Source organism: Miscanthus floridulus, chromosome 17, assembly GCF_019320115.1.
Source record: "Miscanthus floridulus cultivar M001 chromosome 17, ASM1932011v1, whole genome shotgun sequence".
Classification (NCBI taxonomy): Eukaryota; Viridiplantae; Streptophyta; class Magnoliopsida; order Poales; family Poaceae; genus Miscanthus; species Miscanthus floridulus.
Window position 1 is genome coordinate 84,981,329 of NC_089596.1, and position 60,948 is coordinate 85,042,276.

At 49.2% G+C, this 60,948-nt stretch overlaps 6 protein-coding genes across 7 annotated transcripts; 5 read left to right on the forward strand and 1 right to left on the reverse strand.

The window, feature by feature from the left end:
- Positions 1-1,919: 1,919 nt before the first annotated feature.
- Positions 1,920-4,076, forward strand: LOC136514793 (dehydration-responsive element-binding protein 2D-like). Its single transcript, XM_066508502.1, has 2 exons — positions 1,920-2,295; positions 3,432-4,076. Exons 1-2 carry the CDS (start codon positions 2,174-2,176, stop codon positions 4,063-4,065), a joined length of 756 nt encoding a protein of 251 aa, XP_066364599.1. The 5' UTR covers positions 1,920-2,173; the 3' UTR covers positions 4,066-4,076.
- Positions 4,077-4,821: 745 nt separating this feature from the next.
- LOC136514791 (cation/H(+) antiporter 15-like) lies at positions 4,822-7,985 on the forward strand. Its single transcript, XM_066508499.1, has 3 exons — positions 4,822-5,026; positions 5,151-6,143; positions 6,265-7,985. The coding sequence occupies exons 1-3, from the start codon at positions 4,832-4,834 to the stop codon at positions 7,564-7,566; spliced, it is 2,490 nt and encodes an 829-aa protein (XP_066364596.1). The 5' UTR covers positions 4,822-4,831; the 3' UTR covers positions 7,567-7,985.
- Positions 7,986-9,646: 1,661 nt separating this feature from the next.
- LOC136514792 (exocyst complex component EXO70B1-like) lies at positions 9,647-12,183 on the reverse strand. Its single transcript, XM_066508501.1, has one exon. The coding sequence runs from the start codon at positions 11,977-11,979 to the stop codon at positions 10,003-10,005; it is 1,977 nt and encodes a 658-aa protein (XP_066364598.1). The 5' UTR covers positions 11,980-12,183; the 3' UTR covers positions 9,647-10,002.
- A 23,441-nt stretch (positions 12,184-35,624) lies between these two features.
- LOC136516941 (PRA1 family protein B2-like) lies at positions 35,625-36,718 on the forward strand. Its single transcript, XM_066510443.1, has one exon. It carries the CDS (start codon positions 35,749-35,751, stop codon positions 36,400-36,402), a length of 654 nt encoding a protein of 217 aa, XP_066366540.1. The 5' UTR covers positions 35,625-35,748; the 3' UTR covers positions 36,403-36,718.
- Positions 36,719-40,061: 3,343 nt separating this feature from the next.
- LOC136517938 (protein RETICULATA-RELATED 5, chloroplastic-like) lies at positions 40,062-52,398 on the forward strand. The gene is made up of 12 exons (XM_066511593.1): positions 40,062-41,040; positions 41,182-41,391; positions 41,474-41,734; positions 42,968-43,054; positions 43,172-43,228; positions 44,370-44,599; positions 48,040-48,169; positions 48,640-49,170; positions 49,637-49,744; positions 49,931-50,476; positions 51,048-51,170; positions 51,939-52,398. The coding sequence occupies exons 1-12, from the start codon at positions 40,144-40,146 to the stop codon at positions 52,107-52,109; spliced, it is 3,351 nt and encodes a 1,116-aa protein (XP_066367690.1). The 5' UTR covers positions 40,062-40,143; the 3' UTR covers positions 52,110-52,398.
- A 250-nt stretch (positions 52,399-52,648) lies between these two features.
- Positions 52,649-56,541, forward strand: LOC136517937 (aldose reductase). Of its 2 annotated transcripts, none has more exons than XM_066511592.1 (9): positions 52,649-53,051; positions 53,814-53,864; positions 53,957-54,030; positions 54,128-54,215; positions 54,475-54,672; positions 54,801-54,872; positions 55,027-55,086; positions 55,193-55,369; positions 56,074-56,541. In XM_066511592.1, the coding sequence occupies exons 1-9, from the start codon at positions 52,911-52,913 to the stop codon at positions 56,161-56,163; spliced, it is 951 nt and encodes a 316-aa protein (XP_066367689.1). In that variant the 5' UTR covers positions 52,649-52,910; the 3' UTR covers positions 56,164-56,541. The 2 variants fall into 2 exon arrangements, with proteins under 2 accessions (XP_066367689.1, XP_066367688.1); XM_066511591.1 differs by having other exon boundaries at positions 54,475-54,681; positions 56,074-56,535.
- The last annotated feature ends 4,407 nt before the right edge of the window (positions 56,542-60,948 follow it).

Consider the following 60,948-nt stretch of genomic DNA (forward strand, 5'->3'; position numbering starts at 1 on the left):
ATCGACGAAATATGGTCGGCAGTCTATCGATGGGTATGCCCACGGTAGTAGATGAATCGGTAGAGGTACGCGTAATAGGAGCCGGATGGTGACAGAGACAGCGATTTAGATAGGTTCGGGCCGTCTGATCGACGTAATACCCTACGTCCTGTGTCTTTGGTGTATTATATTGTATATGAGATGAATTCGATGGGGTCCCTACCCGTTTTATATAGTCTGGGGGGTAGGGTTACAAGTCGGTTTAGGCCTAGATTTATTCGGCTATATGGTAAGTATTTACAAGGAATACGATATCTATCATATTCGAAAAGATCTTCCTTCATCGCCAAGATGTCTTCTGATTGCCTTGCGGTGCACGTCGATCAGAGCCGAACACAGTAGGCCTTGATTTTATGGGCTGGACCTCCCCTGGTGGTGCGGCCCATATCCATTGCCATGAGTACTTGAGGTTATACCCCCCCCCCCACAACAACACATACGCACATCCATCCTTATGAAAATACATGCAAATTATAGAGCATCTCTGAAAGATTGAGCTTGCAGATTTTGAGATTAGAAACTCATTGTTGAGGGACACCTGTGCTATCACTAAAAGAATAACCCCGTTAAATGCTAAAATAATACTAAGAAAATACGACACATCCGAGTGACTCTACCAAATAGTATATTGTGATATTGTCACAAAGAAGTGACTCTATGCTGATTATATGAACAGATTCTATGTGAAAGAAATTAGCAGTCTGTTTGTTTCGGCTGAATTGGCTTATAAGCCTCGGCTGAAAGTACTGTTGACTGGTTTGGTGTGAGAGAAAAACATTGTTCAAACCGTGGATTATAAGTCAGATACGAGCGAATAAGTCGAAACGAACATGCTGTAGAAAGTTGGGACCTGGAAAAAATAACTTCTCCTTACTTCCCACACAAAATCACTTAAATTATTTAGTTTAGCCTAGAGAATTATTTTTGCCGCAAAATCACTCCTCTCAAATAATCACTACATAGAGAATGAGAAACAGAAAGAGTTTTACCAAACAGGCACTCATTCTCGATGTAAAGTTGCGGCTTGCCAGAATGCGATTATGTGAGCACGAAGAGCCTACTTTGCACGCCATATTGTCCAACATATTACGAGCATTTTCTTGGAAAGGATTGAGTGTATTTGGTTTGAGTCTTTGGATCAGCTATTGTAGCTGAGCTATTACCTATTGATCTGTTTTGTTTAAGCACTTGCTGAAGTGGCCTGAGATGGGCCGCATCAAATGGGCTTTGATTCAGCCCATAGAGTTAGTGGTCAAATCAACCCACGAGAGTTTATGCACAGACATACGACCTGTCAGTTTTGCACGACACATCCAAGTTTTTTTTAAAAAAAAATCACATCCAAGTATCCAACAGTTGGAAATTACCCCTTGAGACCTCGACAGGAAACCTGCCCAAAACGGAACGCAACCTTGGCGAGGAAGGGTCCCTTCTTACCTTTGAATAGCTCACAGCTACTGTACATTGCTACGATAGCTGATCTAGAGGCGTCGTCGGGTCGGGTCCCGTCTCGTCGTCACTCCGCAGGCCTGCCGGCTGCACACCGATGGGCAACGCAACCAAGAAGAAGCGACGACGCGGGTCAAAGCGACCGGCTCGGTGTTGTTGGTCTGCGTCTGCCTCTGCCTGCGGGACCACCTCCTTTTTACCTCTTCTCTTCGTGTCGAAGGCTCGGTTCGTCAGCACTTATCGCTGCTGATTCGTACGACTAATTTATTATAAAAAAAACACTAATCACATAACTAAAAATAGAACCGATCTCAAGCGAACAGAGCCGTAGGCTCGTGCTCGTTCGTGGGCCCCACGTACAGGCTAGTGGCCACGTTTAATCCGCAAGTACGGACGAATCCCATCCTTTTTCCATCCAGAGCACGCCGCAATCGCTTCCCCCGCCTGGTCGCTTAGCTAGTGCTGTTGCCTTGGTCACCAAGTAGGCAAGTGCCCGCCGCGTCTCGTCTCATTGATTACTAGGGCATCCTAGGCGTGCCCCAACTTGCATAGTTGCGTTACATCCACCTGCTGCTGACCTTTGATCGACCAGGATTTCTTCCGTCTTCCAGCGCAAGCCACTGAGAGAGCATAATAAGCACAAGGGGGCCCGCCGGGGGGCGGAGAGGGAAGGGAAGGGAAGGGAATGGAAGTGGTCGACCGATCGATCGACGATTCCACCACGGGTCTCCCGCTGGAAGGAGGAGCCATAGGAGTGGGACTGAAGAGGCAGGAAATGTGGCGGGCGGCGGCGGCTCCGACGGCGAGGTAAGGCGCACGTTCCCCGGCCGTTGTTTTGCGTTGCGTGTCTATGGTTCACGATCTCTTTTTCGCTGCTGCTGCTGCTTTGGTTGCCGATCGGCCTGGTGCTGGATTCCCCTTGCGTTTCGATTTGGTGTCGGCTGCTCTGGGGTTTTAGTTTGCGGTACGTCCGAGGGTGGTCTGACCTGATCAAAAGATCGGCGCTGCTTGATTGAGTGCTTGTTGTGCGCATTGTGCCGTTCTGATTTCGCTCTGGGGTTTAGGGTACTTGTGCCGGTCGTGGTATTCGGTATTCCTCTCCGATGATGGAAGGAACTTGAACTTAAGCCTAATCTAGTCTGAGCTATGTTTGCTGTGGTGCGTATCTGCAGAACTGTGGTTACAGTTTGAGTACAGAATTCAATGGGGGGAAAACATAGGTTTCTCTGAAGCAGTTTTTATTGAGAAAGGGGTCATCTTTGGACTGGTGATTCGGTGATTCATATTCTCAAGTGTTCTGACAGTGAATGTGGAGTCCATGCTTTTTTTTAACCCATTGTCTAATTTCTGAAAAATCAAGATGGGGGAAACAATACCTTGTTAAAAAATACTGATTGAGTGTTCTTCTAGCAATATCTGAAACGAAGTTGGAGCAATGTACTCTATTAAATTTATATTTAGATTATTAGTAACCCCCCTCTCCCCTGAATTTTGATGCTTTGTTCACCTGGCAGTAGTACCTGTGTCACTTTACAGATTATATTCTGTGAAAAAAATATTTTCCTTATAATTCCATTGCATCAGTATTACTGGAGGTTACATTCTGTAAGATATATTTCTGCTTGGTTAAACATGTAAAGCTTCAGACTGAACTCACAATTAAGAACTCTGCTTCTCTTTTGCAATCTTACTGATCCGTGATGGTTACACACGAAAAACAGAGCACGTGGTAAATTCTGCTTCACCTAGGCCTTATGCATTTTACATTGTGAGAATCCTCATCTCTTGAAGCAACAAAGCAAGCATATGTGGCAGGGTCCAATTGAATCTTGATAATACATTCCTGCTGATAAGTTTGTATTTAAGTAACTAATCATGTAACATTGCGATGGTTAAGTCATCTTGGTTTGCACTGATGTTCAGAGATGTGTATTGTCGTGCAGCGCAGCAGGAAGGCAGCAAGCCCTCGCCAGCAACAGTGCCACTGCCAAGCCGTTCGCCGAAAGGTCTCGGCCGGCACAGCGAGGGATGGGTGGCCCAGACAACGCGTGCCACAACTTCCGCGGTGTCCGGCAGCGCCGGTGGGGCAAGTGGGTGGCCGAGATCCGCGAGCCCAACCGCGGCAAGCGCCACTGGCTGGGCACCTTCAACAACCCCGTCGACGCGGCCGTCGCCTACGACCGGGCGGCCGTGTCCATCCACGGTGCCCACTACGCGCACCTCAACTTCCCCGCGGACCACGCCGCCGCGGCGCCGGCCCAATGCCATCCATCGTCCTGCTCTGCCGCCACCGCCGCCGACGTGTTCCAGGAGCATGAGGTAAAGCCGATTGTTGCTGCTGCGCTGGGCGGTGGCGGCGGAGAGACCGTCAGCCAGCAGCAGCAGCAGCAGGGCACTCCTTGGATTTCGCCTGATGCTCCGTTCAACGACGACCCTCATGACATTGCCATGTACATCGATTTCGATGCGGTATCCGACATGGTGCCCTTTTATCCTGGCATCAAGAGAGAGGATTGCCAGCGTGAGGGGTTCGACGGCGACGCCGTTCACTCGCCGCTGTGGGCGCTGGGTGACTGAAATGCTATCTGAGGCAGGGTCAGATGGGAACTTTGCTGACTTCAGTAGCATCTGATGGTTCTGGCATGATTAGGAGTGGAATTTAGCTTTGCTGGTAGTCTCTTCAGAATTCAGATTGTTTAGCTAAGCTTGACATACTGCTAGTATTCAGTAGTAGACTAGGTCTTCATAATCTTTTGTTCGGTTAGCTGGAAGCTGGACTGTAGTGATCTGCAGGTGGAATGCTGTACAGGATTAGAGATCCATAGTAAGCTTTTGTTCCCACTATGGAATTTACTGATGCACCTCATGTCGTGAAATGCTGATTGGGTAATTGGTCGTACCTAGCGTCCTTTTTTATGGCATTAGCGTAGACTGAATTTTTTTTTACAGTTGTTCCGAAGCGTGTTTCAAATCTGTACTCAAAGAACACGGTACACAATGCTCCAATCCTAACCTCAATGGGTTATGGTTATGGGTTCCCCAATCCAATTTTAGATTTACTATTCCTGAACTCACGACGCACCCATCTTTATCGCAAAACCCACCTTTATCGCAAAATTTATAAGGTTACTGCTTTCCAGCCACAGAAATTCTACCGAACAACCAGAGCACGATAAAATCTCGAGGCTATGAAGTTTTAAAACTTTTTTGACATGTCGTTCATTCCTCTCCCCTTCTCTGTCTCTCGCTCCATCTCCACTCCACCGTGCAAACCACCATGGAAGACACAGCCTGACGAGAGGGGCGCAGGGCAATCATCGGCGCCGGCGGAGACGCAGGGGCGATGGACGACGGCATCAACTGCTACGTGGTCCCGCAGACCACGGGCACCGGGCGGAACATCTTCCAGGGAGGCAGCCCATTGCAGGAGTCGCTGCCGCTGCTCGGCGTGCAGCTCGTCCTCATCGTCGCCATCACCCGCGTCCTCTACTTCCTTCTCAAGCCGTTCAAGCAGCCCCGCGTCGTGTCCGAGATCATGGCACGTCCATCCTAGTTTGCACTTTGCTTGCAGCGACGCCATGAACGCTTTTCGTCAGCTTGATTGAAAGCTATTGGCGCAGATCAACTGAAACGTATGTGCTGCTCCATCTGATGTGTTTCAGGGCGGCATCATACTCGGCCCGTCCATGCTGTCACGCAGTCCGGCGTTCAAGGAGATGGTGTTCCCGGCGAGGGGCGACCCGGTGCTGCACACCGTCGCGACGTTCGGGCTCATGTACGTCATCTTCCTCATCGGCGTGCGGATGGACCCGATGCTCGTCGTCCGCTCCGGCAAGAAGGGCGTGATCATCGGCCTTTCCGGCTTCATCCTCCCGCTGGCCATGACCACCGCGGGCTTATCCGGCGCCGCCATGGTCTCGGAGCCCGACGTAACGAGGCGTTCTACGTTCCTGTTCGCGCTGGCCACGTCGCTCTCGGTCACGTCCTTCGCGGTGCTGTCGCCAATCCTGTCGGAGCTCAGCCTCCTCAACTCCGACCTGGGCCGCACCGCCATGTCGGCCTCGATGACCACCGACGGCATCGCGTGGCTCATCATGGTGGGATACATCCTCGCCGAGGCGTTCCTCGTGTCGGCGGTGACGTCGCTCTGGGCGTTCCTCTCGGTGGCCGCGCTCGGCGCGGTCATACTGTTCGCGGTGCGCCCGGTCGCGCTCAAGGTGATCGAGCGCACGCCGCCGGGCAAACCCGTGGACGAGAACTACGTCTTCTTTTTCCTCCTCATCGTGCTCCTCGTCGGATTCTACAGCGACGTCATCGGGACCAACTCGTTCCACGGCGCGCTGATGCTGGGGCTGGCAATCCCCGATGGACCGCCGCTCGGCACCGCGCTGGGGGAGAAGATTGACGCCATGGTGTCCGGCCTGATCCTGCCTCTGTACTACGCCATGACCGGGCTCAGCACCGATGTGTGGTCCCTGCATTGGGGCAGGCTGCAGCTAGTCGTGCTCCTCGGATGGTTTGGCAAGCTGGTCGGCGTCATGGTGCCGTCGCTGTTCCTTGAGATCCCCCTCCGGGACGCCGTGTCCCTCAGCTTGTTCATGAGCTCCAAGGGCATCGTTGAGGTCATCACCTTCACCTTCTTCCTCACCAACAAGGTGATCGCTGATACAACAGCTCTGCAAATGGAAGCATCAAATGCAGACACTAGTCAGTTCTGCATTTTCTATTTACATTCTTTGCGTGGACCTTGAAACATTTGATCGGTTCGGTTCGCAGTTGATCGGCAAGAACTCCTTCAGCGTCCTGATATGCTCGTCGGTGGCGATCACGGCGGTGTCGGTGCCGGTGGCGGGATTGCTGTACGATCCGGCGCGGCGCTACGCCGTCTACAAGCGGCGCACCTTGCAACACCTCAAGCCGGACGCCGACCTGCGCATCCTGGCGTGCCTGCACGACGAGTCCCACGTCTCGGGGACGCTCGCGTTGCTCGAAGCGTCGCACGCCACGCCCCAGACGCCCATCGGCCTCTATCTCCTGCAGCTCGTCGAGATCGCCGGCCGCTCCGCGCCGGTGTTCATCCCGCACAACCCCCGCCGCAACGCGTCTCGGATCGGCGCACCCAACGCGCCGTCCACCGACTTCGACCGCATCATCAACGCCTTCTTCCGGCACGAGCTCCGGCACACGGAGGGCGCAGTCTCGGTGCACCCGTTCACCACCATCTCCCCGTATTCCTCCATGCACGACGAGGTGTGCCGCCTCGCCGTCGAGAAGCGCACGTCGCTGATCCTCCTCCACTACCATAAGCACCACTTGCTCGCCGGTGGCGTGCACGCCTCAGTTGGGCTCCGCATCGTCAACCGCAAGGTGCTGGAGGTGGCGCCGTGCTCGGTCGCTGTGTTCGTCGACCGCAACGCCGGGAACGTGGGGCTGTCCAATTTCATTCCCGGGCCGCTACAAGACTACTCAGGCTCTTCCACGGGCAGCAGTGGCCTGTCGATGAGCGGGCCCCAGTTCCACGCCGCCGTGGCGGCGCTCTTCTTCGGCGGCGGCGACGACCGCGAGGCCATGTCCTACGTGGCGCGCATGGCGCGCCACCCGGGCGTGACAGTTGCGATCGTGCGGTTCCTGCCAGCCCGAGGCATCAAGGACGACCCGGCGGATCGGCGGGTGGACAACCGCGCCATCGAGGAGGTGAAGGCGCTCGCGGCGAGGAGCAGGAACATGCAAGTCCGGGAGGAGCTCGTCGGCGACATGGAGAAGATCGTCGAGGTGCTGAGGGGTCTCGACAAGGCCGGCTACGACCTAGTCATCGTTGGCATGAGGCACAGGTGGTACCCGGTGATGCCGGCGAACGGGCTGTCGGACTGGAGCGAGTGCCCCGAGCTCGGTGTCATTGGCGACCTCCTGGCGTCCTCCGACTTCGACACGCCCTACTCGGTGCTCATCATGAAGCAGCAGGACCAGGCTGGCCTGAACGCCGCTGTGCCGGGAGCCCAGGACCAGTGGCACGGTGCACTGCCGCCGCCGCGGCAGCGAACCATGTCGACGGCGGAATCTAGCATGTCCAAGCGATAGGACCGCGGTAAACGACCCTGTATGTCATCTTACCTTTGCGTCATAGAATTGATACATTCACGGATTGACCCCTTTAGTTTCTAGGACCTGGTTCAAATAGATTTTCAGATTGTTCTTTGGAGATGCTGAGTACAGTTCAGGATTAGCAAGATAGTTATCATTCCAGTGAAGATTTTTACTGTTCTGTTAAGTTTAGTAGCATGAGCTGCACTGCACAAATCATGAAAAAGCATTCCCTAGAGGAAACCTTGCATCAGCACCTATTCATAGAACCCAATTCATGGTGATGTAGACATGGACAATCCAAATGCATCCCAATAGAAGTTTGACAGTCGAGATCGTTGTAGTTTAGAATCAAGGTATGCTAGTATGCTACTTTATCAACTAATCATAAGCAGAATTTTTGTCCTGCGCCTAGTTATGCAATGCAGCAATATAATACTACATACATAAAAAAAAAGATTAACCCAAATGACAAAATGACCCCGAATATGTTAAACAAGTGACATTTTGAAATTTCGTTTTATCTACAGTTCATCAGTTGAATGTACCTCAAGTAAAACCAGACAGAGGGCTTGCTTGGTTTGTGACAAAAAATGTCATGCCAAAGATTTGTCAAGTAAAAGTTGGACAAAAAAACTGCCATACATTTGACAAGCCAAATGTGAAAGGTTGGCAGGCTTTGGTAGCAAACTAAATAACAGCTAAAATCATGGCTTACCAAATCTTTGGCTTGCATATTTTGGAAGCGAACCAAGCAGACCCAGAGCCTCTTTCGGATGGCATAACTTATTGCCAAAATGTTTGAAATGCCAGTGTCCAATAACCTCTGCTGCAGCAAAACCATCATCCCTATTACAACAGAAACTCCTTGGGAGATTTTTGCTTAATTATCTGGACCCCAAACAGTAGAAAGAGAGTAATACTAACCAGTACAACCTTTGTCAATGCTTCTTTTGCCGTATATTCTCACCAAGTAGCACAACAAAGACCTCATATCAACATTCATCATTTTTCTTGACGATGTATCTTACGTTGCTTATCATCAAAAAACTGTACAATGGAATATGAATGATAACCAGAACCTGCATGCAGTGAATCATCGGGCTTCATTGAAGCAGTGGCATGATCCTGATTACTCATGCTACAGTAAATCCACCCCTGATTTGCAGGAGCAATCAGCATAAATAGCAAAGCAACCTGACAGAGAACCACATCACTCATCAGACAATTGGATTCTGATGGCTGCACACAGCCTTCTACAGCACTCTGTTGAGAGCAGAACTACACACTTTTTAGTTTTTAAGTTCTGCATTTCCTTATCTATTTCATGGTAAAATAATTTGCATATCATATTCATGCATGAGCTTTTTAGTATGAGGGACTAATGAGAATGGTGGAACCATGTCTGATAAGAATGTAGATAACATTCACCTTAAAAGCTCCCTGTTTCTGGTGGAGGCATGTTTGATCTTCTAAAGCAAACAAAAACCATGTACTGCTTCTAAACATTTCATCCCTAACCATTATATATATCATTGCATTGCATATCTCAACAAGAAAGTATCATGGCCTGGGACATAAACACTGAAATGTCATAACTGAACTACTGACAATTCATTCATTAATTGGTTAGTTACTCATAACTTCAGTAGGGTGGTAAAAGTTACAGATTATTGAACATAGAAACTGAAATGACATGTTTTCTCCTGCTGATTCAGAAAGAAAGGAAAGAGCAATGTCAAATAGCAGTCAGTTGTGCAGGATATTCGTGATTTGAAACAGCACCAGATACTTGCCAACATTTATGCATAATCTATTCACAGTGAAGCTTTAATTTTTATTTCATAATTCATATAAGCTAGCATGATGAATTTTCAAAAGGTATAACGGGTAACAACCTTTCTTCAGCCTCACCTGGTGAAACAGCAATTCATCACTTCTTCCATATATCTAACAGAAGGAAATGGTGTGGCCTGCGACGTGGTTTCATCTTTCAAGGTATGATGTCCATTTTGAGCTGCGGATACTCTAGCCATCATAGAGTTGGATCATCCACAAAAGTTATCACAGGAAAAACTTATTCAAAAACTTGAGCACAAACTTATTGAATTAAATATTGAAATCCACACATAACACTTAATGGGGTTAAATTAAAGTAGTGCTTGAAACAGAAATGGAATCCTAACATTGTTACAAAATAATCATGCTACTCATTGATACAGACACACCTACACACATATACAACATTTGCCAAACTGCATAAGTTCCTCATGGAGGACAAAAACAGCGATGCACAGTTGTAATTTGAGACAACAGCATCACCATATGTGAGTACAAGACATTAACCACGAATGGAGAATCCAGGATAGCATTTCACAAGTTCAGAAGGGCAGAACCTGCAGTATAACAGGCTACAAAGCTTCATATCATTTATCACTTTGCTGCTCCTTCAAACAAGTGCTGGATATGGGCTACAACATCCTCTGGTGTGTACTTGATGTACAAATCACGCCCAGTTTCAGGAGAAGACTTCAACTTGGCAATTAACGAGGCGTAAACTGGCATCACTGTCTCCTCCACCGCTGCCCTAATGTCCACCCTTAGCTGGTCATCTGCTATCACCCATCCTGACTGTGCCTCATAGATCTCCTTGAAGTATGTATTAAACATATGCAGTTTCTGCAGCATTGCCTTGGCTGGGAGTCCACCCATGCCTGGACTACCAGTCTGCAGCACAGATGTAACCTTGCCCCATGTTGTCCGCTGATAATCCATGCTCCAGCGGCGAACTCTAGTTGTCATCTGCTTGATCCACTCATCACCGAGTAAAACACCCAACTCACTGTCATTCACCTTCTGTATGATGTACTTTCCATTATTCATCAAGAAGATAGAAGCGAGAGATGGATCACGGTATATCTTAGACTTTGTATCCAAATTCTTTTGAAGAACATCCATGATCCATGCGATGTGCACAGCAAGGGATGATGTGGGGCGGTCAGGGTCAACAGCCACAGGCGCACCTCCATTAGCACCAAAGTCACCTTCCATCACCTCTTCCAATGTCTGCCGCGACCCACACGCAGCACGGAGATAGTTCATAACATACCGAGTGATAGGATGTATGACGCCACCTTGGGCAGCAACTCGGGCAGGGTCACGGCGGATGAGATTTTCCAACTCCATAAAAATACCTTTGATAGAGGACCCCAGTGTGTTGCACATCACGGAGACCTCCGCACGGAGTGCAGCAGAGTATGGGTCAGAGAACACAGGATCAAGGTCAGGGAGAATGTCACGCACAGCCTCGTACATGTCAACGACGCGGAAGAGGCGCTCCGGCGCGCGGCTTGAGGAAGAGATAGCGTCACCGAATGATATGAGCTGCAGAGCCTGGGTACGCACGGCGGCGATGAAGGCAAGATCGCCGAAGGGGGCGAGGCCGTCGAAAACGCGGTCACATAGGCGGCGCTCGCTGGGAATCAGGATGCGAAACACCATGTTGAAGGCCGGGATCCAGCGGGCGATGTCAAACTCAAGCTCCTCCCAGGGTGAGGCGTGAACCTCCTCAGCGGTGCGGGGACGGACGCCGAGGCGCGCAACGCTCTCGTCGACGAAGCTGCGGCGCGCCGCGGCGTAGGCCTCAGCGCACTCGCGGCCAAAGCCAGCGTCCACCATCCTCCTGGCGATCTGGTGCACGTTGGCGATGGACCCCGGCGAGAGAGCATCGATCACGACGTCATAGTCCGTCACCGGCTTGGCGATCGGGATCGGCTCGTCGCCGTAGCCGTCCCCGCCTCCGAAGTCGTCGTCGTCGTCGCTCCCGTCCGACCCGAACCCGCCCGGCACCACGGGGGCGGCGTCGTCGGGGCGCTCTATGAGCGCCCTGAACTCGTCCTCCAGCCGCGCCATGCACCGGCTGAGCAACTCGTCGGCGCGGTCGAGCAGGGCGCGGTTGGTCCCCGCGGCGTCCAGCTCCTGCACGGTGACGATGAGATCGTCGACCGCCTCCAGGAACGCGTCCGCGTCGGCGGAGTCCGCCCAAATCAGACGATCCATGGCCACGAACTGCGAGATCTGGCGGTCCAGCGCGCGCACGGTCCGCTCCATCGACGTGATCGGCGGCCTCGGCCCCGCGGCCGACACGGCCGCCGCAGCCGCGGGCGGCGGGGGCGACGTCGCCATGGAGCGCTCCCCTACGACTCGTCCCCCTCCGCCTCCTCCGCCACCACCGGACGCAGCGGCCGCCGCCGCCGCGGCGCGCGCGGCGTAGAGCTTGTCGAGCGAGAGGCGGCCGTCGTAGTTGGAGAAGACCTTGAGGATGTCCTCCGTCATGGTGTCGCTGCTCCCCAGCGTCTGCACGATGTGCTGCACCGTCGCGAGCAGCTTCTCCTCGCCATCCTCCGCCATGGCTCCTGGGTCGGGGGGGCAACAAGGCGGCTACTCCCGCGGCCGGAACGGTATCACCCGGCGCGCTGGCTCCGATCTGGATGAGGGCTCCACGCGGCTTCTGGTGGTGGTTGTGACTTGTGAGGGGAGGAGGCAAGGCGAGACGAGGCGAGGGGGAGGACTTCTCGCTCGGGAACGCGGTGGCGTCCCTAGCGGAGAGCGACCGTGCGTGGACCAGCGGCCGCTTGCCTAGTCACTGGTCACTGGTCACTGGTCAGGCAGGGGCAGCGCTCGAGTAGCAGTGCCGGGTGCGCGGCGTAACTTGCGGCGGACGTTGGATGCCGTGTCGTGCGTGACAGCGTCGGCATGGCACGGTCACGGACGCTGATGATGGTGAAAAACGGCGTGGCCTCGGGGGATGCGAAAGGCGAAGGCCATGCCGTGTCGTGCGTGACAGCGTCGGCATGGCACAGGCGCACAGGGCTGGGCTGCTTTGTCTGACAGGTGGGTTTCAGACGGGAAGGGCGGGAAGGGCTTTCTCAAGTACAGTACAGTCCAAGCTGCTAGCCTGCTAGCTAGACTGCTAGTAGTCCCGCTCCGGGACTTGTTTAGATTGAGGTTAGGGATCAGTATTTGGTATTATAGTATTTTTGTTTGTATTTGATAATTATTGTCTAATCATGGCCTAACTAGATTTAAAAGATTCGTCTCGTAATTTACAATCAAACTATGTAATTAGTTATTTTCTTTATCTATATTTAATACTCTATGCATATGTCAAAGATTTAATATAATGGAAACCGAGTGAAAAAACTTACCATCTAAACAAAGCCTAGGTCGAACGTCCAAATCAGCTCTGATGGAGGGCTAGGTTCCACGGGTCTATAACCGTTAGTGCTGACCTGTACTGTTAATTTATTAGGAAAAAAATATTATATTATAATTAATAAGCTCACTTATAATATTAAACCAACAGAGCCTATGGCTGAGCAAGGCTCGTAACAGAACTTGCAAAGATAGATGCTTGCTCTGAAAAAAGGCTTTTGATTTAGGGCATTCCCTACCAGGCATGGATTAGTTGGCGAAATTTTTGACGAAATAGTACTGTAGCACTTTCGTTGTTGTTTGGCAATTAGTGTCTAATCATAATCTAATTAGGCTTAAAAGATTCGTCTCATGAATTTCGTCTAAACTGTGTAATTAGTTTTAATTTTTATTTATATTTAATATTTCATGCATGCGTCCAAAGATTCGATGTGACGGGAAATCTTGAAAATTTTTGCAAAATAGAAGGGAACTAAACAGGCACCAAGTTTACACCATATCCTATCAAATGTTTGAATATATATATGGAGTATTAAATATAGATTAAAAAATAATTAATTGTAAAGATTACGACTACTTTACGAGAAGAATCTTTTAAGCCTAATTAGTCCATGATTTAACAATAAAGTGTTACAGTAACATATACGCTAATGACGGATTACTTGGGTTTAATAAATTCGTCTCATGGTCTACCGATGAATTCTGTAATTTTTTTATTAGTATCTGAACACTACATACGATCCTCCATGTAACATCCGATATGACACCTCAAAACTTTACATCTAAAACTAAATAAGATTTAGGTAAGGGCTCGGTATACATAGACATGGGAGAAGAGAGTCAGTACAAAGACAAAAGAGAGAGGCCTCCATCGAGGGCATTAGGCCTCAAAGTAATCAAGACAAAGACAACCCATCATGTTCCTTGAACTTATAAGTCTGATTTATCAATCATAAAATAATATTTTTTTTAACAAATTAGTTTTAGTCGGCTATCAGTCGCATAAACTATGCGCCCAACAGGCTGGGCCTCGTTCTCATACTTCAGCGGTACAAATGTACAATCGGTGCTCCCTATAAATGTCTGATCGGCCTATTTAAGGATTTTGATATCTCGAGCTGTAATGACGCCACTGCTGCCAGTGTTGAATTTGAGGACTATCTTGAATGATTGTTGGAGGTGAACTCGATCTAGCTGACGCTTTGCCACTTGTGGCCCATGTTTAGTTCAAGAACTTTTTCTAAATAGTGCTATAATAGCCATTATATCGAATATTGTGATATGTGCATAGAGCATTAAATGTAGATGAAAAAAACTAATTACACAGTTTGGTTGGAAATCGCGAGACGAACGTTTTGAGTCTAATTAGTCCATAATTGAACACTAATTGCTAAATAAAAACGAAAATACTACAGTAGTCGAATTCCTAAATTTCACCCAACTAAACACAGCCCTCAGTTTGCTATCAAGCTGAAAAAAAGTGCTTTGAAACGCTTTCATCTGTGTCTATCTTCAACCTCAAGAGATCTCTGGAGAAACAGCCAAACAGGTGAACGTAAAAACTCATGTGGGGTAAAAATGTCTTGGGAACCCGTGAGGACGGTTGGCAGAGCACAAAAATCTACATCTCGAACACGTGTACGACAGCAAGAAGCTTGAGATGGACACACTTTGGCCAAGGTGGGACCTACTTTGGAAGAACCTGTATCCGGTAAAGTGGTGGCTAGATATCGACCAAAAACAACCGGAACGAATGGAGCATAGCGAGCACAAGGCACTGACCTCAGCTCTCCTCTGTCATCCCCGACGGATCCGCTCAAGATCGCAGCAGCCAACAAGGCAAGCGTTGAAAGAGGCAATGGCGGTGGAGGACGTGACAAGGCATCCGCATCCGAGGCCTCTCATGTAAAATATAAGATCCTCTTTGCTTTCTACGTGTTCTCCTGAAATTTCTGTCACATCAAATATTTAGACACATATATGAAGTATTAAATATAGACTAATTATGAAACTAATTACACAATTTGAGACTAATTTACGAGACGAATCTTTTAAGCCTAATTAGTCCATGATTTGACAACGTGGTGCTATAGTAAACATGTGCTGATAATAGATTAATTATGCTTAAAAAATCGTCTCGCAAATTAGCCTTTATCTATGTAATTGGTTTTGTAATTAATCTATATTTAATGCTTTTTATTAATATCTAAATATTCGATGTGATATGAATTGTAGACTGGAAACTCAATCAATAGAAAGCCACCAGGTCGAATCCTAAGAAGACCAAATCCACGGTAGATCGACGTGCTGTTCGGCTGGCCGAAAAAATGACGAATGCTAATGTTAATTTATTGTGAGAGAAAACACTATTATTTTATTGAAACGGTACAGCTCATAAGTGAACAGGGCCCGAACCCATTCTGCATCTCAAACCTCTGGAGGAAGCCGTATAAGCCCAGGAACTAAGGGCCTGTTTAGAATCCAAAAATTTTTGCGCAGTAACCGTCACATCGAATCTTACGGCACATGCATGGAGTACTAAATGTAGACAAAAAAAAAACTAATTACACAGTTGGTCGAGAAATCGCGAGACGAAACTTTTAAACCTAATTAGTCCATAATTAGACACTAATTACCAAATACAAACGAAATGCTACAGTGAGCCAAAATCCAAAATTTTTTGGATCTAAACGGGGCCTAAATCGATGGAGACCCACCAGTCGAAGCCTAGGGAGACCAAACCTGCAGCATATCAAGCCAAATCCGAGGCAAAATCGACCGACCCCGAGGCAACAGTGCCTAATGCCCAAAACAGAGGGGATGAAAGCCTAGTGGACAACGAGGAGCGACTTGGATTTAGGGGGTGTTTGGTTTCTACAGAAAAATTTTAGTCCCTGTCCTATCGAATGTTTGGACACTTGCATGAAGTATTAAATATAGACGAAAAATAAATAATTGCACAGATTGTGGCTAATTTGCGAGACGAATTTTTTAAGTCTAATTAGTCCATGATTTGACAATGTTGTGCTACAGTAAATATGTGCTAACGAACGTCCGATGTGACATGGACTAAAATTTAGTCCAGAAAACTAAACTGTCGGGTACCTTAGAACGGGGTACCCCGAGCGAACATCAAAGGGGTCACTTAAGTCCCATCAAAAAACAAAGCTAGAAGGTAAGCCGTGGGCCCCTTACCCGCCACGTCCGAGCTCGCCAGGCTCTCTGCCTCGCCTCGAGCCTCGCGCAGAAGGTCTCGGTGTCCTGACGCAATCTCCGCCTCGCGCGAGGCTCTCCACGGAAGGCCTCGGCAGGGAACACAATCTCCGCCTCGCGCGAGGCTCTTCACGGAAGGCCTCGGCAGGGGGTGCATTCTCCGTCTCGCGCGAGGCTCCGCTCTCCGTCTCGCGCGAGGCCTCATTCTCCGTATCGCGCGAGGCCAGCTTATCCATAGTCCATCGCCCCCGCCTCGATCGACCCTCCTGACAGCACGTCATGTCCCATTAATACTTCAACCACTCCCGCAATCTCAGCCGGACGATGGCTCGACACCACAGAATGGCCGACGGGACCTGAGGTCGCATCAACGCCATACCGGCTGGGACAGGGCACGGCGGGGATTATCGGCCACTATGTTCTGACGCTGTGCCCACGATCAGCGCCCACACTGCATTGTGCCCCGCGATCCCCGCCTTGAAAACAACATCACGCGAACAACTTGGCCCGGGTCATCACCGCCTCCAAGCCAGCGCGCCAGATCAGCCGCCCTCTCGGGGCCTCAGCACTGTACACCAAGGTCTCAGCTATCTCGGGGTTCGTGCCCACCGAGACCTCTCACTGCGGTGCAGCCTTGGCACCGACCAAGCCTCGGCCTCGCGCACAGTCAGTCTACAGCGGCACGCACGTTCACTGCTGCACCCACTCCGAGGCAGTCCCAGGGCTCCCACGACGCACAAGATTGGATGGGACCAGCACGTCGCCCTAGTGCTCTAAGGACGGACCACTCCGACGACCACGCCGCCACAGGAACAGGCCACAGGGCTCGGACACACCGCCCCTGTTGGCACGACGCCGTATAGTCAGCACATGTACTGTTCATGTCCTCCCTTCAACTATAAAAGGAGAGGACTTGGGCCACTTAGGAGAGGGGAGAACACCTTGTAACACACACGCATACACATCCCAGCCGCCTAAGAGCAACGTCTCAAGTAGCCCACACGACACCTCATCGAGACTTGGGACTAGCTCCCTCTCTCACCTAGCTTGTAACCCCCTACTACAAGCACTTCGGTGCAAGGAATACAAGATCGATCTCTCAGACTGGACATAGAGCACCGATTGCCTGAACCAGTATAAATCTTGTGTCTCTTTGCATCACCATCCGGGATTAGGGGCACGCAGTTCAAATTCACTAGTTGGTTGAGGACCCCCCGGTCCGAAACACCGACATTTGGCGCGCTAGGTAGGGGCCTCTGCATGTTAGTTTCGTCATCCCAACAAGTTCCGGATAGCAGACCCCGTACGACTGTTACGTCTCGGCACGGTGATCTGGTTCGGGGGCCTAGAGTTTATGTCTCTGGGGCATGAGTACGACATGGTACTCCTCACGTCCCGAGCCCCACCAACCGACGATGATGTCATGCACCGGCAGCCCAGGCGTAGGCGGCGCCTGGGCGGCCGCTCTCACCGTGCTCGCCAGGCAAGACGCGAGCAAGATCACCCCGATGCTACTCGAATCCAGGACGGCACGCCGCTCCCCGCCGACATCCTACGACCAGCTGTTGGCGCAGGCTCCCTGGCTGGGGACCTGTCTAGCCTGAGCTTGGACGAAGGAAAAATGCCGGTGGCACATGGCGACGCCCAGTCGTTAAGCTCCGCTCCACCACTCCCTGAGGAGCCAATTTCGGCGGAGCAAAGTCCGGCGGCGGCACCATCCTCATACCCCTTTGGGTTGAGAAATGCCGCCGCCTCTTATGCTTACGCTTACACTGCCGCTCACGAGGATGCCTTAGGACGCTGCCGGCGCTTCGCTCTCGACCTGGACACCCATGATGACTCCTCGGAGGAGGACGAGGCATGGCCCGGAATGGATTTCTTTGGACTCCACGACCCTAGAGCTATGCGCCATTTCCTGGCCGTAAGCGACTACTGCTTTGGCTACTCCGACTCCGACGATGAGGGTACCTACGACCCCACTCGCGAGTGTTTTCACGTCGGGCTCGGGATGCCGAGGGCGGGTGAGGAGGACGAGGGAGCGGGCAGCTGTTCCCCGCTTCGCCCAAGTATAGGTGCCGCCACACCCCCACGCATTGTTCTGCCGACCGCACGAAACGAGAACCCCGCTCTTGCGCGACCTCAACGTCCAGACCTGGAATAGCTCCGTGAGCTCTAGGCCAAGGTCGAACAAGACCGACTCCTTCTGCAGCAGCTTTGAGACTCTCTTGAACAGGAGCAGTGAGGCCACGATGAAGGCGGAGGAGCCCGACGGAGGGCCCGCGATGTACATCACCGCATCCACGACGACGAAGGGAGCGAGCAACCCCCAGTCTTCAATCGCGCTAGCCAGAACGTCGTGGTTGAAGCAATGCTAGTCCGCGCGATGCCCAAGCCTTCTACCACGGAGGGGCGGCGGGTCCACGGTGAGCTCCGAGAGCTCCTAGAGACCGTCGTGGTTCAGCAGGCCGAGAGTTCCGCCTCCTAGCGGCATGGGGGCGTCTCGAACCTGCCCGCGGCACCACCTCGGCAGGATAGGGAAGCCTCGGCTCGTCCCGAGCCCGCTCGAGCATCGATAGCCCATAGGGCCCCTGTGCTTCTGGACTGCCTCGGCAATCAACACGAGGCGTAGGGAGACCATGAGGTGGTTAGCAGGCGACAACGCCATGACAACAATGGGCCCGCTCGAGGTTACCACCTGCACCGAGGTGGCCGCTATGACAGCAAGGAGGACCGCAGTCCTTCTCCTAAACCGCCAGGCCCTCGGGTCTTCAACAGGGCCATCCGTGCTGCCCTTTCCTCGGCTCGGTTTCGGCAACCAGCCAATCTCGCCAAATATAGCGGCGAGACCAACCCCGAACTCTGGCTTGCCGATTACCGCTTGGCCTGCCAGCTAGGTGGCACAGACGATGACCTGCTCATCATCCGCAACCTCCCCTTGCTCTTGTCAGACTCAGCGCAAGCCTGGCTCGAGCACCTTCCTCTCTCACAAATCCACGACTAGCGCGACTTGGTTAGGATCTTCGTCGGGAACTTCCAAGGCACATACGTGCGCCCTGGGAACTCTTGGGACCTTAAAAGTTGTCGCTAGAAGTCGGACGAGTCTCTCCAAGACTTCATCCGGCGCTTCTCCAAACAGTGCACCGAGTTGCCCAGCGTCGGCGACTCAGAGGTCGTCCAGGCTTTCCTCTTCGGCACCACCTGCCGAGACTTGGTTCGAGAGTTAGGTCGGAACGTGCCACGCTCAGCTGCCGCGCTCCTCGACATCGCCACCAACTTCGCCTCAGGTGAGGAGGCTGTTGGAGCCATCTTCCCCGATAGCGACGCCAAGGGTAAGCAGAGGGACGAGGCCCCCGAGGCCTCGGCCTCCCGCCTCCCTAAGAGAAAGAAGAAGGGGCGCCTAAGGAAGCAGGAGGTCCTAGAGGCCGATCTGGTCGTGGCCGCAAAACGCAAGAATCCTCGAGGCTTCAAAGGCCCTAGGCCTTTCGACGACATGCTTAAGAAACCCTACCCTTACCACCAAGGTCTGGTTAAGCACGCCCTCGAGGATTGCTCCATGCTGCGACGTTACTACGCCAGGCTCGGGCTCCCCGACGACGATGCCAAGTAGAAGGGCGCCGGTGACTGGGACGAGGACAAGGACGACGGGTTCCCCAAGGTACGCAACGCCTTCATGATCTTCGGCGGACCCTCGGCGTGCCTTACAGCGCGGCAGCGCAAGAGGGAACACCGAGAGGTCTTCTCGATCAAGGTGGCCACCCCCCAGTACCTCGACTGGTCTTAGGAGGCGATCACCTTCGATCGAGACAACCACCCTGACCATGTTCCGAATCCCGGGCAGTACCCACTGGTTGTCGACCCGATCATCGGCAACACCCGACTCTCCAAGGTGTTGATGGACGGAGGCAGCGGCCTCAATATCCTCTACGTCAATACCCTAGAGCTCTTGGAGATCGACCGGTCGAGGCTCTGAGGCGACGTTGCACCCTTCCACGGCATCGTGCTAGGGAAGCGCACGTGACCCCTCGGGCGCATCGACCTTTCCATCTGCTTTGGCACCCCCTCCAACTACCGCAAGGAAGTCCTTACCTTCGAGGTAGTTGGGTTCGGGGGAGCCTACCATGCTATCCTAGGGCGGCCGTGCTACGCCAAGTTCATGGCAGTCCCCAACTATACCTACCTCAAGCTCAAGATGCTAGGCCCTAGCGGTATCATCACGATTGAGTCCACGTACGAACATGCATATGACTACGACGTTGAGTGCATCGAATACGCCGAGGCTCTTACAGAGGCCGAGACCCTCATCGCCCACCTCGACCAACTCGGTGGCGAGGCGCCTGACTCCAAGCGTCGCACAGGGGCGTTCAAGCCCGTGGAGGCCATCAAACTCGTCTTGGTCGACCCCGCCTGCCCCGATGATCGAGCGCTGAGGATCAACGCCACCCTCGATATCAAATAGGAAGCCGTGCTCGTCGACTTTCTTCGTGCAAATGCCGACGTATTCGCATGGAGTCCCTCGGACATGCTAGGCATACCGAAGGAGGTCGCCGAGCATGCCCTGGACATCCAGGCCGGATCTAGACCGGCGAGGCAACGCCTGTGCCGCTTCGATAAGGAAAAGCGTAGGACCATCGGTGAGGAGATACAGAAACTCTTGGCGGCCGGATTCATCAAAGAAGTGTCCCACCCAGAGTGGTTGGCTAACCCCGTGTTAGTCAAGAAGAAAAATGGGAAATGGAGGATGTGCGTAGACTACACCAGTTTAAACAAAGCCTGTCCAAAAGTCCCCTTTCCATTACCCCGAATCGATCAAATCGTTGATTCCACTATAGGGTGTGAGACCCTGTCTTTCCTTGATGCGTATTCTGGTTACCATCAAATCAAGATGAAAAAGTCAGACCAGCTCGTGACTTCTTTCATCACACCATTCGGCATGTACTGCTATGTGACTATGCCTTTCGGCCTCAGAAACACAGGTGCCACGTACCAGCGGTGCATGACCTAGGTCTTTGGTGACAACATTGGGCGGACCATCTAGGCCTACGTAGACGACATCATGGTCAAGACCAGAAAAGCCAAGGATCTCATCGACGACTTGAGGATAACCTTCAAATGCCTTAGAGAGAAGGGCATCAAGCTCAATCCCGAGAAGTGTGTGTTCAGGGTCCCCCGAGGCATGCTCTTGGGGTTCATAGTCTCGAAACGCGGCATTGAAGCCAACCCAGAGAAAGTCTTGGCCATAACTAGCATGGGACCAATCAGAGACCTCAAGGAAGTACAGAGGGTCATGGGATGCCTTGCGGCCCTGAGCCGCTTCATCTCGCGCCTCGGCAAAAAAGGTTTGCCTCTGTACCGACTCTTGAGAAAATCCGAGCATTTTTTTTGGACCCCCGAGGCCGAAGAAGCTCTCGACAGACTCAAAACGCTGCTCACAAATCCTCCCGTCCTGGTACCCCTGGCTAGGGATGAGGCCCTCTTACTCTACGTCGCCGCAACGACCCAAGTGGTCAGCGCTGCCGTAGTGATAGAGAGGCAGGAAGAGGGGCATGCTCTACCCACCTAACGTCCTGTTTATTTCATCAGCGAAGTGCTCTCCAAGACCAAAGCACGCTACCCCCACATCCAGAAGCTGGTCTACGCCGTGGTCCTGGCCTGGCGCAAATTGTGTCACTACTTCAAGTCTCACCTAGCGACTGTGGTATCATCTTTCCCCCTAGGGGAAATAGTTCATAACCGGGAGGCCTCGGGTAGGATAGCCAAGTAGGCCATCGAGCTTATGGGGGAAACCTTGACTTTTGTGCCTCGAAAAGCGATCAAGTCTCAGGTCTTGGCCGATTTCGTGGCTGAGTGGACAGACACCCAACTGCCACCTACTCAAATTTAGATGGAGTGCTGGACCCTGTACTTCGACGGATCCCTGATGAAGACCAGGGTAGGCGTGGGTCTGCTCTTCATCTCGCCCCTCGGAGTACACATGCGCTACATGGTGCGGCTCCACTTTGCTGCCTCCAACAACGTGGCCGAGTACGAGGCCCTCATCAACGGCTTGGGCCCCGGTCCCCCCGAACGTCTTCGCCAGAGACCTCCACAAACCTTCCATTGACTACACCTCGACGACAGAGGAGGGCCCACCTGTGGGACCCCCGGCAAAGCTCGACACCCCCTCTGCTATCGAGACCCCCTCGACCAAGCCCGAGGTCATGGAAGTCAACACCGAGCCCCCGCAGACTGATCAGGATGGGGATTGGCGAATCCTGTTCCTTGATTGGCTTGATCGGGGGGAGCTTCCTAGCGACAGGACCGAAGCACGACGGCTCGCGCGCCGAGCCAAGACCTATGTCCTCTACAATGACGAATTGTACAGGCGAAGTCCCTCAGGTGTCCTCCAACGATGTATCACTGTCGAGGCGGGCCGAGCCCTGCTTTGGGACTTGCACGCAGGCGCTTGCGGGCACCATGCGGCGCCTCAGATGCTCGTGGGGAACGCTTTCCACCAAGGGTTCTACTGGCCGATGGCGGTCGCCGACGATACCAAGCTAGTACGCTCCTACGAAGGATGCCAGTACTATGCTCGGCAGACACATCTCCTGGCCCTAGCCCTGCAAACCATCCCCATCATGTGGCTGTTCGCCGTGTGGGGGCTCAACATGGTCGGGCCTCTGCAAAAGGCCCCCGGGGGCTACACCCATCTACTGGTATCAATCAACAAGTTCTCCAAATGGATCGAGGCTCGTCTGATCAATCGAATCAAATCCGAGCAGGCAGTGATGTTCTTCACTGACATTATCCACAGATTTGGGGTCCCCAACACCATCATCACCGACAACAGGACACAGTTCACCGGCAAAAAGTTCCTGATGTTTTGCGATGACCACCACATCCGTGTGGCCTGGTCGGCCGTAGGACACCCAAGGACCAACGGCCAAGTAGAGCGTGCCAACGGCATGATCTTACAAGGCCTCAAGCCAAGGATTCACAACCGGTTGAAAAAGTTTGGCAAGAAATGGCTCGCCGAACTCCCATCGGTCATCTGGAGCCTGAGGAACACTCCAAGCCGAGCCACAGGGTTCACGCCTTTCTTCCTGGTCTATGGGGCCGAGGCCATCCTCCCCACTGACTTGGAATATGGCTCCCCAAGGCTACAAGCCTATAACGAACAAAGTAACCGCACCACCCGAAAGGACGCCCTCGATCAACTGGAGGAAGCCCGGGACGTCGCGTTACTACACTCGGCCAAATACCAGCAGAGCCTATGGCGCTATCAGGCCCGACGCGTCCGAGGCCGAGACTTGAAGGTAGGCGACCTGGTGTTGAGGCTAGCACAGAGCAACAAGGGCCGCCACAAGCTGACCCCGCCATGGGAAGGATCGTACATCATCGCCCAAGTACTGAAGCCCGGGACCTACAAACTGGCCAACGAGAAGGGCGAAGTCTTCACTAACGCTTGGAACATAGAACAGCTACGTCGCTTTTATCCCTAAATTTCCAAGCATTGTATATGTCGTTTCTCGAAATACAATTAAAAAGCATTCTTTAGTTGGTCTAATTTTTCGAGAAACCCCCCAAGCCCATCGTAAGTCTCAGCTCTGCCTTGGCAGAACCAAGCCTCCCTTGGGGGCTAGATGGGGGACTCCCCCTAGGTCCCACGCACCATTCTTCAGTCGTTTTCGCAAAAATTCCTACGCCAAGACTCTAACATGCTCTGACGAATCGGTTGTAAAAACCCCTCAGACCAAGGTCTGTTTCCTAAGCAAGAGGCCAGTAGAGTCGCGAGACGGCCTACGCCTCCGGGCTACAGCACTCCCTCACTACCTCTCGCCCAAGGGATGGCTTAGGCCCCAAGGGGGTGTTTTGCAAACGAAATCTGATCAGGAGCAACAGAGGGCAGAGGCTCGGAAACATGAGAAAAACAACTAAGAAACACAAATACTTCAAAAATAAAGGCCTCGACGGCCACAAGCGTTACGATACAAATATAACTCCTACTCTATTTTACATAGCCCTCGGGGCCCAGATCAAGGCTCAGGGCCTTCAGCACCGGTAGATGGTAGAGGAGAAACCACCTCCTCTTCGAAGAGCGTCGCCAGCGCCGTGCCAGGGCCTTCCGCCGCCTCCATCAGCTTCATGACCGCCGCGTCAGCCTCCTCGTCATCATCAGGCAGAACATACCCATCACTGATGGCCGGGAGGTCGACGCCGACATAGTGAGAAGAGATGACGGCCAGCGCGCGCTTGACACCCGTGTGTAGCGCTCCTCGGAGCCGCTCGTGCATCTGGTTGCTCAGCGCGATCAAACGGCTCCCTAGGGAGCTGCCTGACTGAACCCCTTCAATCTCTAAGGCCTCGTAGGTGGAAAGGGCGGCACGTTTCAGCGCCTCGTGCTCCCCGATCTCGGTCTCGAGCACCGTCTACACCGCGCTAGAAGCCTCGGCTGCCCGAGTAATCTCCGCCTCTGACTCTGCACCACGGAAAATGGAATGAGGTCGAGTGAGGGAAAAAACAGCCTAAGTTAGGGGCGGAAGCCCACGGAGCTCACCCTTGGCCTTCTGCTCCCAGCGTCAGGTCTCGACCTGATAGGCCTCGGCTTTCTCCTTCCAGCGTAGGGCCTCGGCCCGGGAAGCCTCGGCCCCCTCCCTCAAGCGCTGGGCCTTGACCCAAGAAGCCTCGACCACCCTGGAAGCTTCACTCCCTAGCTCTGCGTCACACAAGGGAGTTAGGGAGCGAACATAAGAAAAAGAAAACAAAATGAGGGGGCTAAAACTCACCCTCGACCGTCCCCCTCCAAACCACAGCCTCGGTTCGCGAGGCCTCAGCTGTAGCAAGGGCTTCATCCAAGGCACCTTTCGTCAGCTAGTGCGCCCTCTGTTCCGCCCCCAGCTGCCCCGCAAAAGCCACGGTCGAGGCCGTAGCTTCAGTGGCTCAGCCCCTGAAGGCATCTCGATCGCTGACCGTGCAGGTGAGCTCCTCCTCCAACTCCTTGACCCGTGCCGCCAGAGGGGCGAGCTGCGTCTGGGTCGTGGCCGCCTCAACCTTCGCGTTGGCACAACGAAGGTGGAGGTCCTCTACCTCCGTGCTCTGCGCTGACAGGAGCTCGTTGGCGCCGGCAAGGGCCCTTCTACCGCTGAAGCTGGTCCCAGATGCCCCTCTCCCACCGAAGAAAGACCGACTTCCCAAGGGACCAGGTCTCGAGCTCCTAGGGAAGCAGAACAGGGATCATTGATTGCAACAAAACCAGAAAAGGACAACGTCGCGTGAGAAAGGAAAACGCGAACCTGGGCCACTCTAGGCAGGTCGTCGGCCACCACGGACAGGGCCGTCCGTAGCGACCGCTCCGCCAGCTGGCGGTATTGCTCAAAGGTGCCCCAGCGCCCGCCCTCGGCTGCGTCCTCGAGGGCGAACAGAGGCTCCCCCTCAGGGTCGTCCCGGCTCCACCACAGTACCCACGGGTGATCCCACCCGTGAGGCTCGGGTCGCGCCCGCACGAGGGCCGAGCTTCCCTCGCCCAAGATCGGCACCGGCTGTTCCATGGCACCGGCATCCTCGGCGTCGACCACCTCCCGCGCCCGGGAAGTATCGTCGGAGGAGATCGGATAGACCTCCACCTACCGGGCGCTCTCTCGCAACAACGGCGGCCCCTGGACCAAGGGCGCCATCGAGGCCTCCACCGCCTTCATCTCCGCCTCCTGGACAGACGGCCTCGCCACCATCACAATGGCCTCGGTGATCTCGGGGGCTCCGGCCTCCAAGATTATGGCCTCAACGGTCTCGGGGGCTCCGGCCTCCGCTATCGTGGCCTCGGTGGACGCAGAAACACCGACCGCGGCCACTGCGGTCTCGGCGGTCTTGGGTGCCCTGGCCTCCATCACCTCAGCCTCGGAGACCCCGGGGGCCTCGACAACCAAGGGCACGCTGGCCCCATCCGACTCATGAGCCTCGCCCTCGCGGGGCGGAAGCACTCCCTCCCTCGTCTGCGTAGGGGTTGCCTCGGCAGCCCCTCCTTGGGTGGCCGGCTCCTTCGGGTCGACCCTCGCCGACGCTGCGCCGTGTTGGATGGCGGCTTGTGCCTCCGCCACCCAGTGGGTGGAGGAGCCGGGGCTCACCTTGGGCGCCTTAAGGGGCGCCAAGGAAAGCTCGTCCGCAGGCCGCTTTTGACTAAGGAAAAATAACCTACAGGGTCAGCGCGAGACCAAAAGATGAACGGAAGGCACTATGACCCTGCCAAAAATACACTTACCTTGAACGGGGTGGCAACCGCTTTGCCATGGCAAACCTCGTCCGCAATGGCGGAGGCGGCGGCAGAGGTGTCGCCTCCGTATCCATCGGTGCCGGTCGGTCCTCAATGGACTCCGGCGCCCCTTCGGTCCTCTACGGGGGCGGGGGCGTCGCCTCCACCGCCACTTGTTCCACCACGGCTGCCAAGCCCACTGGGCTGATGACGCGTTTGCCCAACGCCCACATCTCGGGTGTGTCGGCCTCGGCCCCGGAGCGGGCAACCGCCGACCCCGGGTCCGCTTCTCCTCCTCCTCCTAGGAGCGTCGGGCTACTTGCCAATGCCCCGGGCACCACCTCCACTACGTCAGGAAGGTGGTCCAGGGGACCTCGCCCCACCTTGCCCCCATCATCCCTGTCCGAGGCCTCCGTCGACAGCGACGTCGACGGGGATTTCTCAAACGGGAGACCATCCTTCCGTTGTTGACGGTGGCGCTTATCCAGCTCTACGCGCGCGAGGATTTGCTTCGTGCGCTTCGCTGCCTTGGCGTCTTTTCGCTTCTTCTGCGCGTCGGCGTGCGCCCAGTTGATCGCCCGCCGCCTCGTGTCCTCGGGAACGGGCGGCGGAGAAGAGCGCACGTCCCTCATCCCCTGCAGGAACAATGGACGCGCATAAGGAAACAAGGGGTAAGGGGAGATCGAGGAGGCTCGGAGGCTACAGCGGCACACGACTTACCAGCGAGAGGAACCCCCACGATGGCCGCATCGTGATAGGGGTCAAGTTGCCGCCCCTCAGCTTCGCCTCTACCGTCTCCCCCACCCGACAAAGAATTTCCTCATCGGAAAGGGCAGAGGAGGACATCCGGGTGCCCTCAATGGGCTCACTCGGCTTCATCTCGAACAGCCACCGCCGCCGAGCCATCAGTGGCAGCACCCTCTGGTGGTGGAAGGCGGCCACGACCACAGCCACGGTGAGACCGTGGCCCCATAGCCTCACCAGCCCCTCCAGAAGCGACTGCAGCTTGGGCTGGTCATCCTTCGGGATGCCGTACTTCCATCTTTTCGGGCAACTCCCCACAATCCGCCCGGTGTAGGGGGGAAGTCCTCCATCGTCATTGCGAAGGTAGAACCAACTCGTGTACCACCGGCGATTGGATGACGCGAGTTGGGCCGAGATGTAGAGGTGCAGGCAGTCCTGGCGCACTTGGAGAGTGCAGCCGCCGGCCCTCGTCGCCTTCCTCATACCCAACGTGCCCATCGGCTTGGTAGTGTGCCCCGCCCAGAATAGGTGGAGCCACAACTCCCAATGGGGAGCAATCCCCAAATACCCCTCGTAGACGGCAACAAAGATAGCCGCCTGGGCAATAGAGTTGGGATTGAAGTTGTGGAGCTCCACGCCACAGTAGTGTGGGAGCACCCACATGAACCGATCCATTGGAACGCCGAGGCCACGCTCGTGAAAGGAGACGAAGCTCACGACGTAGCCATCGTGAGGCCTCGGCTCTGGCTCGCCGTACGGAGCGATCCACTCCGGCCTGGTGGGGTCTATCACTGGGCGAAGGAGTCCACCATCGACAAGCGACTAAAGCATCTCCTCGGTGACATCCGACGGATCCCAGGGGTCCGCCTCGACAACGACGATGTCACCAGCCATGAGTGCGATGGAGGAATCGGGTGCGACGGTGAGTTTTTCTCTCTCTCCCATGCTCTCGCTTTTTTCTCGCTTTCTCCCTAGGCTCACTCTTCTCCCCTCTTCTCCCCGGCACCCGCTGCTCTAGCGACGGCTCGACGGAGGCAGTGCTAATGTAGGCAAGGTAAGACGAGGAGGGGCGAGACTCTTCGGGTATTTATGCAGGGAGGAGGCGAAATGAATAGGCGACGAAATCGGGGAAGTTTCCCCCCCCGATCCGAGACAGTTATCCACGAGCCAATTTCACCGGCCCACGCTCCCACGACTTCCTCATTAAATACGAGGACAGTTATGTCCCATCCACCACGTCACGCCCGGCCACTACGGCAGCAGGCGTTGTTTCGCCTCCCCAGAAAACCGCCTCAAAAGGCACGCCACCCGTTGCTGAGCCAACGGGGAAGATATTCCCCCCGGCCTATTCCTTTCATATGAAGGAACCAGACTCTGAGCCTATTACGGTCCAGGGGTTTGAAGGCTGGGCCCCAAGGGGTTTCGACAGCCGCCCCAGGATAACAGAGTCAGGGACGACCGCGGGCGAGCCTATACAGGGCCGAGACCCAAGCAAGCGAAATGCTTGGGACGCCCAAAGTCGTGTTCGAGATCGGCAGGAAGGTCTCTGAATGGGATCCCACCGTAGGGAGGCACTGAGCCATCGAGGCCCAGCGAACGGCCTCGGCACCCACTAGAGAAATCCTCTGGTACTCTTGGAGTGTGTCTCTGGACCGCTAGCCGTCTCCTAGCGAACGGGGTTCAGGCCTCCACTTGGACTACCCGATAACAGCTCACCGGAAGTGCCACCGCTCGTGCCCACCGAGGGTAGCGAGGCACATTCCACCCCTCCTTTCGAGCGAAAAGGAAGCATGAGGGTTGTACAAAAAGTCAGGGGAACCCCCGACGGCCTTCTCGTTCTATGTAGGGGCTAAGGGGCTCTTCCTGCAACCTTGCCGAGACCCAGCGACCCCGGTTCGCACTCGAAGGGGCTCGGCAAAACAAACCCTCCTTCCGAGCGAAAAGGAAGCGTGAGGGTCATACAAAAAGACAGGGGAGCTCCTAACGGCCCTCTCGCCCTGTGTAGAGGCTAGGGGGCTCTTCCTACAGATACGCCAAGACCCCATGATCCAGGCTTACACCCAAAGGGGCCTCGGCAAACAAACCCTCACGCGTGAGGGGCGTATAAAAAGCCAGGGGAACTCCCGATGGCCCTCTCGCTCTGCGCAGAGGCTAGGGGCTCTTCCTGCAACCTTGCCGAGACCAGTGGCTCCGGCTTGCACCAGAATAGGCTCGGCAAGTAAATCCTCTGTCCAAACGAAAAGGATATGTGAGGGTCGGATGAAAAAGCTAGGGGACCCCTGACCGCCCTTCTGCTCCTAGCGGAGGCTCGGGGGCTCCTCCTGCACCCAAGACAAAGACAAATGGTCTAAGTCCACGCTGGAAGTTTCGTTACAAACACGATAAAGGGCACCGAGCCCGTTACAGTCTAGGGGTTCGAAGGCTGGGCCTCTAGAGATTTCGACAGCTGCCCCAGGGTAACAGAGTCAGGGACGACCTTGGGGCGAGCCTACAAATGGCTGAGGTCCGAGCGAACAATTGCTCGGGGCGTCCTAAGTCATGTCCGAGACCGGCAGGGAAGTCTCTGAATGGGATCCCACCGTAGGGAGGCACCGAGCCACCGAGGCCCAGCGAATGGCCTCGGCACCCACTAGAGAAACCCTTTGGTACTCTTGGAGTGTGTCTCCGGACCGCTAGCCGACCCTTAGCGAACGGGGTCCGGGCCTCCACTCGAACTACCCGATAACAGCTCACCGAAAGTGCCCACGCTCGTGCCCATCGAGGGTAGCCTGGCACATTCCACCCCTCCTTCTGAGCGAAAAGGAAGCATGAGGGTCGTACCCAAAGTTAGGGGGATCCCTGACGGACCTCTCGCTCCGTGCGGAGGCTAGAGGGCTTTTCCCGTAGCCTCGTCGAGACCCCCGCAACCCGAACTTGCGCTTATGGGCTCAGCAAATGCGATAAAACTCCTCGCTCAAATGCGAAAACAAGAAAAGCCCCTAGAGGAGTAACTCCACTCCTCCAGGGCCTCGGGGGTTACACCCGGCGGGTACGCTCGTGCGCGCCCACCGGAACCTCAAGAAACAAAACCCAATTCCTACGGGAGCGGGAATAAACCAAGCCTCGGCAAACCCTCAGGGAGAGTGCACGCACTCCCCCAGAGGCTCGGGGGCTACTGTCGGGTACCTTAGAACGGGGTACCCCGAGTGAACATCAAAGGGGTCACTTAAGTCCCATCAAAAAACAAAGCTAGAAGGTAAGCTGTGGGCCCCTCACCTGCCACGTCCGAGCCCGTCAGGCTCTCCGCCTCGCCTCGAGCCTCGTGTAGAAGGTCTCGGCGTCCTGATGCAATCTCCGCCTCATGCGAGGCTCTCCACAGAAGGCCTCGGCAGGGAACACAATCTTCGCCTCGCGCGAGGCTCTTCACGGAAGGCCTCGGCAGGGGGTGCATTCTCCATCTCGCGTGAGGCTCCACTCTCCATCTCGCGCGAGGCCTCATTCTCCGTATCGCGCGAGGCCAGTTTATCCATAGTCCGTCGCCCCCGCCTCGACCGACCCTCCTGACATCAAGTCATGTCCCATTAATACTTCAACCACTCCCGCAATCTCAGTCGGACGATGGCTCGACACCATAGAATGGCCGACGGGACCTGAGGTCGCATCAACACCATACTGGCTGGGACAGGGCACGGCGGGGATTACCGGCCACTGTGTTCTGACGCTGTGCCCACGATCAGCGCCCACACTGCACTGTGTCCCGCGATCCCCGCCTCGAAAACAACATCACGCGGACAACTTGGCCTGGGTCATCACCGCCTCTAAGCCAGCGCGCCAAATCAGCCGCCCTCTCGGGGCCTCAGTACTGTACACCAAGGTCTCGGCTATCTCAGGGTTCGTGCCCGCCGAGACCCCTCACTGCGGTGTAGCCTCGGCACCGACCAAGCCTCGGCCTCGTGCATAGTCAGTCTACAGCGGCACGCACGTTCACCGCTGCACCCACTCCGAGGCAGTCCCGGGGCTCCCACGACGCACAAGATCGGATGGGACCAGCACGCCGCCCCAGTGCTCCAAGGATGGACCACTCCGATGACCATGCCGCCACAGGAACAGGCCACAGGGCTCAGACACACCGCCCCTGTTGGCACAACGCCATATAGTCAGCACATGTACTGTCCATGTCCTCCCTTCAACTATAAAAGGAGAGGACTTGGGCCACTTAGGAGAGGGGAGAACACCTTGTAACACACACGCATACACATCCCAGCCGCCTGAGAGCAACGTCTCAAGCAGCCCACACGACACCTCGCCGAGACTTGGGACTAGCTCCCTCTCTCACCTACTTGTAACCCCCTACTACAAGCACTTCGGTGCAAGGAATACAAGATCGATCTCTCAGACTGGATGTAGGGCACCGATTGCCTGAACCAGTATAAATCTTGTGTCTCTTTGCATCACCATCCGGGATTAGGGGCACGCAGTTCAAATTCACTAGTTGGTTGAGGATCCCCCGGTCCGAAACACCGACACAAACACCTCGGGCCTTGATTTTGACGCTGAAGAGGATGACCACCCAGAGGCCATAAACGACCAAGGAGCGACCTCGCTTGTGTGAAACGATTTGATGGTATGATCCACTACCCCTGCTCTCATTGACACGTAAATACAAACATGCCCTCCAACTTGTTTTAAGAATCATTTCTTAACCCACAAAACTTGAGTGCCTATTGGATCCTAGATTCCTTTCAGGAGCCTATTTGACATGGCTTCCTGCACGTCCGGCTCCTCTTACACCATCAACTATATCTACACTGTTTACATGAGTCATTTTTCTCTCTTTTCGTAAAATGAACATTGAACGAGAAAAAGCTTCGATTTGTGGCTTGTCCAGTATAGTTCCAAATATGTAACTATGTATCTAGCCATAACGTATATCTAGGTACATAGCAAAAGTTACGCACTTAGAAAACCAGCACGGCTTACAATTAACCGAATAGAGTACTTCCAATTTAAACCATTAAGTCTCATAAACTAATAAATGGCTCTCATAATATAAGCACAGTAAAATTTTGTCACGACATATAATAAAGTTTTATTTAATTTAATTTAAAATACAAAGGAAAAGGAACAAACATCGTTCCGAACGCAAAACATTAACTGAGCCAACTGGGCCCATACTACAATTAGCCCATCTCAAAGAGTGTCAACCTGACCAGGTCCACACCACTAGCAGCGGATCAAACGATTCTAAAAAAGAGAGTAAATTGCACTCACCATACAACAACTATCCAAATGAGTGCATGTTAGTCCAACATATTGTAATTTGTCTAATTTAATACAACATCTATCTAGGTGGGTGCATTTTTTTATTAAACATACCTGTATTACTGGATAAGGAAAACATACAAAGACGCATACGAATACAGATACGTACGAGGAGGATACATGAACAGCTGTCCCAACCAACTTACACAAAGGCCCATAACAAAAGTACAAATTACATTGAGGCCCCTGGACCCTATGATTCCCAAAATAGCCAGAAGTCTCCATCGACCGCCGCCATCGATCCACATGTCGCCGTCGTCGAAGAAGACGCCATGATCACCCCAGATCTGGAGGAGCCCCATCGCATAAATGCTTTGAAGCGAGCCACAGTAGACACCCGACGTCGAGGCTAGGATGAAAACGTCGATGAAGGAGCATCGGCCGAGGACACACCCTGAACTCCTCCGACCATGGACTGATGCCCACCGTCGACTCGCTCCGTGGGAAGCTCGAGCTCGATCCACTCTCCAGCTAGCCAAAACGCCCACGGCTATCGGTGTACCCTTGACGATGCGCGCCGCTGGCACCACCACCTCCACGAGGCAACAAAACCGCACAACGCGTGGACTCCTGTACCCGAGCTGGCGAAGCCAGACTCCACCTCCACACACTCATCGCCGGCACCGGAGAAGAGCGCCACCGAGACAGAGGAGAGTACGAGAGGACCTTATTCCTAGACAACGGCGCCGCCGAAAACCCTAACCTAGATCTACTAGTACTGAACCCTCCGATCGACGAGAGTCCTGCGGTCTTCACCACCTTGCAAAGGCCCGAAGGCCATCGGAGGCGAGGAAGACTGTCGGCTCCTCGGCGGAGACCAAAACGCACGGGTTCGCCTCTCTCAATTGTAGCTACGACGAGAGAGTTCGAGACGGAAGGTAGGTGGGTGCATGTTGGTCCAACATCTTGTAATCTATTTAATTTGGTGCAAGAACTTGGCTCATTGGTGCATATACGGTCCAAGCATTGTAACGACGTGTCTTTCTACACTCTACTATTGTTGGAAGCTATACCATAGCACGCACTTGAATCGTTTACTATATTATGATACCATGTGAATCTGGCCAAACATAAAATCTGCCATTGATTTCATAAATATGAAAAATACCAAACCGCTCTTTTTTCTTTCTATACTATAATATTGTTTTCATCTGTTTTCACCCCTACCCATGGTCATTCATGGCTCGTTAAAGTTGATGTGGGTTGTCCATCGTGGAGGTAGAGCTGCAACATCTATTTATGGGTACGCATTCGGTTAACCAAACCGATCTGTTTGGTTCTTCGGTTTTATTCGAAATTCGGTATACTGGGTTTTTCCTTTCTATACTATAATACTGGTTTTTGGAGGTTTGTTTGTTCAAAAGGATAGGTAGTGAGCACTTGGTTTCCCTTAAGCTTACTAGTTTGTGTCCCTCTTAATAGTATGACTTTTCTATACTCAAATTCAAAATAGAAATTTAAAGTAAGCCTTCAATCGCCAATAGGCCGTAACAATTTGAATTTAGGGGGGGTCTCCTTGTGTTGTCGTGCACCAACTTATGCTTATAATATCTGCACATCTCACAAATATCTTTACCCTTAATTGTACTAACATCAATGTGCTAAAACCCACTAGGGCCTAGATGCACTTTCAACCGTGGCTCCCTAAAAACTTGATCGTCTGGCACACCCGAACAAATGTCGTGGCGTGGCTCAGTTCGTGCACCTTCACGGCTCAACTCGGCAGCAGTACACGTGCGTTGTGGCGTGCCCTTCAACTTTTTAATAGGAACACACATAGTTCACATATTTGAGTTGAGTCAACCTTTAGTCAAAATCGCATATGAGACTAAAATATATTGTACTATAACATTCACATGGGCTAAGATTTATTTGATTTCGTTGAAAATGGACCAAGCCTAAATTAAATCCAATGTGAGATCAAGCTTGCTTGCAAATGAGTCACTATCCCAGCGATTCCAGCTAAGTGTTGGATGAGCTTGAGCACACTATGATGCAGTAGCTCCCAATGATATTGAACACATGTGTTTGGACTGTATATGCACCAATAAGCCAAGTTCTTGCATCTAATTAAATAGGCTACAAAATGTTGGACCAATATACACAAATCTAGATAGTTGCCGCATTAAATTGAACAAATTACAAGATGTTCGACTAACATGCACCCACCTCAATAGTTTTACACTAGAGCAGCCGACCAAACACATAATAAAGGCACTGTTTGGTTGCTCTTCCTAAAAACTTTAGGAGCTAAAATCTAAATAAAATTTGCCTAAAGAACCAAACATCCCTCCTAAAAGCTCCTAAAAACTTTAGGAGCTCCACCCTCTCCTAAAAGCTCCTAAAGTTTATCCTAGACCTAGGGTACCCTTCCCAACCGCACGCTCCCCCACATCTCGATCGCCCCGCCCCGCTCCCTCCCTCCTCCACGCCGGCGCCCGCCGCCCCCGCTCCCTCGCGCTCGTCGGATTCGCGCGCCCCACCACCCCGTCCTTCCGCTCGTGGGGCTGGAGGACGAGGCCTTGGTGGGTGGGGCCGGAGGCCGAGGCGGCGGTGGCGGGCACATGTAGCAGCCGCCATTTGGGCGTAGGGAGGGCCGAGGCGCCACGTCCTACAGTGCCGGTGACCCTCCCCGCGGCGGGACCAACGTCGGCGGCGGCGGCCGCCATCCCTCATGGAGCCGGTGAGGGGGAGGCTTGAGCGAAGAAGCAAGAGGTCAGGGGGAGTGAGGGGGGAGGCGGATCCGGGTAGCGCGGGTGTGGATCCGGCGACGGCGGCGGCGGATGACGTTGCCGGAAGAAGCGGCGGCGACGGGGGAACGTGTGTGAGGCGTGGCTGTGGCATTTGAGAAGTGGGGAGGAGACTGGAGGGAAAAGAGTGGCGTGCAGAGCTGAGGGAGAAAGAGAGTAGCGCCAGGGGTAATTGGGGAGGGTATCACGGTCCTTTACCGCTGCATTTATTGTCTTTAGTCAATTTTAGAAGGTAAAACCAAATACTCTTTTAGAAGATTTTAGAAGATACGGGCCCAAAATATAGCTTTGCGGTTTCTATGACTAACATGTGCACCCGTGTTATACATAGGCCTACTGTCACAGGCACAGAACCAAGCAAGCATGTATAGTCCAATGTGACAGCCCGACTAGGGCCGTGTTTAGTTCATGAAATTTTTTTGTGAAATAGTATTATAGCATTTTCGTTGTTATTTGGTAATTAGTGTCTAATTAGGCTTAAAAGATTCGTCTCGTAAATTTTGTCTAAACTGTGTAATTAATTTTATTTTTTATTTATATCTACAGATTCGATGTGACGAAAAATCTTTGAAAAACAGGCACCAGGCAACCACGGAAACAGGCAGGCAACATCTTTTCCTGAAGACAAAAACCGCAAAACAACACAGCACCAGCCACCAGCAACAGCAGCGAGGTTTCCCCCAATTCCCCATCTCCCGTAGCAGAGCACGCGCTTCCTTCTGAATCCCGGTCGCCATGGCCTCCGCACCGACGCCGCCGCCCCTCCTCCCGGTGACCAACCCCGTCCCCGGATCGTCCCCGGCCGCCGCCGGAGGCCCCGATGCGCCGATCGCTACGCCGGCCTTCCGGCTCTTCCTGAGCCGGTTCTCCGACTCGGCGCGGCGCTCGCTGTCCGATCGCCGGCCGTGGGGGGAGCTCCTCGACCGTTCGGCGTTCTCGAAGCCGGACTCCCTCTCCGACGCCACCTCCCGCCTGCGCCGCAACCTCGCCTACTTCCGCGTCAACTACGCCGCCGTGGTCGCCTTCGCGCTGGGGGCCTCGCTCCTGGCGCACCCCTTCTCGCTCCTCATCCTCCTGGGCCTCCTCGCCGCCTGGTGCTTCCTCTACCTCTTCCGCGCCTCCGACCAGCCTGTCGTCCTCTTGGGCCGGACCTTCTCCGACCGCGAGACGCTGCTGGGGCTCGTCGGCGCGTCCTTCGTCCTGCTCTTCTTCACCTCCGTCGCGTCGCTCATCATCTCCGGTCTGCTCGTCGGCGGGGCCCTCGTCGCGGCGCACGGCGCGTTCCGGGTGCCCGAGGACCTCTTCCTCGACGAGCCCAACGCGGCCCCCGGCAACAGCGCGGCCCAAGGGCTGCTATCATTCCTTGGCGGACCCGGATCTGGGGTTTGAGGCGGCGGACGGCAAGATCTGGTAGGGGTCTTGGGCTCGACAAGTTCGTATTAAGCTAGAAATTGTGTGGATCTAGTCTTGTAGCAGTAGCTTATTGCTTCCCCTGTTCCTCTTCGTGTGTACCTACGGATCTACTCGCTTAGTGCTGGCTTCTGCGAAGATCAGCAAATTTATCGAGATTTTACCCTATGGTTGAGTTTAGTGCCAAGTATTCGAGTACTGAGTTTGTGGTGTCAGATTTTCAATATGTATTGTATCTTCATTCGCACAAAGTGATAAAACGTTAATATGCTTCACTCGTTCAGTTGTTCCATTAGTATTTCTTTGTGCTACTTGATATATGCTTGTGCAAACTTATGACAATTTCTGACCATGAGTGCTGAGGAGTGGCATGTGGTATGATATATGTTGCTGGATGCTGTATGTCTTCGCTTTAAAATCATGCTGGAGTATGATAAATTGTTTGATCATCTACTATTGCTTGAACTTTGTCTTGTTAACTGCTGATGTTGTCTGAAATAAGATTTTAAGCAAGAATGGACAATCAGTTCCATAATATTTTTGTGATAGTCAGGGTTTTTTTTTAATGTAGAATCCCGCTATCAGACAAATAAACACTGGTGTGGCAATCATTTTGAGGTGGTCTTTTATTGTTTCAGACCACTATATCAGATTTTGATGTATTGAAATTTTAAGATCAAGGCGAGGAAGATAATAAACTGTTACTGGGATTGGACCAGTTGCTGGTTTCCAGCTGATGTCCTGCAAATTGTTTCTGAAATTTGGTTATAGCCTTACACTGTTGTTGTCGTCTTATGTTTACTCTCACCGGAGATATCCAGGAAACTTTTGACAGATGGTTTATGAAATTATGAGCTGTATATTATCTTTTGTTTATTCTCATTGGAGTATGAACTTGCTAACTTTACTTGGTAGTGTCCTTTATTTTTTTTAGGGCTTAAGAGATGGATCAGTAGTGCATTACTCAGTTTTTTTATGACCAGTTTATCTTTTGCCCATAGCAATTGACGAACAGTTCTAGTTGATCTAAACTTATCTCCAAGTAACAGATTTCTTGTTTCTGAAAAAAATACATCCCAGAGTTTATCAACTAACACTTTGGTGCCAAGAACCATTGCTTTGGTGAGATTGGAGTTTCTACTGAATTTGCATGGCGGATTGTCTCACTGTCGGCCTCCAGATATATCAAGGTGGTCTGTATTTTTCGTGTTGACTATGCAGGATATGTGTCTTGACTGCTTTGCTTAGATGGGACTGGCTGCGTGGTAGTATCTTGCTAACAATATTTTGTTAAGTTTGCTGCTGAAAATCCTACTACCCGGTGCAAGTAATTAATCTGCGACACATTGATATGATTTGTCTAATATTTAACGCAAGATGCAAATTGGCACAGGTTTGCAGCAGCACTGTCTTGTGATGTTTTTCTATAGTCAACACATTTTTTTTTTGTGTCGTCGCCCGAAGTGAGATCGCTGATGTTGATATCCACCTATTTTTTCGTCCACTTCCCCTAGCTACTTGACGTTGGAAAGTTTTTTTTTTTGTATCTCGTATGAACTCATAATCCATACTCAGACGATTTAGGACTCACATCTAATGACGATGAATAAGGAATCTAATTCTAATACAATATTGATTTACGCTCTACGTATCTCGTATGTAAACAAAATTCATGACTGTTCGTATGAGGTAGAATAACTCACAGCTCATATCTGGCGATGACATGCGCCTTATTCGTTTGGGATTTTTTTTATAAACCGTACTTTTTCAGCCAACGAACAATATTTTTCTCTCGTACCAAATCAGCCAACAGTACTTCCAGTCATAGCTTGTCAAACAAACCCAAACGAACGGGGCAATAGAGTCTAGTCTTCTCCGTAGCAGGGTTAGCCCATTATTAAAGAGTCCAAATTTGTTCAAATTTTTTTTGCCCAGCTCAGTCACCCACTCGGAAAGTTCCCTCCGCCCGTTTTTCCTGTGCCAAACGTTACGTCGGTAAGTCCGTGGCTTTTTTGTTTTTTGTTTTTACCGTTTGCCCTTTCTGGCTTTCCCACGTTTGGGTTCTGTGACTTTTTTTCGTTTTTATTTTATGCCTCCGGTTTGTTCTTATAAATATAAATTCTAAATATAGTATTATGGGTCGTTAACTCTTGATTCTTCTTCAATAAAAAATAGATATTCTTAAAGTTGTTGATGTAATTTTGATAAAAAATAAAACTTATGATTATTAGAAGATGGACCAGTCAATGGTCCAACTAGTCGAATCATGCACCGGAATGTTCAGCATTCCGTTCCAATCTATCCATGCTGTACGCGTATATAGTGCAATCCTTGATGACTGTCACGTGGAAATGGACAGACCAATTTTTGGCATTACGACAACTAATTCCTTATCAATTTTAATCAAATATTAGAATTCACAAAAATAGCCACGAAAACTCGATGTCTAACTGACCAACACAAGGACACGAAAATTAAAGTTTACGAGTTATGTGTCATACAATGAAAGAAAAATATACTACCTCCGTCTCCAAAAGAATGCAATTCTAGCATAGTGTAATATTTTAGTATCTTAAGTTTGATCAATTATAGATAAAAAAGTATTCATATTTATGATACTAAATAAATACCATTAGATTAATTATAAAATATATTTTCATAATAAATTAATTTAAAGACATAATTATGAATATTATTCACTAAAAATTTGGTCAAAGGTGAACTACTTTTTGTGGCACGCAACCCATAGTTGCATTCTTTCTAGGACGGAGGTAGTATATCCATACTGTGTTCTAATTCGATACAAACTTCAAAGGACAATGTCATATTGTTGCCAATATTAATTTATATTATGGATGTCACAGTCATCATAAAATTAGTTATACTTTTAAAATTTTATTTATATAAAGGAAAAACATAAATAAATATATAGATATATATAACATTCTTGTTATCATTTCGCATTAACGTTTGATAGTTTTTTCTTCGGTTGCAACGCACGGGCATATACGCCAGTATAATCTTAAAGAGCGCAACGATTCTTCTATGTGTGTTTTTTCACTTCCCACGACACCTTTGTGCCTCTCATTGTGTGGTCTCGGACCTAGATTCGTGACACATACTCATACAAGTTAGATCGCTTAGGTTTGTACGTCCAACGACGGTAATATATATTGGAACATGATCCTTATATAAATATCTGAGTCACAAGTCATCAAGTGATTGTGCAACAAAGTGTACGTTCTATTGTAACGCATAGGCACGTTTGTTAGTATTATATTAATTAATTAAGTATCAATAAATTCATTATCAGATGTATTTTATAATATATCTATTTATACTATTTTTAAAAATTTTAACCTACGACGAGGTAGTACTATTTAACTCGAGGCTGGAGGCCTCACCTCTTAAAACGGTGTCCCCTCTTTAACCGGCGACGAGGCTGGAGGCGGGACATGCGACACCATCCACCTCGCCGCTTCCTCCTTCCTTTCGTCCATTGACAGTCTGTTCATTTGGCTGTGGCTTGTCGTAGACGATCGTAAATTTCTAATCAAAATAGTATTTTTCTCTCGTACAAATCAGCCAGCGGTGCTTCACGAGCAAATCCAGCCAAACGACTATGAGTCGACCGATCGATTGTTCGCGGCCTCCCCTAGTCAGATCCCACTCAATCGCAAGCGGCCAGGCCCAAACCCTACCCACCCCTCTCAACCAGCGATGATGGCAGCGGAGCCCTCGCCGTCGGTTCCCTCCACCGCCGCTGACGACCTCGAAACCCTCGCCCTCGACTCATCCTCGTCGTCCGCCGCCGCTACCGCGTCCGCCTCCACCGACCCCCTCCTCCGGCCACCTACCTCCCCGACCACCGCCGCGAGTGACGATCCCTTCGTCATCGACGACTTCCTCGACGAGGACGACTTCTCCACCGCCCCGTCGCCCAGCGTCGCCCGCCCGCCGCGCGCAGCCCGCGGCGATGCGGCGTCCCCGGTGTTCGCCAAAATCACCGTATCCGATCCCAAGAAGCACGCGGAGCCCAGCGGCGCTGGTGCCGCCGGTGTGATCCCGGGGTCCGGCAGCTACTTCTCTTACCTCATCACCACCCGTCTTGCTGGCGGCGGCGGGGAGGTCCGCGTGCGGCGGCGCTTCCGCGACGTGGTGGCCCTAGCGGACCGCCTTGCCGCAGCCCACCGCGGCCTCTTCGTCCCGGCCCGGCCTGACAAGAGCGTCCTCGAGGGGCAGGTCATACAGCGCCACGACTTCGTGAGCCAGCGGTGCGCTGCGCTCCAGCGCTACCTCTGCCGCCTTGCCGCGCACCCCATCGTCGGCCAGAGCCCTGATCTCCGCAAGTTCCTCACGGAGCCTGGTGCCATCCCCGCCTTTCAGGGTGAGGCCCCACGGTACTGGACTACCACTGTGAATGCTGCTGCTCCACTGGTGCCGACGAAAGCTGGGAGGAACTTGTTTGGGATGTTTAAGGGTCTCAAGCAGACGGTGGTGAATGGTCTGGTTGCAACAAAGCCTCCACCCGTGGAAAAGGAGACAGACACGGAGTTCCTGGCGCACAAGGCTAGGTTTGAGGACTTACAGCAGCAGCTCACCACAACATCGCAGCAGGTATTGGTCAACTCACAGATCTTGTGAAATAGCTCAGTTGCATGTATTGGCCCTCAGGTCCTCAAGATGCTTCCCCTTTTGCAGACATAATACAAAATTGCTATGGCCAATCCTTTAACTTTGTATTTTATATATACGCAGGCGGAAGCGCTTGTTAAAACCCAAGATGATCTTAGAGAAACCACAGGTCACTTGGGAATGACATTGATTAAGCTGGCAAAATTTGAAAGAGAGCAGGCAACATGTAATTCCCTAAGAAGACGGTCTGGTGAAATCCATAATTTTGCAAATTCTGTTTTGAAGATGAGCCGGTCACAGATAAAATTAAACTCTGAAATTGTGAAACACCTGGTATGATTGTGGACTCAATACTGGGAAAATGTATCTTTTACTGGAATTATCTGACTCACTAACATTGTTTATGGCTTTGCAGGGTAGTATCGATGAATACTTGGAGATGATGATATCAGTTCATCATGCATTTACAGATCGCTCTAATGCTTTACATTACGTACAAAGTCTGTCAGCAGATTTGTTTTCCTTGCACACCAGGGCAGGGAGACTTGAATCTTCATCAGCAAGAGATATGGGGCATGAGTGGTCAACATATCAGAAAGTAGAGGGGTTGAAAGAAACAATAAGATCAGCGGAAGCAGCCAAAAGTGATGCAGTTAGAGAATATGAAAGCATTAAGGTAAGTTGCCTGAAAAAATGTGAATAATAATATTTTCCATCGAAAAAACTTAAGGAGCATGAACTTACCTGGGAAAATTACCTAAACATACACCTCATGGTTTTCGGTGCCGAAAAAGAAACGTGCACCTCTTAATTTTTAGTGTTGCAAGTTGAGCCATGCTTTACTCTTGACATCAAATTAGCACATCTAGCAAAATCAGTATGACATGATTAAATGTTGTTCTTATGATTAAATTTATATGCACAGATCAATAGGGATTAGAATAACAGACACCATGAGGCACAATTCTATTTGAAAAAAAAAACCCAGATAGGAACAGACAGACATCCCCTTAGGGGAAAAGAAACCCCGAAGAAACCTTGAATCTCAGTCTGACAGATCAATACCAAATCCAAGGCAAGAAGTAATGTAGGAGACGTGGCTGCTGGGTATCCATGAACTCGTCAATTGTTTCTTGCTCTAGTGCTCCTTGCTGTCACCAGTTGTTTGTTCTCACACACCTCATTGGTTAATTCTCATCATCTGATTCCCTAGAAGATTAGAACCTGGGTTCCATGAGAATCGCACATGGAGAGGCTTCCTTGTGTGAGGTCTGTGTGCTGTGGTGGGGGCGTGGGGCCTTGTGTGCCAGCATCAGTGCACACATGAAGGGTGAGGTTATGGAGACTGGCAATCTTGGAAGAGGCAGTGGAGATGGGTGAGGGCTGGCCCAGAACGTCGAGTGTCCAAGGAGACAGGACAATGACCAGAGATGGGGATCCCTCCCCACAACCTTATTCTTATGGGTCTGCCCCTTATCTCAATGGGCAAAGAATTTTTTCCCCATCCCTGGCCCATACTACCAGGTGTGGATTTGGGTAATGGGTATGGGTATCAACGACAACGGAACAATGCTATAGGCCTTCCAGTTTTATTTTTAATTTTGCAGTTCTATTTTACGAAAGCCTAGAAACTAGAAGGGTGCCTAGGGATGCTGTATCCAAATGGAGTGGTATTGAGCTCTCCCCCCCCCTCTTTTAGCTTGAGTATATGTTATGAGGTTATTTGACTGATTCTGAGAACAGTAGGATGTTTCATCAAGTCATATAGTTACAGCAAACTCTGATATATCATCAAGTCATATTTGTGAAGAGTTCAGTGTTTGTGTAGAAAGTTATAATGCTCTAGGGATGGTAGGTGCCACTATGGCTGTTACTGAAATTTGAAACCTTATTGCCTTTAACAATGCAGGAAAACAACAAGATTGAAATAAAAAGATTTGACAAGGAAAGACGCCAGGATTTCATCGAGATGCTGAAAGGTTTTGTGGTAACTCAGGTAAGAGTGTTACGTGTCCAGCAAAGAAAGCCACTTTGAATATTTACATTATACATTTGCTGACAAAAGGGAAAGAATCGTGGTACATAATGTTTTCCTCTTCAATTGTTTATGCAGGTGACTTATTCAGATCATTTTGCTAATATGTGGACAAAGGTAACAGAGGAAACAGAAGTATATGCAAACAGGAGCAACTGATATACGTATAGGGAGTGTAGAGTAGTTGATTTTGATCAATTTAATTTGCTCCAACATCCAGCGACACAACCATTCTTATTCTTCCCCAGTTTTGCCACATTGGGGCCCCGCCGTTCGCTTGGAAGAATTTGGAGGAATTTGTGAGAGGAAAACACTATTCCGGATAAAAAAATAGAAGCGGATCGGGTTTAAGGACACGCGAACGGGGCCTGGGTTGGTTGTAATGCCACATGAGTTATGTGTGAGAACCATACTTAAGATTTTTCTCTGTGATAACTAACAGTTAATGTCCATGACCTATTATCACGTCACATGCAGTACTTATCCTGTTGTGTTCCTAATTTCCTGTGCACTAATGCACGTGTATCTTGGTTGGCATAATGCAAATGGAGAATGAAGCAGCTTTTCAGGTTTCACTGTTTCAGTTTTTCACATTTTGCTGGTTGGTGGATGCTGACAGGGCAGTCCAGCAGAGCTTGTGGCTGTCGTCTTTTCTTATCCACACATCCTTGGCAATCTGCATGGAGTACTACCACCTGTCAAGAATTGGCGTTGAAAATGATGAGATCGCTCGGACGTTTCACATGAAACCTTACGAATTTGCTTCTCTCTCTAGTGTCGTTCCTCCCTGTGAATCGATTCGCAGTTTATCCAAGAGACCACGACATCCACGCCCAGCGATTTGGAGTTCTTTGCTCTCGCGATCAGCATAGCTCCAAGCAGACCGCCAGCAATGCTGTCGCACGCCCCATCTCCGAGTCCAGCCGCCCCCTTCAAACCGCGCCCCTCATCTGCCGGCTCCCGCCTCGGTGCCAAACATCTCACGGCCACCACCGCCGCCGCCTCAACCCGCCGCAGCGTGTCCGCCTCCGCCACCTCCCGCCGCGGCTTCCTCCTCTTCGTTCCCACGCTCGCCGCCGCATCCGCCGTCCTCCGCCCGCTCCCCTCCGCCGCCACTGAGGCCGATGACGCCGAAACCCCGGCTCCACATCCATCGCCCACCGAAGAGCCCCTCTCCCCGCAGCCCGCCGCGGAGGCGGAGGCGGAGACGAAGCCTGAGCCCGACGAGTCGGCCATGTCGAGGGTGTACGACGCGACGGTCCTCGGGGAGCCGGAGGCGTTGGCAGGGGACGCGCGGGGGCGGGTGTGGGAGAAGCTGGCGGCCGCGAGGGTGGTGTACCTCGGCGAGGCCGAGCTCCAGCCCGACCCCGACGACCGCGTGGTCGAGCTCGAGATCGTCAGGGGCCTCGCGGGCCGCTGCGCCGACGCTGGGAGGGGCCTGGCGCTCGCGCTCGAGGCGTTCCCCTGCGACCTACAGCAGCAGCTCGACCAGTTCATGGACGGCAGGTGCGGTGCTGTTCTCCTCCTGCGGTTTACTTTATACAGTAGCTTTATTTGTTAGGCTGCCGGCCGGAGTTCGATTCCCACGGGAAGCGAATTTCTGGTCTCGACCCAAAAAAATCCCCTCGCTGTGCACGCGAGCCTGGTGACTGCGTCGGCTACGGTGCGCCTTCTGGTTGCGTCCGGCCTGATGATCTGTCCCGGTTCACTTGGCCCTTCGGGGTATGTGCAAGGGTTTGGGGGTTTTCTCAAGCAGGGTCATACGGTCCCTTCCTATGACATTGCCGTGAGAGCGGTTCTTCCCTCACCGGTCGAGTTTTAAATTGTGGGAAAATCAGCTCTGCTGTTGTAGCCTTGGTTTCATACAGTCTCCAAAAATTATTGTGGCACCCCATGTCAAGAATTGGTTCCTCGTGGCATTACTGTCCATCAATTTGAATTCAGTCTCGATTTGCATTCAAATTTTCCCAGTCAGGATTTGTTCTCCAATACCACTAAAGAAAACCAGTTACCACTCCCGCGAGGATTTTTTTCTCTCTCAAACACACAGGAAAACTGCGTATCCTTGTATTAATAGTGAAATAAAGAAAATAAAACACTCAGGAGAAGAGTGGGTTACAGCTTAGTTTTAGAGAAGTGTACAAACACTAGTAAGGAAAACACGACAAAAAAAGGGGTTCTTTAAAGTTCAAACGACTCCTTAACCCGACCTAGACCAAGAAATTCCCAAAGTTTCAGGTCCTCCAAGAACAGGCGCCTTGCATTTTGGACTGAAGGAAGAGCACCCTCAAAGACACACAAGTTTCTTTGTCTCCATAAGGTCCAAGCTCCTAAAATGACAGTGCTGTTGAAACCCTTTCTCTGTGAAGCATCAACCAGTCTGCTGACCTTCCTCCACTAATCCGCAAATTCCGCTCATTTTGTCTAGGAACCAATAGGATTTAACACGAATGCCAAAACTGATGGGCAAAAACACAAGAAGTAAGAATGTGCTGGACAATTCCATCTTCCTGATCACACAGAACACAGTCATCAGGGTGTGGAAGACCTCTTCTTGCTAACCTATCTGCAGTCCAACATTTATTTTTAATGGCAAGCCAAATGAACACTTTGCGTTTAGACAGGACCCAAGATTTCCACACTCGCTATGTATCCGATTTGAAAGAGAATGAGCCGCTTGCCTCATGCTTCCATATATGTCGATCCTGATCCATGGACAATTCAATGTCTCCTAGGATATTCCATAACTGCAAAAATTGAGACAATTCGTCCTGGGAAAGCCCACATTTTATATCTCTTACCCAGTCATGGTTAGCAAGGGCCTGTGCAGCTGTTGTGGTATTGATGCATTTGTTTGGGGCACAAGCTACCACCATGGGAGCAAGATCAACCAAGGCATGACCATGTAGATGTTAAGTATAATAGTAAGGGTATTACTGTAATTTCCTACTCCCTTCATTCCAAATTACAAGACGTTTTGGCTTTTCTGGATACATAGCTTTTACTATGTATTTAGATATACACTATGTCTATATACATAGTAAAAGCAATATATCTAAAAAAAAGCTAAAACGTCTTACAATTTGGAAACCCTAAACTAGTGTCTCTCATGCACTCTCTATATATACAGTCCCCATTGGGCCTCAATGCATTTATCAAAAAAAAAGAGAGAGGGGGGGGGGGGGGGGGGGGGGGGGGGGGGCTAGATCTAAACCTGGAGCTTTGATACCATGTTGCGAATAATGGAGACTGAATTGGATAATAGTATTGAGGCCCAATAGGGACTATATATATAGAGTATATGAGAGATACAAGAGGGAAACCCTAAACTAGGAGATTACACTAATACCCTTACTATTATACCTTAATAGTAGCCAACGATCGGACCAGAAGAAACTGTTTTCACCATTTCCAATCAGAGAGATTACTGAAATGGGAAACATGGTCTCACTTGAGGCTAAATTGGAATGTCCAACCCATGCTAGGTCAGTCCACACTGGTTATCCTCAACCACAACCATCTCATCTGCAAAGCTTAAGTCATAATATTTTAGATTTAAGATCCCCAGGTTACCGAGATCAATTGGTCTATTTACATTCTCCCAAGCCACCAAGCAGCACCCACCGTTAACTTCTTTTCTCCCCTTTCATAGGAAAGGTCTCCTGATTTTACTATGGCCTTGATCACCCATTTAGGTACATTCATGGCGACTAACAAATAGATAGGGATAGCTGAGAAAGCAAAATGAACCATAGTAGTCCTTCCAACCAGGGAGGCGGTCTGCAATCTTTTCTAGTTTTCTATGGGCATTAAGTCACTTTTCCTGAAATTTTTATTCAGAATTGGAAACCCCAAATGGGTGCAAGAAAATTCAGAAGTAGGGTAATGTGAAGTATCTCCTACCACTTCCAAAGCTACCTTCATCATACCTGATAGGGATCACAAAGCTTTTCTGCAAATTAGTGTGTAGACCCGAAGCTTAATCAAGAACCATTTTGGTGATATGTAATTCCTATTTCACTGGCTGTATGAATATGGCAACACCGTTTCCATATAAAGAGACCCGTTCTCCATATCTCCAGCAGAATGGTTAGATAAGGGTTGGAGAAAACCCTCCTCACCGGCCTTTTTGACCAATAAACCATTAAGCACATCTATAGCTAATATGAAAAGCACTGGCGATAATGGATTGGCTTGCCTAAGCCCCTGCTGATGATTAATGGATTCGCCAGGTTCACCATTCAAAATAATTCTTGCTGATGAGGTTGTGAGGAGATTTGAAATCAAGTTACACCAGAGCCAACCGAAGCCCAAATAATGCAACAATTCCAACAAGAAAGACCATGAAAATGAGTCAAATGCTTTTGAAATATCCAACTTTAGGAATAGGCTAGGAACCTTTCTCCGGTGTAACAACTTGATAGTTTGCTGAACCATCATATAATTATCATGAATACACTTATACACCTCCCACGGATGAAAGCATTTTGATTGGATGAGATCAGAGAGTTGAGACGGGGAGCAAGCCTGTTAGCCAAAATCTTGGCCACCAGTTTAAAAAAACTATGAACCGACAGCCTGTTCGCTTGGTCATAAACGATCGTGGATTATAATTCAGAACAATATTTTTCTCTCACACCAAACCAGCCAGCAGTAATAATCCACGATCGTTTCAGCCGAAACGAACAGGCTGCAAATTGATGGGTATGTAATCGCCCCCATTGATAGCATTGAAACCATTATTGTAACAAGCATAAATTGTATGTTTGCTGCCTCATTAATAGTGTGGTCTTTTATGATGAAAAAGGGATAGTATTCTTTGCACCTCATGGTTAGCTGAAGCTAATTGGATGTTGGCGAACAATTATATTCTATAAGGGAAAATGTATTTTAAGTAAGAACTTGACTCCTTTCAACAAATGTTGACAACCTTATGCTTTATTTAGGATTGATGGCAGAATCTTAAAGTTATACACCTCGCACTGGTCACAGGATCTATGGCAGCAGTATGAACCTCTTCTAAATTACTGTCATGATACTGGAATTAAGCTTATTGCTTGTGGAACGCCACTGGAGGTGATTGCTAGCTACTTAACTTTTACAGTCAATAAGCTAGTATGTGAATAATGTGGACAACCCTTTTTTATCAATAGCATACAGCACCAGTGATTCAAGTCTTGAAATGCTTGATTCCTGGCAAAGTTTTTCCAGTATATCTTGAAAGATGACGCTATATGTTTTGTTATATATTTTTCATTCTACATAACCTGATACCGTCTCTCTGCAGGTTTCTACACAGAGCTGCTTAGCAGGCATGCCATCAGCATGGTTCTAGTATATAGAAAAGTCCGTGCAAACTAGTGAAAAAACCTTGTTTTGCACACTTAAGATACAGTTTCTGTTATAGTGTTATGACTCATCACTCATGATGTGTATTCTGCTGAATGTGCATGTTACTGTTCTATACTTTGTTTTAGGCATTTATGCTTCAAATGCCAATTTTCGTTAGTCAACTTGGTAGAATATAAGGTCTCTTTCTTGAGCAGGTGAAAAGAACTGTCCAAGCAGATGGGATTAGAGCTCTCAAAAAAGCAGAAAGAGAAGCATATGCCCCTCCAGCAGGCTCAGGATTCATCTCTGGTTTCATGTTTGGCTCGGGACGGTCATTGATAGACAAGATCTCATCAATGGATGACTCTCTGTTTGGCCCTACCTCATATCTATCAGAACAGGCAAGAGTAGTTGATGATTATACCATTTCCCAGGTTATTACGAGAGAACTTAGTGATGGAGATCTTTCACGGTTGCTAATTGTTGTGACGGGTGCAAGCCATGTTATGTACGGGCCACGAGGAAGTGGTGTTCCTGGGAGAATATCTAAAAAGGTGCCAAAGAAAGACCAAGTTGTGGTACTACTTGATCCTGAAAGACAGGTTATAAGGAGGGAAGGTGAAGTCCCTGTTGCTGATTTCTTATGGTATTCAGCGGCTAAACCTTGCACTAGAAATTGTTTTGACCGTGCTGAAATTGCTCGAGTGATGAATGCTGCTGGTAGGAGGCCTGAAGCTTTACCTCAGGTTTGCTGCTTGATCTTTCTTCCGGCCCATTGCAAACTAAGTTTCTGTTTCCATGAAGCTTTAAAATTTCTTGTTGTCATAGATGCTAGCCTTTTATTTTGATAACATAAGAAGGGTCAAGGAATACTGACCATGATTCAGGAAGAAAATCAATAGGTTGCATGCAATATTTTGTGTACATTCCTATTAGGTTTTTCATTGGTCACTTGTATCCAGGATTAGGTCATCAATCTGTGCTGGGAACCAGTAGAAGGCAGGCCCTAAATATGCTTTGAGATCATGCCTTAAAAAAAGTGTCTAATAAAATGTAGCTTATTATTAATACAATAAAATCTTTCTCCTTACAATATAAATGCTTTTAATCATTGCAATAAGATTTTTCTTCTGTTCGTAAAATTTTTCTATACTTGGTAGCAGCATATATTATTGAGTTTGACCAATTGAACTCTTGCACCGAACATTGCAGGATCTTCAGAAAGGACTAGATCTTGGTGTAGTTTCTCCTGAAATATTGCAGAACTTTTTTGACCTCGAGAAATACCCTGTTATGACAGAACTGATTCATCGATTTCAAGTAAGATTATTACACCATTTTCACTTTACTACTCAGTCATCTCTCCTATCAATTTGATTGGTTGAGGTTTCTGAACACTCCTTGCTGCATACACTTCTCTTGATTATAAACCGAATAATTATTGGAAGCTAGTGATGTCTAAACATGGCTTAGACTGAATTTTGTTTTTAAAATCAACTTCTACAGGGTTTCAGAGAAAGGTTGTTGGCAGACCCTAAATTCCTTCAAAGATTAGCCATTGAAGAGGCCATATCAATATCAACCACTCTACTAGCACAGTATGAAAGGCGGAAAGGAAGGTTCTTTGAAGAAATTGACTATGTCCTCACAGATACTATTAGAGGATCTGTTGTTGATTTCTTTACAGTGTGGCTTCCTGCTCCTACTATTTCAGTCCTTCAGTATGCTGATGATGGTTCTGGTCAGAGTTTGGAGTTTGTCAAAGGCCTTTTAGGATCATTGCCAGATAATGCATTCCAAAAGAACATCTTGGGCCAGGATTGGAGTATCAAGCAAAGAATTGCAGCAGTATTGGTTGGTGGTTTGAAACTTGCCAGTGTTGGTTTCATTTCTAGTGTTGGGGCCGGGGTTTCCTCAGATCTCGTCTATGCTGCCCGAGGAATAGTGAAACCTTCAGAAAATGTAGAAACAGGAAGGAAGAGAGCTCCTATATGGAAGTCAGCAGCCGTTTATAGTTGCTTTCTTGGAACATCAGCAAATTTGCGGTATCAGGTAGTTTACGGAAATAACCAACTTTTGACTTGAAGACGTAGGTTCTATTTTTGGTTTCTATTATATTTTTTTCTAATCTCTTTCTACCTGAATGGTATTGACATTGTACTGATTTTTCTTAACGATTAGCAATGATATTAGGTACTTCATACAAGTAATTTTACGGTTTAACTCTTTAAATTTATTCCTTAGAAGCATGGCATGTTCAGCATTTTCAAACAAGACCCAGATTTTTGCCAATTTTTATGTGATCCCAGCTCCTTTTGGTTCAACCATGGGATGTCTGCCCCTCATTTTTTTAAAACTTTGATTTACAAGATTGTGCTGTTGAGGCCATGGTTCAAGACTTCACCTTTTTTTTGAAAAAAAAATGCAATCTCTCTTACATATTCTCAATTTATTTGCAGTTCAACTATGGCATATATCTAGGAACAGGTCAAAAGGCCATGTCATGAAAATTTGATCTGTTTCCACTTTCCAGATCATGGGAATAAATTTAGTTTGCAATTATATGTCACAGTAGTTTTGTTTTCACAGTGTATCTGAATTTTCTTTTCTAACTGTGTTGAAGATTATTGCTGGTCTAGTGGAGTATCGACTAGGAGAGAGCCTGGTGACATACTACAACCAACCTCTTATTGCTGGTTTGTTGTCATTTGTAGCTAGGACACTGAACTCATACTGGGGAACACAGGTTGGACTTTTTCCCGTTTCCTTTGTTCTATGTTGAGTATGTTTTAGCAGTCCTTTCAAGTTTTTTATAGTAAACAATCATGATTTTTAAGATATGAGAAACTTGCAAAGAGTAAGGTTGTTAAATCTTCCCGCATTATGATTAATGTACTTTTGCCGGTTTGCTTATCATTTTACCTTCATGCACATAGAACAAGTGTAGATAATGTTCTAATTTTTTATGCAGTTCCTGTTCACCATATGCCCATATTTCTAACACTTACCACTTAAAAATTAAGATGTGACTTTAGTGGAAAAAGAAACAAAATGACAAATATTTGGAAAGGAAAACCAACTTCCTAAGCACTGACTTGTTTGGACTTAAAGGTAGTCCTGCTGCTTGCTCAATTTTCTTTGGAACATTTTCTGATATTCTATAAGGCAATTGTCATCAGCTCATTGTAATCAAATTTACACCCTTGAAGGAAATTTCTGTTCATGTGTTATCATACTTCCTTAATATGCAAAACGCTTCTATGCAAAGGTTATCAGTTGTCCAACTAATCGCGATTAGTCACAACTAGTCTGGCTTATCAGTGCCATGGCGATCAGTTATGCACTATGATGGTTATTTGTGATTAATTGGGATGATCGTGCCACGGTGACTAGGGTCGATCAGACGATTTGAAAACATTTGCAATCTTAATGCTTTACACAAGTTAGTAGTGCTACCACATAGCAGTGTATTTTCTCTGTCCAAAGTCCTCACTGCCTATTCTTTTTACTGCAGCAATGGGTTGATCTTGCGCGGTACACTGGGTTACAGAAAAGTGAGGAAAAGCCTCCTTCTGCTGAGGCCACTATGCCACCTGATTCAGCACACTTGGAGGGTTGTACGACTGAAGGACATAATTTTGATGACAGCAGCATTAACACCAACGAATCGACTGGTCCGAGCTAGTGATTTGATTACTTCACGGTGGCTGTGGATCACATGGCCTATGTTTCATAGACAGTGAAAGTGGCCACCTTCTATGAGATTGAGCCCTGATCTTGGGATCACAAGGAGTGGAAATTTGAGGAAATATTTTTTTAGAAAAGGAGGTTTCCCCCGCTTTACTGAATTTGAGGAAATATTAGTCACAAAAATTTGTTTATTTTCTTTTTCAGCGTTACCACCAGAGTGCACATACTGTTCTCATTTCTATTACTAGAGTAAATATTGTTTGTACCATGTACATCTGTAAGAACTCCTGCAGCCCCTAAAGGATGTGCAGCAATGAGGGCTGTAACTTGTAGCATTACATGCTCTTAATTCTGGTTTAGGTTGAATATAATGGCGATACCAGAAAGTTTGACAGTATAGTTCTCTAAAGGAAGGTTGGCAGGTCCGGCTGTTGCAAACGCCAAACGGTTCTCTCTAGAGCCAGATGTTTCAGAGAGTGAGCAAGTTATCCTCGTCATCTTCCGGAGAAATATGGTAGGTAAGATGGTTTCTTTCTCGAAGAACTTCTTTGTTTCATACTTTATTGTGTCACTGGCCAGCTATGGGCTCTGGCATGTTCGTCCAGTGCACTCGTGCTCCGTGCATAAGACGTCAGGCTGTGATGGCTAGCCATGTGTCCATGGATACTAATGTACGTGGCATCTATTCCTGGAGCTGTCTGCATATATATATATAGGGAGTGCACTCATCTCACTTCTGTGCAACAAGCAACTTTTTCAAGAAGATAGGAGAAGGGAATTATACTGAGGTTTAAGAATGGCGAGTGCACAGGCAATGGGGCAAGGAGAACAAGATCACTTTGTTCTGAAGAGCGGACACACCATTCCAGCTGTTGGTCTAGGCACTTGGAGGGCCGGCTCAGATACCGCTCACTCTGTTCAGACAGCCATCACCGAGGTATAGCTGCATGCGTCTCCTATTTACCCAAACTTTATGACTAACATATTTAGGAAAAGGATTAAATTATTAAATAGAGCACATGATTCTAGTTACCCGTAAGGCTGTAAACAGTGCGTAGCATAGTGTCCCACGGTCAGAACAAGCACGATGAGCTGTAAATTTGTGGAATTCTGATTTTAGTCACAAAGTTTGTGTTAATCATCGTTAAATCTTGTCTGCATCTTCTGTATTTGAGTATAGAATTACATCCTTTTGCTGTGGGTCTGGGACTTAAGTAAACAAAGATTAATCCACTTCATTCAGTCCTGATTCATGCTAGACAGAGAGTAGTGACTCATGGGCAGCAGTGCCCAAGTTACCGTCTTACCCATCGATGTGGTAAAGCAATAATTTGCTCAGACTTTGCCAGAGGGCAGAAATTGAAAATCGTACATAGTATCTGCAGACTGAAGGTCTTTATTTAGATGGAGGTGAACAGCCTAAAAGCCTTCACTGTTGTAGACTTGTAGCACTAGCTTGTACCTGAAGGATTTGCCATACTAGTCCGGTGTATAACCTGAATTCCGCAGAGCCTGCTTTTAATTCAGCGATGACAGCTTGGTCGTTTGGCTGTGGCTTGTCGTAAACGATCGCAAATTTCCAGCCGGAACAGTATTTTTCTCTCACACAAACCAGCCAGCAGTACTTCTTCACGAATCAGCAACGATATGAACCAGCCAACCGAACAGGCCGGAAATCTGAATGTCTGGTTACCTGTAGGCTGGATATAGGCATGTGGATACAGCTGCTCAATACAGAGTAGAAAAAGAGGTACACATCAAAATAAAATCATAATCATGTTTCTGTATTAACCTTCCTAGTAGCAGGTGATAGTATGTCATAAAATAACCTCTGTCAATCAGGTCGGTGGAGGACTTAAAGCTGCAATGGAGGGTGGGATCAACAGGAAAGATTTGTTTGTAACGTCGAAGTTATGGTACTTATATGCAGAATTTATATGTTGTGCTGAATACCTAAATATCAGTAAATATTACTCCAATATGCGAAATTTGATCAATATTTGACTGCTTCAGGTGCACAGAGTTGGCTCCTGATAAGGTTCGGCCAGCACTTCAGAAAACACTCAAGGATTTACAGCTGGATTACCTGGATCTCTACCTTGTAAGAAACCAAAACCAATGATTTAGTTATTGTTTCAACTTTCTTACTGTTATCTCAATTTTTGTAAGCTGAGGGACAGATTAATACTTATAGCTTCCAAGTTCTTCTAAGGTTATTGTAGCTACAGGTTCAGCTTACACTAGCCTGCTTGCCCTGTTATCTAAGCAGTGATTTGAAATTAAGCCCTTTTTATACTAAAATGCAATATGTTCTTTCTGATAGAACCATTATGCTTACATTGACAAATGAACGCACGCAGATCCATTGGCCCTTCAGACTAAAAGATGGGGCGCACATGCCCCCAGAAGCTGGGGAAGTGCTGGAATTCGACATGGAAGGAGTGTGGAGGGAAATGGAAAGCCTTGTGAAAGATGGGCTAGTTAAGGATATAGGTGTTTGCAATTACACAGTCACCAAGCTCAACCGTCTGTTGCGGTCAGCAAATGTTCCACCAGCAGTATGCCAGGTTTTGAGCTATTCAGGATTGATCAATAGCTATAAGCCTACAACATGTTGAACAGTTGAAGTCACCAAATTGAACTCGAGTTAACCGAATTATCCTTTTCTTGACATTGTTCAATACAGATGGAAATGCACCCTGGTTGGAAGAACGACAAGATTTTTGAGGCCTGCAAGAAGCATGGGATTCATGTTACTGTAAGATTTCTTCTGGAAATCAGATAGGACAAAGTGATCTCACTAATATTATATGTATCTTCGAAATAAAATCAGCAATTCTCTATCTTAGCATATTTTGATATAAAAACAAAAGGCACTTACCTTCTTGTATACTCTTTTTGTTGCTTTCCAGGCTTACTCTCCACTGGGTTCTTCAGAGAAGAACCTAGCACATGACCCCGTTGTCGAAAAGGTTCCTTCGCTAATTTAACGAACAACACTCGTATAGTATTTCAGTTAAACCCAAGCTCCTAAACTACATTTGGTTTCTAGGTCTCACCCGAAACATTTAACCACAGATAGCCAACAAACTGAACAAGACCCCAGGGCAGGTGCTCATCAAGTGGGCTCTCCAAAGGGGAACAAGCGTTATTCCCAAATCAACCAAGGACGAAAGAATCAAAGAGAACATCCAGGTTTTTGGATGGGAGATCCCTGAGGAGGACTTCAAGGTCTTGCGCAGCATCAAAGATGAGGTGAGGGCTGGCATGACTTTTGGTTTAGCATTAACTTAGCATGACTTAGGGGGTGTTTGTTTTCCTGGACTAAATTTTAGTCCATGTCACATCGGACGTTCGGATGCTATTTAGGAGAACTAAATATGAGTTAATTATAAAACTAATTACACAGATGGAGACTAATTTACGAGACGAATTTATTAAGCCTAATTAATCCGCCATTAGCACATATTTACTGTAGCACAGCATTGTCAAATCATGGACTAATTAGGCTTAAAAAATTCGTCTTGCAAATTAGCCACAATCTGTGCAATTAGTTATTTTTTTCTTCTATATTTAATACTTCATGCATGTGTCCAAATATCCGATGGGACATGGACTAAAATTTTCCTGCAGGAACCAAACACCCCCTTAGTTATCAGTATGTCCTATAGGTTATACAGCTGAGAGAAAACGGTCACTTCACTACTACTGAAAATCTGCTTATCTGATTTGGTAGACTTCTCGGCATCAACTGAGCTTTGTTTATTGCCACTTTAGCACTAAATGAAGAGACCCCAACAATCTGTGCAGTCTAGTGAGATAATGCCATTTTTCACTCAAAAAAGAATGAGTGTCCAGGTCGATGCACAGAGAATCGTTTGATCCGTTTACTGCAGCAGCAAGTAGTACTCTCGTTTTTTTAGAGAACCGATAGTGAACCGTTTTTGCCTGATCTGCAGAAGCGCGTGCTGACCGGAGAGGAGCTCTTCGTGAACAAGACCCACGGGCCGTACAAGAGCGCATCTGAGGTCTGGGACCACGAGGACTGAGCTGAGCTGCCGTGCCGCCGGATCCATCCACCTGATGAACCAAAATAAAGGATTCCGACGCCGATGCGCGACAGCGCAAAGCAGCACTTTCACCTGTCACCTCCCGTGCTTCGTGAAAGCAGCAGCTTCGCGCATGAAAGATGCAAAAGAGTGCGTGCAAGACCCTCCTGTACTGTACCATAAACTGAATAAAAAAAGCGCTGCAGTTTGCCGTTGTGTTTTCCTACGTGCTTCCTTTGCTCGGGCCTCGTTTAGACTGAGGTTAGAAAACAGTATTGGGCACTGTAGCACTTTCGTTTGTATTTGATAATTATTGTTTAATTATGGCCTAACTAGGCTCAAAAGATTCGTCTCGTAATTTACAATCAAACTGTGTAATTAGTTATTTTTTTATCTACATTTAATACTCCATGTATATATCCAAAGATTTGATGTGATGGAGAGAGAGTGAAAAAACTTGCAATCTAAACAAGGCCTGATTATTGCCTTACCAACGACATGCTGCTGTTGTTGGTGTTGGTGAGATTGCAAAGCACGCTGCTGTTGGAGTTGGTGTTGGTGCTGCAGGCTACGGCGGCGTGGGATGGGGATCCACATCTCATGCAAAATTGCAAATTGCAATCTGCACGATGCAAACCAACCATTTGGACCACTGAGAAAACGTTTTAACAAACCGTATCTTGGTACTAGTACCACTATTCATCTGCAGAAATAGCAGGGCACGCATGACTCTGGATCGACAGGAGATTCCGGCGGCGGCAGTATGGCGCCCGAAAGGACGGGACCGTATGCACGGACATTTTCTACGAGTGTTCAGGTACGGTGGGGAATTTTGTAACGACGGCGCGCACATGGCGTCCCGGGTGGGGCCAGGAGGCCAGTGACACAAGCACACAACGCCTGACATGCCAGGCAGCCAGACCGGCAGTCCGGCACGGCCCAGGTTGGCCGTGCTGTGTGGGCCCAGGAAGGGCTCTCAGTCTCAGTCTCAGTGAAGCCCGAATAGAATAATGGGATGGGACTATGGGAGGGTCTGGCCGGCCCAAATGTTAGCGCACAGCGGATTGCGACCGTACTGTTTCGGCCAACTCACGACAAATCAACATCAACATCATCGACTGTTTTTCCAGCGAGCCGAACAGAGCCCGGATCTGGTGGGCGTACGCCGAGGAGGCAGGTGCCGCCGTGGTCAGTCTCACACCCAGATGCTGCGAGTGCTTTCGTCGCTCCTCCCTTGGTGCCTTGCCGTCGTGCGGGCGTCTGTGCACGTCGAGCTGGTTGAACCGCGCACACCGGCTCCTGTTTGCACATGCACGGATCGCAGCAGATCTTGCCGAACACGGGGCTCAACTTCACCACGTACAGTAGTGTTGGCAGCTGATGAGAGGCTTGAGACCTACAGTACTCCAGATCATGGATATGGATATTGTATAAAAACCTATTTCTTTTATATTAATTTTGTGGCTAAATATTTCAAATTTGGGATGTATTGCTTGCAGTTTTAACAATGACTTATGAGCTATTTTATTCTATATTTTAATAGAAGAGAGAAAAACTAGCTCTTATCCAGAGCTAATCTTATACACACATGTTAAGATTAGGTGAGGTTGTCATGTGGTCTAATCATACAATGAGCTATTGCTAAAAGTTTTAAAGAGATTGTATAATAGTAGCTAATAACTAGCTCTTAATATGTTCCGGATGCTCGTATATGCACGCGCTAGGCACCACTTCCATAGTCAAGTAGGCACACCTTTTACCATTTCTGGGAAACACATATCTAGGAATCTGGGATAATATCATGGTACACCATGTGGCGGGACACCACCACGATGTGATCCCATGACTAAACTTTAGTACTTATCACGTCATATATATGTTTATATGCACTAGTAGAGAACAGACCTTTCATCCGAGGCCAAAATGAGCTCTAGTCCCGGCATTTTTTGCGCCCGGGACTAGAGAGACCTTTAGTCCCGGTTGGTGTCTCCAACCGGGACTAAAGGTCCCTGCCCAACGGCTACTGCGCTCGGCACAGTGGCAGGGAACCTTTAGTCCCGGTTGGTGCCAACCGGGACTAAAGGTGGACCTTTACTCTCGGTTGGAGCCACCAACCGGGACTAAAAGTCCTCCAACCTTTAGTCCCGATTGGTAACACCAACCGGGACTAAAGGGTGACATTTTAGTCCGGGTTGATATTACGAATCGGGAATAAAGGTCTCCCACCCGGGACTAAAGGTCCCTCACGGGTCAATTTAAAAGTAGGAGCGGGGAGGACTATGTCACATGTGGTGTGCAGTTGAGTTGGTAAGGAATCTACGCGTGATGAGAGAGGTCTTGTGTTCGAATCCCACACAGCGCAAGCGAGGTCTCAAGAAATTCGTTTATTTTTTTAACTAAGGAGGGGGCTTTACTCCCGGTTACTGACCCGGGACTAAAGGTGAAGACCCTTTAGTCCTGGATTCTTACTCCCGGTTGGAAAACCGGGATTAAAAGGGGATCCCAACCGGGAGTAGAAGCCTTCTCTCCATCAGTGATGTCAATTAAGAGGATTAAATATGAGTTAATTATAAAACTAGTTGCATTAGTATAGTGCCCGTGCTAACGCTACGGCTCCATTTCAGGGATGTACATGGAAACAACCAAACAACAACTTTTTTCCAGAGTTCAACTTTCACACAATTGTATACGATCATGTATATACAATCCGGGAAACACTTACACGTAACAAGGCATAATAAAGTTATTTCTCACATTAACCATATAATTTACAATCTGCCTAAGTCCTTAAACATGTCTTGGAGATCTTCATGGCCACTTCATGCAAACTTCGTCCCAAATAATCAAAGATGTCGTACCAAGCTTCTTAAAGTAACTCTATAATTCACTTTTGATAAATGAAAGAAAAAATTGTATTTGATCTTTTTTAAAATTAAATAGTAGATATAGTCGAAGTATATGTGCGCAACCGCGATGGATATTTATCTGGTTGTTCCTCGGTTTCTCCCTCTCTCCCATCCTGTTTTTCTTTCTTCAGATGATTTTCGGGTATTAGAAAGCTAACTAATGAAAATTATTGGACAAAAGAAAAAAATTCTTCTTGGCATAATCAACTGATTTATCAAGTAAGTTTTAAGTACTCCATCTGTTTTAAATTGTAAGTCATTCCAGCTTTTCTAGATACATACTCCATCCATTCCAAATTATAAGTCGCTTTGACTTTTTTGGTTTATCCATTTTGCTATGTATCTAGACATATTATTATATCTAAATGCATAACAAATTAGATGTACCAAAAAAATCAAAGTGACTTATAATTTGGAATGGAGGAAGTAGTTTTTACTATGTATACAAACATAATGTATATTTAGGTGCATAACAAAAGCTATATATCTAAAAATTAGAACAAAACTAATTGTCTCTAGCTTGCGTGTTCTATTTCATAATGGCCTTTATTTTCATAATCACGTGTCAAGTCGGTTCGTTTATTTTGTAAACTCGGTCGGGGCGTGTAGTGTGTTACTTTTGTAACACAGTGGTCTAACTCCTCTCTTTGGAGGATGAAACCGTATATTTCTTCTATTTTTTTAAAAAAATAGGCAAAACCAAATGTGCTAAACCTCTTTATCGATCTCCTCTCTGTGGGCCCGGACTATAAGTGACCCGTTTTGCTTTCTTGTCCGTCGTTGGTATTTTATGAGAAGAAAGGGGTAGACCTTTCCAGGTTTAGCCACGCTGCAGACGCTCCACTGCTCCTACTGACGCGTGGGGTCACCAAACCAGGTCCCACGTGTTCTTGATGTAAACATGCGAGTGGGTATGTTGGCAGGTCTGTTGCCATTCCTTATTGACGCAATACCAGAACGGCACATAGAGTTTTGGAAGGGGCGCGTCAGATGGGGCCGGGCTCGGCGTGGATTTTTACATTATAATGACAATTCTAGAAATTGCCTTGATCGGAGTCACGGACCCCTCCTTCCTATTTGCCTTGACTGACTTCCATATTTGCCTTGATTGACTTCCATTGGTTTTCATTTTACCGTAGACTGCGGGATGTGTGAGGCGTGCGTTGAAGCCTGGGTGGGGGAGATCCAAATAACGTTGGCCATCGGATCAAGTTGAAGCCTGTGAGAAAGGATTAGGAGCAATAGATTTTAATGATACGGTAATCCTAGGTACAATTTCGTTGGTGCACAATGGTTGTAGTCTCTCAGCGGGGGACTTTTTTTTTTGGAGACCTAGTATAGTTTTGATTGGTCCCTTATAGTAGAGATAAGTTGTGGTTAATTCACGAGATTAATCTACTAAGCCTAATTAATCTATCATTAGCATATGTTTGCTGTAGCATCACATGGGCTAATCATGGATTAATATGGCTTAATAAATTCGTCTCGAGAATTAGCCATAATTTATGCAATTACTTTATAATTAATTCATATTTAGTCCTTTTAATTGACGTCTAAACATTCAATGTGACAGATACTAACATCCTGTTTTTGCAGCACTACTTCTACAATATTTTTTAAGAACAAACAGTGTTTTCCTCCCACGATATGTCAGCATCCGCCAAATTTCAGCTAAACGAAGCCTAAGCCTAGTAAAGTTTATTCGTGGAGTCCAAACACCCCAGTACGTACCTCTGTAGCTGTAGCAGCGCATAGCTGACCCTGAACCTCGACATACTGGACGGATTGGATTTGACGGTTCATCCAGTCACCCATCGGAACCGGCAGCCGCAACGACATGCGCCCTGTCTGGCATGCCGCTGAATGTACTCGAGACAGC

Coding starts and splice junctions, on each gene's coding strand:
- LOC136514791 (XM_066508499.1), top strand. CDS start 4,832: ATGGACGACGGCATCAACTGCTACGTGGTCCCGCAGACCACGGGCACC. Junction 5,027..5,150: donor GCGTCGTGTCCGAGATCATG/GCACGTCCATCC, acceptor GATGTGTTTCAG/GGCGGCATCATACTCGGCCC. Junction 6,144..6,264: donor CCTTCTTCCTCACCAACAAG/GTGATCGCTGAT, acceptor TTCGGTTCGCAG/TTGATCGGCAAGAACTCCTT.
- LOC136516941 (XM_066510443.1), top strand. CDS start 35,749: ATGGCCTCCGCACCGACGCCGCCGCCCCTCCTCCCGGTGACCAACCCC.
- LOC136517938 (XM_066511593.1), top strand. CDS start 40,144: ATGATGGCAGCGGAGCCCTCGCCGTCGGTTCCCTCCACCGCCGCTGAC. Junction 41,735..42,967: donor GAGAATATGAAAGCATTAAG/GTAAGTTGCCTG, acceptor TTAACAATGCAG/GAAAACAACAAGATTGAAAT. Junction 49,171..49,636: donor GGCCTGAAGCTTTACCTCAG/GTTTGCTGCTTG, acceptor CGAACATTGCAG/GATCTTCAGAAAGGACTAGA.
- LOC136517937 (XM_066511591.1), top strand. CDS start 52,911: ATGGCGAGTGCACAGGCAATGGGGCAAGGAGAACAAGATCACTTTGTT. Junction 54,031..54,127: donor TTTGTAACGTCGAAGTTATG/GTACTTATATGC, acceptor TGACTGCTTCAG/GTGCACAGAGTTGGCTCCTG. Junction 55,370..56,073: donor TGCGCAGCATCAAAGATGAG/GTGAGGGCTGGC, acceptor CCTGATCTGCAG/AAGCGCGTGCTGACCGGAGA.
- LOC136514793 (XM_066508502.1), top strand. CDS start 2,174: ATGGAAGTGGTCGACCGATCGATCGACGATTCCACCACGGGTCTCCCG. Junction 2,296..3,431: donor GCGGCGGCTCCGACGGCGAG/GTAAGGCGCACG, acceptor ATTGTCGTGCAG/CGCAGCAGGAAGGCAGCAAG.
- LOC136514792 (XM_066508501.1), bottom strand. CDS start 11,979: ATGGCGGAGGATGGCGAGGAGAAGCTGCTCGCGACGGTGCAGCACATC.